Below are 72,089 nucleotides of genomic sequence, written 5' to 3' on the forward strand. Positions count from 1 at the left end.
GACTCATCGGACCAAAGCGCAGCGTGGTAAGTGGTCATGCTTTCTTTCACACCCTTTCACACCCAAATCACACCCTGACCAAACCAAAATAGAGACATAAAAAGCTCTAAGGTCAGGGCGTGACACCCTACTCGTTGATGAAAAAACAGACCCTACTCAGCCCTAACCCGATGTTTGACGTCGGAGACGATCAGGCTCGGGACAGGTAGCAGAGCTCTACCTCCTGTACTTCTGTTCACCCAGGAAGTACTGTTGTGCACGATAGGCCCTCAGATCCTCAAAAAGTTCTACATTAAGAGCATCTTGACTGGCTGCGTCACCTCTTGGTATGGCAACTGCTTGGCATCAGACCAGAAGGTGCTACAGAGGGTAGTGTGTACGGTTCAGTACATCACTGGGGCCGAGCTCCCTGCCATCCAGGACCTCTATACCAGGCGGTTTCAGAGCAAGGCCCTAAAAATGGTCAAAGACTCCAGCCACCCAAATCATAACTGTTCTCTCTGCTACCGCACGGCAAGCGGTACCGATGCACCAAGTCTGGAACCAACTTGACCCTGAAAATCTTCTACCCCCAAGTCATAAGACTGCTAAATCGTTAACCAAATAACTACCTGAACTATCTGCATTGACCCCCTTTTAAACAACTCTTTTGACTCATAACATACGCTGCTGCTACTGATATCTATCATCTATCATCTATCCTGTTGCCTAGTCACTTATATGTACATATCTACCACAATTACCTCGTACCCCTCCACATCGACTCTGTACTGGAACCCTGTGTATATAGCCAGGTTATCGTTACTCATTGTATTTATTCCTCTTTATTGTTTTCTATAATATTTCAAATTTTCTCTGCATTGTTGGGAAGGGCCCTTAAGTATGCATTTCAATGTTAGTCTACAACTGTTGTTTACGAAAGCATGTGACAAATAAAATTTGATTTGACCATGATGTAGTGCATTACGGAGGATGCCACAGGCCCTGGAGTCTGCCGTCCCGACGACGTACTGGCACACTGCTGCTGCCTTCTGAACTCTCTTCACTGGATCGTCTAAAGCTAGAAGAAGTGGCTGGAGCTCCTGAGGAACTTCCTGGGTGTCCCACACATGCCCATACTGACCTGGGGTGAGTTTGTCACTGTGTATTGTAAAGAGGAAAGCTCAGGCCTATGTCCTGCCCAGGCATGTTTCAGACTCACACGTGGGGTATAGTCAGCTGTGGTAGGCAGATCCATCCACCGCTGAGCACCTTTCTCCACCCTTCGCATTTCTACCCAAAGGAATGTGAATGAGTAAAACCTTGCCATTGACATAGAGGTTGTATTTTTTTGGGTTCAAGTCTTGAGCTTTGCTTGTGTCCTTACATTGTGTATTACTGTGCATGGTTGCTGCTGAAGCTTTCGTCCACTTATCTGGTCCACGAGGGAAAAACTCTTGAAGGTTCTTCTGGTACTCTGAATTGTTGTCCATGATGATGCGATCCTGGTTCCGTGGATCACGCCGATGTACATGGTTGGCTATTCCTGCAACATGTCAAGGCAATATGATGTCAACTCAGCAAAAAAAGAAACATCCTCTCACTGTCAACTGCAGTTATTTTCAGCAAACTTATGTGTAAATATTTGTATGAACATAACAAGATTCAACAACTGAGGCCTCCCGGGTGGCGCAGTGGTTAAGGGCGCTGTACTGCAGCGCCAGCTGTGCCATCAGAGTCCCTGGGTTCGCGCCCAGGCTCTGTCGTAACCGGCCGCGACCGGGAGGTCCGTGGGGCGACGCACAATTGGCCTAGCGTCGTCCGGGTTAGGGAGGGATTGGTCGGTAGGGATCTCCTTGCCTCATCGCGCACCAGCGACTCCTGTGGCGGGCCGGGCGCAGTGCGCGCCAGCCAAGGTTGCCAGGTGCACGGTGTAGCCTCCGACACATTGGTGCGGCTGGGTTGGATACGCGCTGTGTTAAGAAGCTAAGGTGCGGCTGGTTGGGTTGTGTATCGGAGGACGCATGATATTCAGCCTTCGTCTCTCCCGAGCCCGTACGGGAATTGTAGCAATGAGACAAGATAGTAGCTACTACAACAATTGGATACCACGAAATTGGGGAGAAAAAGGGGTAAAAATTCAAAAAATAAATAAATAATAATAATTCAACAACTGAGACATAAACTGAACAAGTTCCACAGACAAAGAGAAATTGAATAATGTGTCCATGAACAAAGGCTGGGTCAAAATAGTCAATATCTTCTGTGGCCACTGCAGTGCATTTCCTCCTCATGGACTGCACCAGATTTGCCAGAGAATGTTCTTGCTCCACTCTTCCACCAAGGCATCTGCAAGTTCCCGGACATTTCTGGGGGGAATGGCCCTAGCCTCCACCCTCCGATCCAACAGGTCCCAGACGTGCTCAATGGGATTGAGATCCGGGCTCTTTCGCTGGTCATGGCAGAACACTGACATTCCTGTCTTGCAGGAAATCATGCGCTGGAGGGTCATGTCAGGATGAGCCTGCAGGAAGGGTACCACATGAGGGAGGAGGATGTCTTCCCTGTAACGCACAGCGTTGAGATTGCCTGCAATGACAACAAGCTCAGTCCGATGATGCTGTGACACACCGCCCCAGACCATGATGGACCCGCCACCTCCAAATCCATCCCGCTCCAGAGTACAGGCCTCGGTGTAACGCTCATTCCTTTGACGATAAACGTGAATCCAACCATCACCTCTGGTGAGACAAAACTACGACTCGTCAGTGAAGAGCACTTTTTGAAAGTCCTGTCTGGTCCAGCGACAGTGGGTTTGTGCCCATAGGCGACATGTCTGCTGGTGATGTCTGCTGAGGACCTGCCTTTATAACAGGCCTACAAGCCCTCAGTCCAGCCACTCTCAGCCTATTGTGGACAATCTGAGCACTGATGCAGGTTGTTATTGTTGTTGCCATCCTGTACCTGTCCCGCAAGTCTGATGTTCGGATCTACCGATCCTGTGCAGGTGTTGTTACACATGGTCTGCCACTGCGAGGGCGATCAGCTGTCCGTCCTGTCTCCCTGTAGTGCTGTCTTAAGCGTCTCACAGTACGGACATTGCAATTTATTGCCCTGGCCACATCTGCAGTCCTCATGCCTCCTTGCAGCATGCCTAAGGCACGTTCACGCAGATGAGCAGGGACCCTTCTTCTGGTGTTTTTCAGAGTCAGTAGAAAGACCTCTTTAGTGTCCTAAGTTTTAATAACTGTGACATTAATTAACTACTGTCTGTAAGCTGTTAGTGTCTTAATGACCGCTCCACAGGTGCATGTTCATTAATTGTTTATGGTTCATTGAACAAGCATGGGAAACAGTTTCAACCCTTTACAATGAAGATCTGTGAAGTTATTTGGATTTTTATTAATTATCTTTGAAAGACAGGGTCCTGTTTCTTTTTTTGCTGAGCTTAGATCAATAACCAATGTTAAAAATAATTTGTTTCAAAAGAATATGTAGTGAGAGAAAGGATGTACCAGAAAATAGCTCCTGTTCAAAGTTGTTCTCTGTGTGCAAGGCATGGCCTCCTGCACGGGAGTTGAGGCTATCCTGAAGACAAGGAGGTTGAGGGGTTTCAATGTGCTTGACTGCTACCGTGTTGGCAGTCTGATTCAAACCCACAGGCTCATCAGAACTGAGTGGCACAGCGGTCTAAGGCACTGCATGTCAGTCTCAGAGGTGTCACTGCAGTCCCTGGTTCGAATCCAGGATGCATCACATCCGTCCATGATTGGGAGCCCCGTAGGGCGGTGCACATTTGGCCCAGTGTCGTCCAGGTTTCACCGGGTTAGGCCGTAATTGTAAATAAGAATTTGTTAACTGACTTGCCAAATTAAATAAAGGTTAATACACTTAGATTGGAGTCATTAAAACTAGTTTTTCAACCACTCCACAAATTTCTTGTTAACAAACTATAGTTTTGGCAAGTCTGTTAAGACATCTACTTTGTGCATGACACAAGTCATTTTTCCAACAATTGTTTCCAGACAGATTATTTCACTTATAATTCATTGTATCACAATTCCAGTGGGTCAGAAGTTTACATACTGTATACAACGTTGACTGTGCCTTTAAACAGCTTGGAAATTTCCAGAAAATTGTCATGGCTTTAGAAGCTTCTGATAGGCTAATTGACATAATTTGAGTCAATTGGAGGAGTACGTGTGGATGTACTTCAAGGCCTACCTTCAAACTCAGTGCCTCTTTGCTTGACATCATGGGAAAATCCAAAGAAATCAGCCAAGACTCCAGAAAAAATGTGTAGACCTCCACAAGTCTGGTTCATCCTTGGGAGCAATTTCCAAATGCCTGAAGGTACCACTTTCATCTGTACAAACAATAGCACACAAGTATAAACACCATGGGACCACGCAGCCGTCATACCGCTCAGGAAGGAGATGTGTTCTGTCTCCTAGAGATTAATGTATTTTGGTGCGAAAAGTGCAAATCAATCCCAGAGCAACAGCAAAGGACCTTGAGAAGATGTTGGAGGAAACATGTACAAAAGTATCTATATCCACAGTAAAATGAGTCCTATATCGACATAACCTGAAAGGCCGCTCAGCAAGGAAGAAGACACTGCTCCAAAATCAGTTTGCAACTGCACATGGGGACAAAGATCGTACTTTTTGGAGAAATGTCCTCCGATGAAACAAAAATAGAACTGTTTGGCCATAATGACCATCGTTATGTTTGGAGGAAAAAGGGGGAGGCTTGCAAGCCGAAGAACACCATCCCAACCGTGAAGCACAGGGGTGGCAGCATCATGTTGTGGGGTGCTTTGCTGCAGGAGGGACTGGTGCACTTCACAAAATAGATGGCATCATGAGGTAGGACAATTCTGTGGATAATTTGAAGCAACATTTCAAGACATCAGTCAGGAAGTTAAAGCTTGGTCGCAAATGGGTCTTCCAAATGGATAATGACCCCAAGCATACTTCCAAAGTTGTGGCAAAATGGCTTAAGGACAACAAGTCTAGGTATTGGAGTGGCCATCCCAAAGCCCTGACCTCAATCCTATAAAGAAATTGTGGGCAGAACTGAAAGAGTGTGAGCAAGGAGGCCTACAAACCTGACTCAGTTACACCAGCTCTGTCAGGAGGAATGGGCCAAAATTCCCCCAACTTATTGTGGGAAACTTGTGGAAGGCTACCCGAAATGTTTGACCCAAGTTAAACAATTTAGAGACAATGCTACCAAATACTAATTGAGTGTATAAACTTTTGACCCTCTGGAAATGTGATGAAAGAAATTAAAGCTGAAATAAATTACTCTACTATTATTCTGACATTTCATATTCTTAAAATAAAGTGGTGATCCTAACTGACCTAAGACAGGACATTTTTTACTAGGATTAAATGTCAGAAATTGTGAAACTGAGTAAGTGTATTTGGCTATGTAAACTTCTGACATCAACTATATTTTGTTGCCTTGGATTTTTTGAGGGTTTGTATCATTTGATTTACACAACATGAAGATGCATTTTTTTTTTTTTATTGTGAAACAAACAAGAAATAAGACAAAAAAACTATTTGAGCATGCATAACTATTCACCCCACCAAAGTCATTACATTGTTAGAGCCACCTTTTACAGGAATTACAGCTGCAAGTTTCTTGGGGTATGTCTCTATAAGCTTGACACATCTAGCCACTGGGATTTTTGCCCATTCTTCAAGGCAATGCTGCTCCAGCTCCTTCAAGGTGGATGGGTTTCGCTGGTGTACAGCAATCTTTAAGTCACACCACAGATTCTGAATTGGATTGAGGTCTGGGCTTTGACTTGGCCATTCCAAGTCATTTAAATGTTTCCCCTTAAACCACTCGTGTTGCTTTAGCAGTATGCTTAAGGTCATTGTCCTGCTGGAAGGTGAACCTCCGTCCCAGTCTCAAATCTCTGGAAGACTGAAACAGGTTTCCCTCAAGAATTTCCCCGTATTTAGCGCTATCATCATTCCTTAAATTCTAACCAGTTTCCCAGTCCCTGCCAATGAAAAACATCCCACAGCATGATGCTGCCACCACCATGCTTCACTGTGGGATGTTGTTCTCGGGGTGATGAGAGGTGTTGGGTTTGCGCCAGACATAGCGTTTTCCTTGATGGCCAGAGTATGTTCTTCCATATTTTTGGGGAGTCTCCCACATATCTTTGGCAAACACCAAACGTGTTTGCTTATTTTATTCTTTAAGCAATGTTTTTTTTTCTGGCCACTCTTCCATAAAGTCCAGTTCTGTGTAGTGTGTAGCTTAAAGTGGTCCTATGGGCAGATACTCCCATCTCCGCTCTGGATCTTTGCAGTTCCTTCAGGGTTATCTTTGGTCTCTTTTTTTGCCTCTCTGATTAATGCCCTCCTTGCCTGGTCTGCTCGTTTTGGTGGGCGGCCCTCTCTTGGCAGGTTTGTTGTGGTGCCACATTTTTCCATTTTTTAATAATGGATTTAATGGTGCTCCAAGGGATGTTCAAAGTTTCAGATATTTTTTAATAACCCAACTCTGATCTGTACTTTTCCACAACTTTGTCCCTGACCTGTTTGTAGAGCTCCTTGGTCTTCATGGTGCCGCTTGCTTGGTGGTGTGCCTTGCTTAGTGGTGTTGCAGACTCTGGGGCCTTTCAGAACAGGTGTGTATGTATGTATGTATGTATGTGTGTATATATATATATATACTGAGATCATGTGACACTTAGATTGCATACAGGTGGATTTATTTAACAAATTGTGTGACTTCTGAAGGTAATTGGTTGTTTAGGGGTGTCATAGCAAAGGGGGTGAATACATACTGTATGCACGCACCACTTTTCCGTTTTTTAGAATTTTTTCACTTTTTTTCACTTCATCAATTTGGACTATTTTGTGAATGTCCATGACATGAAATCCAAATAAAAATCAATTTAAATTACAGGTTGTAATGCAACAAAATAGGAAAAACGCCATAGGGAGGATTACTTTTGGAAGGCACTGTACATGACCTACAGCATGGTTTAAGCAAGTTCATGTTTCTGACATTTTTGGACCACTAAACAACTTTTGATTTAGAACCACAGAGTTACTGCAAGTCGCAAAGAAAACATGAGCTGCCTCCACTATTCCAGCACCATTTCAACATCATCTAATCACCTCTGCTTAGTCTAATACAGGAACAACTGTAATATACCAAAAACAATTTAATCCAATCAACATAAGCTAAATATGGTGTGGTTGTCCAAGGTTCTGATTTCTGTTTGTGTGTGCATGCATAGCTACATGTAGCTAGCTAGCCACCGGAGGACAACACAACGAGATGCAACAATTCAAGTTGTTTCTAATAATGATGTATGCTCTCAAAGCGATTTGATAGGAGAGATGCCAAATTCAAGCTGGCTTCCCTTTACATTGTTTTTCCCCCTTTCGCCAGGACCATTCACAGTTGAGCTCACTCAATTTAGCTCAAAGCTAATCGGCAATACAAATTTAAAAAATGTGTCAAGGGAGAACAAAATGCTCACTGGCTTCCCTTGCATTTAATGTCTGGTGGCAAAAATGTCATACTCCTTTGGACCAGCCAGTATCAGATGGCCTACACGTATAGAGACAGAGGGGCGCTGTTTCGCTCGCTCGGATGCCTTCTCCTGTGAGATACATTCAGCCTCTTGCGAATTGAAATAAAAAGTATGAAAAAAAGAGACAAAAGATCAAACATTTTATGTATTTATATTTGGTTAAAAAAATTGGGAAGCCTGGCTTCCCTTGGCATCCATGAATACACACCACTGCCTCCCTGCCTCCTGTAGAGGCTTCCTTGAGACAGTTGTAAACATTGGTCCTATCCAAGAGCCCCCCCCCCCCCCCCTTGGTGACTAGGGAGGGTAAAGGTGCCTTTGGCAGTCAATGGAGTAGGTTGGGAATGTGTAATGCAGGGAGCATAGAGGGAGTTCTCAGGAGCCTCTGCTCTCAGCAGCATCCTGGGTGAAGGATTAACGGGATACATTTGAATGATTTGTTCCCTGTGCTCTTCGGCTTGGTACTTGGTTCCATAGGTCCAGAGCAGTGGAGACTGCTGAGGGGATAACATAAATAAATTGTGTGCAATTCAAAGCCTCACATTGCTGTGTTCATGTTGCTGAGAAGTACATAAAATACAATAACAGGGATGATAGGGCTACTGTATCTTCAGACTGCTAACCAGCCCACTTAAATGATTGGTATAGGATACATGATTCAAACCTCAAATGCTTCAAACATTCCAAACCATAAAAAGCCCAAAATACTGACTTACCTGCACATTTTGTTGTCTGTCCACTTACCCAATGTTGTAGTTGACACAATTCAGGAAGAACCAACACCTCTGATGCTGCTAACATTTATGAGCTGCTGACCACATGTTGTCATGGCAGCTGACAGTTTGCCAGGGAGTTTTTGTTGCTGTCTGTGAATGTAGCAACAATGTAACAAGAACCAACATATGTTATGCTTAGACAAAACCCAGAAGATTTTGTTAGATGTCTTTTTTATTAACAGTCACTAATTTCAAATGGCACACTTGTATTGCTCTCTGTTTGCTTTTTACATGTTGTCAATACCTTTTTATCAATCTCCATTTCATCCAACCAAGTTATTTTGCAATATAATGATTATTCATTAACCTATCATCTCATCATGATTCCTATGAAACACATTTTTAACTGTTTCGGACAACTAGACAACAATTTTCGTTTCAATCTAACTTTGAGAATTGGAGTGTGTATCTCGACATGCACCGTTGAGACTAATTATAGGCTTAATTACATGTAGGCATATTTAGCTCTCGAACATAGCTTGCATTTTTGTTGAAACTGTATCATTCAAACTCTTAGATAAATAGATCTACGTGTGACTTCAATAGTGTTGTAGCATTTGAAAAGGTACTATCTGGAATGTGATTGAGCACAGGGAGACAAAACATAATGAAATGAATGGTGATTCAAGTGTCAGAATTCAAGTATGAATAAAAGCAATGCAACATCCAGAGGTCTTAACGGACAATTGTCTTTGGGATTGGGTGAATAAGGATATTAGAAACTCTGCCAGCGACTTGGACATTAGTTTTATGAGAACCTTTGAAATACAGTCAATACGTTTCCCATGACAATATAATGTATAAAACACATTGAAATCAAGATATGCAACAGTTGAAGTCGGAAGTTTATATACACCTTGGCCAATTACATTTAAACTCAATTCCTGACATTTTAATCCAAGTAAAAATTCCCTGTCATTTTATTTTATTTTTGACCTTTTATTTAACTAGGCAAATCTGTTAAAGAACAAAATCTTATTTTCAATGATACAAATGCCTAGGAACAGTGGGTTAACTGCCTGTTCAGGGGCAGAACGACAGATTTGTACCTTGTCAGCTCGAGGATTTGAACTTGCAACCTTCCGGTTACTAGTCCAACTCTCTAACCACTAGGATACCCTGCCGCCCCGTCTTAGGTCAGTTAGGATCACCACTTTATTTTAAGAATGTGAAATGTCAGAATAATAGTAGAGAGAATGAATGACTTATTTCAGCTTTTATTTCTTTCATCACATTCCCAGTGGGTCAGAAGTTTACATACACTCAATTAGTATTTGGTTGCATTGCCTTTAAAATTGTTTAACTTGGGTCAAATGTTTTGGGTAGCCTTCCACAATAAGTTGGGTGAATTTTGGCCCATTCCTCCTGACAGAACTGGTGTAACTGATTCAGGTCTGAAGGCCTCCTTGCTCGCATATGCTTTTTCAGTTCTGCCCACACATTTTCTATAGGATTGATGTCAGGGCTTTGCGATGGCCACTCCCAATACCTTTTTAAGCCATTTTGCCACAACTTTGGAAGTATGCTTAGGGTCATTGTCCATTTGGAAGACCCATTTGCGACCAAGCTTTAACTGATGTCTTGATGTTGCTTCAATATATTCACATACTTTTCCTACCTCATGATGCCATCTATTTTGTGAAGTGCACCAGTCCCTCCTGCAGCAAAGTACCCCCACAACATGATGCTGCCACCCCCGTGCTTCACGGTTGGGATGGTGTTCTTCGGCTTGCAAGCCTCACCCTTTTTCCTCCAAACATAATGATGGTCATTATGGTTAAACAGTTCTATTTTTGTTTCATCAGACCAGAGGACATTTCTCCAAAAAGTACGATCTTTGTCCCCATGTGCAGCTGCAAACCGTAGTCTGGCTTTTTTTTATGGCGGTTTGGGAGCAGTAGTTTCTTCCTTGCTGAGCAGCCTTTTCATGTTATGTTGGTATAGGACTCATTTTACTGTGGATATAGATACTTTTGTAGCTGTTTCCTCCAGCATCTTCACAAGGTCCTTTGCTGGTGTTCTGGGATTGATTTGCACTTTTCGCACCACAGTACATTCATCTCTGAGAGAGAACGCGTCTCCTTACTGAGCGGTATGACAACTGCGTGGTCCCATGGTGTTTATACATGCGTACTATTGTTTGTACAGATGAGCGTGGTACCTTCAGGCGTTTGGAAATTGCTTCCAAGGATGAACCAGACTTGTGGAGGTCTACAATTTATTTTCTGAAGTCTTGGCTGATTTTTATTGTTTTTCCCATGATGTCAAGCAAAGAGGCACTGATTTTGAAGGTAGGCCTTGAAATAAATCCACAGGTACACCTCCAATTGACTCAAATGATGTCAATTAGCCTATAGGAAGCTTCTAAAGCCATGACATAATTTTCAGGAATTTTCAAGCCGTTTAAAGGCACAGTCAACTTGGTGTATGTAAACTTCTGACCCACTGGAATTGTGATACTGTGAATCATAAGTGAAATAATCTGTCTGTAAACAATTGTTGGAAAAATTACTTGTGTCATGCACAAAGTAGATGTCCTAACGAACTTGCCAAAACTATAGTTTGTTAACAAGAAATTTGTAGAGTGGTTGAAGAATGAGTTTTAATGACTCCAACCTAAGTGTACGTAAACTTCCGACTTCAACTGTATATTTTAAAGATGCACATCAATACTGCCCTCAAGGCACAATAATTACTACTGTACCATTATGTAATACAGTAATCTACACTAGCTTTCCAAAGTTTAGGGTCACTTAGAAATGTCCTTGTTTTTGAAAGAAAAGCTATTTTTTTTGTCCATTTAAAATAACATCAAATTGATCAGAAATACAGTGTAGACATTGTTAATGTTGTAAATCACTTGTAGCTGGAAACGGCTGATTTTGAATGGAATATTGACATAGGCGTACAGAGGCAAGGAAAACACACAAGAACTCTGGTCAGAACGTGACAGGCCCATTATCAGCAACCATCACTCCTGTGTTCCAATGGCACGTTGTGTTAGCTAATCCAAGTTTATCATTTTAAAAGGCTAATTGATCATTAGAAAACCCTTTTGCAATTATGTTAGCACAGCTGAAAACTGTTATCATTAATGAAGCAATAAAACTGGCCTTCTTTAGACTAATTGAGTATCTGGAGCATCAGCCTTTGTGGGTTCGATTACAGGCTCAAAATGGCCAGAAACAAAGACCTTTCTTCTGAAACTCGTCAGTCTATTCCTGTTTTGCGAAATGAAGGCTATTCCATGTGAGAAATTGTCAAGAAACTGAAGATCTCGTACAACGCTGTGTACTACTCCCTTCACAGAGCAGCGCAAACTGGCTCTAACCAGAATAGAAAGAGCAGTGGGAGGCCCCTGTGCACAACAGAGCAAGAGGACAAGTACATTAAAATGTCTAGTTTGAGAAACAGACGGCTCACAAGTCCTCAACTGGCAGCTTCATTAAATAATACCCGCAAAACACCCGTATCAACGTCAACAGTGAAGAGGCGACTCCAGGATGCTTGGACTTCTAGGCAGAGTTGCAAAGAAAGAGCCATATCTCAGACTGGCCAATAAAAAGAAAAGATTCAGATGGGAAAAAGAACAGACACTGAACAGAGGAACTCTGCTTGTGCACAACTGAGCAAGGGGACAAGTACATTAAAATGTCTAGTTTGAGAAACAGACGGCTCACAAGTCCTCAACTGGCAGCTTCATTAAATAATACTCGTAAAACACCAGTATCAACGTCAACAGTGAAGAGGTGACTCCGGGATGCTGGCAGAGTTCCTCTGTTCAGTGTCTGTTCTTTTTCCCATCTTAATTTTTTTATTTTTATTAGCCAGTCTGAGATATAGCTCTTTCTTTGCAACTCTGCCTAGAAGGCCAAGCATCCTGGAGTCGCCTCTTCACTGTTGACGTTGATACTGGTGTTTTGCGGGTATTATTTAATGAAGCTGCCAGTTGAGGACTTGTGAGCCGTCTGTTTCTCAAACTAGACATTTTAATGTACTTGTCCTCTTGCTCTGTTGTGCACAGGGGCCTCCCACTCTTCTTTCTATTCTGGTTAGAGCCAGTTTGCGCTGTTCTGTGAAGGGAGTAGTACACAACGTTGTACGAGATCTTCAGTTTCTTGGCAATTTCTGGCATGGAATAGCCTTCATTTCTCAGAACAACAATAGACTGACGAGTTTCAGAAGAAAGTAATTTGTTTCTGACCATTTTGAGCCTGTAATTGAACCCACAAATGCTGATGCTCCAGATACTCAATTTGTCTAAAGAAGGACAGTTTTATTGCTTCTTTGATCAAAACAACAGTTTTGAGCTGTGTTAACATAATTGCAAAGGGGTTTTCGAATGATCAATTCATTTTAAAATTATAAACTTGGATTAGCTAACACAACGTGCCATTTGAACACAGGAGTGATGGTTGCAGATAATGGGCCTCTGTACGTCTATGTAGATATTCCATTCAAAATCTGTTTCCAGCTACAATAGTCATTTACAACATTAACAATGTCGACACTGTGTTTCTGATCAATTTGATGTTATTTTAATGGACACATTTTTTTTTTTTTGCTTTTCTTTCGAAAACAAGGACATTTCTAAGTTACCCCAAACTTTTGGACGGTAGTGTACATAGTATGTTACCTTCACTTACTTGACACAGATACATTTTGTTCCATTAGAAACATGCAAAAGCAAAGAAAATGTAACTTCTCAATATTGTGTTCTATGTAGATCAGGCAGTTTGATTTTCTGTGACTTTGGTTCTTTTCAAGAGGACTATATGTGAAAACACCCTAAAACAACACCATTCTCAGTCCTCTTTTAAAGTGAACTCTAGGATTTAAAAAAAAGAATCTAAAGAACTCGGTTATCTTTGTATTCACATTGCCCTTGCCTTTAAATGAGGACTCAACACTTTTGCCAGTTCACTTCCCCTATTTTGTGGTCTGAGTTGTCTTTGCTTTCACATTGCTAAGACAGATTTTGGTTCCTGTTTTCAACATTCACTCAATGCACTCTGGGTTTTTACAAAGTGCAGGACAAGCCATTCCATCAATGTTATTGGACAGCTAGACACACCTACTTACATTTTGGAAGCTAATATATTTAATTTAGTTAAAAGATGAGACATAATAATAATAATAATAATAATAATAATAATAATAAGGTATTAACATGTTCATATTATTGGTAACATAATAAATAGCAGAAGAATAACTGAAGATAAGGCTGTAATTAAATTGTACACCCAAGGCTACTGTTCTTTTTGGGTACATAATCAATTCTAGGTCCTATGTTGTGATTCTCACCAAATATGTTGTTGCCTTCTCATAATGTTCAAACCTCACAATCGAATAAACAGCTCTCTCTTAGCCAAAAGATCACATATTGCAAACAAATAATCTGAACTAAAAACTCCACACATATTTTGGAATGTCTGTACATCCTTGACAATCGCTAATCAATATCCAACAACGGCACACGTTGTTTTCCACAAACTTGCACATCTCTTTTGTGGCACCAATGTGAGGGGTTATGTCTTGGGAAATGGTGTTGCAGTGGCTAGTGTGTGGTGGGTGAATAATGATAAGTGAACCTGGGGAGATTGTGTTCACATTGCCCTATAAAATTTAATCTCGAGATGGTCTCAGTTCAGTTCACTTTGGGGACTCTTGAAGGTTCTGAGTTCCTTTGGAGAGTTCACACTGCACAAAAAAAATTAAGCGAACCGCACTGAGTTCCCAAAAATTGTCTGAAAGGGACCAAGTGTGAAAACACACTCCGAATGTGTCAATGAAAGCATTTTGAAATTGGCAATGATTACTAAACAGGGTAACAGTAATAAACATGTGGCCCATCAGGAGAGTGTGAACTCTCCAAAGGAACTCAGAACCCTCAAGAGTCCCCAAAGTGAACTGAACTCAGACCATCTCGAGATTCACTTTTTTAGGGCAATGTGAACACAATCTCCCCAGGTTCGCTTATCATTACAAGACAATACACATGTCCTTTTTTTTTAAACAGAAAAGGGAAACTTTTCACGATGACATAATGCCAAATGCACCTCACTGAGAGCTGGTCATCACTGAATCAAACATTCAAATCCAGCTCTTTTTAGTTTGACTCACAATCATGTCTGCAGCAGGAGATAATACCAATACAGATCCAACGTGCACATGAGACTGAGAACTATGCAGCCTTTATATGAATCTGAGCATACAACACAGAGACAGTGTGTAACACAATTTCAGTCCTGTCAACAGAACAGTCTTTATATGCTCTTGGACTCTCAATATAATTTGGAATATATTGTTACTGAATCAGTCAAATGTCTCTTGGTCCCTCAGAGTGAGGTCTCCAGGCAGCAGGACCCCCGGCGGACATAAAAGCGCCGCACCTCTGTGGTGGAGTCACCACTACCGCAGCCCTCGGCTCGGTGCACAATGAGGACAGGGAAGAAGCGTGCGTCCCGGTAGCTGGGCGGGCTCTCGTTGAGAGCCAGCTGGCTGGAGTAGGAACGGCAACACTGCTCATCCACGCAGCAGCGGTCAGTCAGTGTGCTGCTGCGGCTCCTCCACAGGCCTACGGTGCGCCGAGAGCCGTACATCCGGCACAGTGAGAAGTGTGAGGTGTCCAGGGAGAGGCGGGAGTGAAAGGCATGATGGGAGAAGATGGAGGAACAGCTGGAGCTGGTGGTGGCCCGCCTCTGTCCAACCTCGCTCTGAAGCTGGCAGCAGTGCTCACAGTCCTGCACCAGCGTGCTATAGCTCTGGGCTGGGTGGCTGTCTAGCAGGAAGCAGTTAGAGGACCTGGTGTCATCAGCTGTACCAGAGTCCGAAGCCCCCAGGTTCATCAGCATGGCTTCTGAGTAGCTGGGGATCAACTGGTGGTTGGAGCGGATGTGCCACTCCAGCTCAGTGCTGTCCACGGTATCTACCCGAGGGAGACCACTCCTGATGGGAACCTCCTCCTCTGTTGGAGAGGGGCTGCTGTGGCTGTACTCCAGCCCAAAGAGCTTCTCAACATGGTAGTGCACAAAGGCTGTACGGTACTCTATAAGCACCCTCAGGGGCCAGGACAGCATGAGCAGAGCAGTGAACCAGAATGCCACCTGAGAAGTATACCAGGGCAGCCGGTCAGGGTCCACGTAGGCTATCAGGTGCTCTTTAAAGTCCACGTTTTTCAGTTGCATCCCTTCCCGAGCCTCCATGTAGTCATCCAAACCCTCAATCTCTGAGAAGAACCTGGCACGTTGGTTGAGGTAATTATTTTCTGGTCCGGCCCCAGCGAAACTGAAGCACTTGGTGAAACGAAGTCTTGTCGCCGGGTGGCTCTCCAGTCCACGTAGATCCCGTGAGACGTCCCGCATACCGCAGCGACTGTAGTCAAACTCTCCCTCCCTCACGCGTGTGTTGACCCGCTCATGGTAGACCTGGGTGGTGGTGTAGGCATCCCCGGTCCGGTAGCGGGTCACCTGTCTGGTCCTCCGAACAAAATGGTAACTTATGGCCTTCCACCAAACACACGGACGAGCCTGTCGCATCCGCAATACCCGCTCATATACGCTATCCACGTCAGCCTTACACTGTAGCTCACTGCAAGCCCGGCAGTGCCAACACTCTACCAGGTAGACGACATAGAGCATGAACAGGAAGGCCAGAGGGATGTACACGTAGCCGTCAGAGCAGGGGCTGTCATGGTAGATCATAGAGCGGCCTCCCATGCCAACTCCTCTGAGTGAGGAAATGGAGGCTGTCAGGGAGGTGACGGATGAGTCGAAGCTGAGCTTTGTGACTCGGGTGAGCTGGCACCAAGCCACAGTGCCAAGGCAGCTGTACATGAGTAGGGAGAGGAGAAGGCAGCGCCAGTGGGACTCTCGGCACATACAGGCACTCAGTGACTGCTTCACAGGCCGCTGCTGCAGGGAGAGAGAGAGAGAGAGAGAAGTGAAAAGGGAGAGAGCGAGAGAAAAGCTTACATACAATACTCTAACTTTAAAAAGATAGTTGTGGATGACAAATGGCTGCATTTAAATAGCTTTTAGCAGAGTTATTAAAAGGAGAACAGTGTTTTGAAGAACTTCCAGAATTCCCTAGGGAATCTCTAATGAAAGTACAATCATTTCTTTACGTTGCCTCTTTCTTGCGATGCCATGCCATGCCTGATCAGTTTGTCTATATTTCTGTGTTTAAGGAGAGCTGGATCTCAATGTAGGCTTTAGCTATACAGCTTTACCTATACAGATTTACCTATACAGGTTGAAAGGTTTTCAACGGGTCAGAAAGCAACAGGGTCACATGAATAATAGATCTACTGTACCATATGAAAGAGAATGGTAAAACCATGATGAAAAGTGAGTACACACCAATGAGCCTAAAAATAAAATGCAGTGCTCCAATATTGCTGTCGGCAAAATGCTAATTACTATAGCAGAGCTGTAACGTGCTGAGCTTTTTGAAACTCCAAGTACAGTAAATGAGGTTGAAGCGATACCATGTACAGTAGCTTGCTGGAATTTCATTTAAGGCTACTTTGCTCAATGAAAACAGCCAGTGGTGGAAAAAGTACCCAATTGTCATACTGGAGTAAAAGTATAGATACCTTAATATAAAGTTACTCAAGTAAAAGTGGAAGTCACCCAGTAAAAATACTACTTGAGTAAAAGTCAAAAGGTATTTGGTTCTAAATATACTTAAGTATCAAAAGTATAAACTCTTATATTGACTTTTGCAATAATTTCAATAATTATTACAAGATGGTTCTTGTCAAATTATTCTTGTTTTTAAAATGTACGGATAGCCAGGGGCACACTCCAACACTCAGACATAATTTACAAAAGATGCATTTGTGTTTAGTAAATCCGCCAGATCAGAGGCAGTGGGGATGACCAGGGATGTTCTCTTGATAAGTGTGATAAGTGTGTGAATAGGACAATTTTCCTATCCTGTTAAGCATTCAAAATGTAACAAGTACTTTTGGATGTCATGGAAAATGTAGGGAGTAAAAAGTACATTATTTTCTTTAGGAATTTAGTGAAGTAAAAGTTGCCCAAAATGTTAATAGTAAATTAAGGTACATATACCCCCAAAAACGACTTAATTTTATTTTTTACTTAAGTACTTTACACCACTGGAAACAACTGCAAATAACTTTAGGTACAACTCTAACATTCCACCCAAATCCTTCCTCACCACTATGTTACTGCTAACCTTTCAACCATCTTTGCATGGGTTACAGTAAGTAGGCGCCATTTCCAACAGGGCAAGCGTATCCTCAATCCCCCAGTGACCTCTGCTGCAAAAATGAACATTGACTTTCTATACTTAACTTGACCACAACAGAATCAAACGCACAGGTAATTGGATTACACATTCTTCGTACCCTGTACAGTATATCTGCTAAGTGTCAAGTGAAGAGCTGATTGCGGCTACCCCGGTCTGTCCTGGCATCTTCAAAATTGCTCACATTTGCAATTATGACTGCCAATGAAATGTGTCCTCTTCAGCAGAAGCATTGTCCCAGAGGTGCTCTATTTATTTCCAGTACAATAAGTATAGTGTCCCAGACCTAAGTCAACTGGACATAAAACGTTTAGGCAGGGTAAGTGTACATACTGTATTTGTACTTTTGTCCTGTTGTAAAGAAGCATACATGTTTTGACTGTTTCACCTAATTCAGGTCTTTTCAGGTGTACAACAGCCATCCATGACGATCAACTGACCACATAGACAAAGTGTCATGGTCTTTTCACCAATAAGAATGACTGTTGCTTCATGCGAGAAACATTGAATGAACTGATATGTGATAAAGGGAGAGTTCAGTCAGCAATGCTGAGGCTGATGACAGAAAGGGCTGACTCAGACAGGACATGTAAACCAGGTGTCGACACAAATCAAAAATACCACTTTGGAGCATCCTCATACAGGGCAACACAGCATTATGGGTCAGGACCTCTGGGGGGGACAGCAAATCTCACAATAAAAAATGTATCACCAAAAAAAAACCATATTATATTTCACGGTAGGCTGCACACATCCAATTCCCCAGATGGAATTTGTGTAATTATAGCCTGACAGACAGGAGGTACAACTCCAGCATTCAGAGTACACATCATTAACTACAGGTTACAAAATCCAGCTTCTCTGTGCCTCGCATATCCATGGCATTACTAGGCTCTGTCTTCTTGAACATGTATTTCTTAGGAATATTATGTTGTTTTCTGTCTTATACCTAATAATGTACTTTTGAATGCAGAATTATAGTATATTCATGTAGATATAATGGTAGGGGTGGACATCATACAGGCCATATCTTGCTCTTGGCTATTGATGTGACTGGGGTGGCGCAGTGGCGGAGATCTTTGTGGGCTATACTCGGCCTTGTCTCAGGATGGTAAGTTGGTGGTTGAAGATATCCCTCTAGTGGTGTGGGGGCTGTGCTTTGGCAAAGTGGGTGAGGTTATATCCTTCCTGTTTGGCCCTGTTCGGGGGTATCATTGGATGGGGCCACAGTGTCTCCTGACCCCTCCTGTCTCAGCCTCCAGTATTTATGCTGCAGTAGTTTGTGTCGGGGGGCTAGGGTCAGTTTGTTATATCTGGAGTACTTCTCCTGTCTTATCCGGTGTCCTGTGTGAATTTAAGTATGCTCTCTCTAATTCTCTCTTTCTCTCTCTGAGGACCTGAGCCCTAGGACCATGCCTCAGGACTATCTGGCATGATGACTCCTTGCTGTCCCCAGTCCACCTGACCGTGCTCCTGCTCCAGTTTCAACTGTTCTGTTATGGAATCCTGACCTGTTCACCGGACATGCTACCTGTCCCAGCCCTATTATTTGACCATGCTGGTCATTTATGAACATTTGAACATCTTGGCCATGTTCTGTTATAATCTCCACCTGGCACAGCCAGAAGAGGGCTGGCCACCCCTCATAGCCTGGTTCCTCTCTAGGTTTCTTCCTAGGTTTTGGCCTTTCTAGGGAGTTTTTCCTAGCCAACGTGCTTCAACACCTGCATTGCTTGCTGTTTGGGGTTTTAGACTGGGTTTCTGTACAGCACTTTGAGATATCAGCTGATGTACGAAGGGCTATAGAAATACATTTCATTTGATTTGATTGCACTTCCATCCAATCTGAGAAACTATTAAATGAAATAGCATTTTGCTGGTAAATCATTTGTGATGCCATTATTAGACTCCAGAGAACAGAATATTTTGTGATACAGAAATTGCACTCAGTACAGTTTCTTGCATCTGATGAATAGGTTGGAGTGGGGTTTCATCTATCTCATCTCAACTTAAGTCATTCCAAGCAAAGGATTTTGAGATACATTGATCTAAATATTTTGTCATTTAGAAAAGTTATACACCGAAACATCTCAAGGATGATCAATGGAAACAGGATGGCACTGAGATCAAAGTCCCATAGCAAAGGGTATGAATACTTATGTAAATAAGGTATCTGATTTTTCTTTTTAATACAACAATTTCTAAAAACCTGTTTTTACTTTGTCATTATGGGGTATTGTGTGTAGATTGCTGAGGAATTTGTTTTATTTAATTAATTTTTGAATAAAGCTGTAACGTAACAAAGTTGTTTAACACTTTTGTTGGTTACTACATGATTCCATATGTGTTATTTCATAGTGTTGATGTCTTCACTATTATTCTACAATGTAGAAAATAGTAAAAATAAAGAAACTCTGGAATGACTTTGACTGGTACTGTATATAAATAATCTAATGAAGTTAGAGCTACAACCTTCGTTATACAGTGCATTCGGAAATCATACCGCTTCACTTTTTCCATTTTGTTACGTTACAGACTTTATCTAAAATGGATTAAATGTAATGTTTTACTTATCAATCTACACTCAATACCCCATTATGACAAAGCAAAAACGAGTTTTTAGAATTCTTTGCAAATGTATACAAAAACCACCTTATGTAAATAAGTATTCAGACCCTTTGCTGTGAGACTCGAAGTTGAGCTCAGGTGCATCCTGTTTCCATTGATCATCCTTGAGATGTTTCTACATCTTGATTGTGGTCCACCTATGGTAAATTCAATTGATTGGAGATGATTTGGAAAGGCACACACCTGTCTATATAAGGTCCCACAGTTGACAGTGCATGTCAGAGCAAAAACCAGGCCTTGAGGTCGAAGGAATAGTCCGTAGAGCTCCGAGACAGGATTGTGTCGAGGCACAGATCTGGGGAAGGGTACCAAAATAATTCTGCAACATTGAAGGTCCACAAGAACACAGTGGCCTCCATCATTCTTAAATGGAAGAAGTTTGGAACCACCAAGACTCTTCCTCGAGTTGGCCACCCGGCCAAACTGAGATATCGGGGGAGAAAGGCCTTGGTCACCTTCCTGACCAAGAACCTGATGCTCACTCTGACAGAGCTCCAGAATTTCTCTGTGGAAATGGGAGAACCTTCCAGAAGGACAACCATCTCTGCAGAACTCCACCAATCAGGCCTTTATGGTAGAGTGGCCAGACGTAAGCCACTTGTCAGTAAAAGGCACATGACAACCCACTTGGAGTTTGCCAAATGGCACCTAAAGGACTCTCAGAACATGAGAAACAAGATTCTCTGGTCTGATGAAACCAAGATTGAACTCTTTGGCCTCAATGCCAACCATCACGTCTGGAGGAAACCTGGCACCATCCCTATGTAACTGATGTGAAATGGCTAGCTAGTTAGCGGTGGTGCGCGCTAATAGCGTTTCAATCGGTGACGTCACTTGCTCTGAGACCTTGAAGTAGTGGTTCCCCTTGCTCTGCAAGGGCTGCGGCTTTTGTGGAGCGATGGGTAACGATGCTGCATGGGTGTCAGTTGTATGTGTGTGCAAAGGGTCCCGGGTTTGAGCCCGGGTAGGGGCGAGGGGACGGACTAAATTTATACTGTTACACCTACGGTGAAGCATGGTAATGGCATCATCATGCTGTGGGGATGTTTTTCAGTGGCACGAACTGGGAGACTAGTCAGGATAGAGGGAAAAATGAACTGAGGAAAGTACTGAAAGATCCTTGATGAACACCTGCTCCAGAGCGCTGGAGACCACAGACTGGTGGCGACGGTTCACCTTCCAACAGGACAGCCAGGACAATGCAGGAATGGCTTCGGGACAAGTCTCTGATTGTCCTGAGTGGCCCAGCCAGAGCCCGCACGTGAACCTGATCGAACATCTCTGGAGAGACCTGAAAATAGCTGTGCAGCGCCACTCCCCATCCAACCTAACAGAGTTTGAGAGGATCTGCAGAGAAGAATGGGAGAAAATCTGCAAATACAGGTGTCCCAAGCTTGTAGCGTCATACCGAAGAAGACTCGTGGCTGTAATCACTGCCAAAGGTGCTTCAACGAAGTACTGCGTCTGAATACGTACTGTATGTAGAAGTGATATTTAAGTTTTTCATTTTTAATACATTTGCAAAAAAAATCGAAAAAACTTTTTGCTTTGTCATTATGGGGTATTGTGTGTAGATTGACGGAATTTAAAAAAATATATATTTTAGAATAAGGCTGTAATGTAACAAAATGTGGATAAAGTTAAGGGGTATAAATACTTTCCTAATACACTATACCAGTAGGAGAGTCTGAATACAAATAATCCACTTGGTTAGAGAGAAAAATGTTAATTGTTTTTTAATAAGGTACAATATTAAGTTGGTATGTTTGCCTCCCGAGTTTTGCCCCCCCCTCTCCCATTTTGTTCCATTATTTGATTGAAATAATATACCTAGACTTTAGCTTTTAAGAATCAATTACTAAAACACTCCTACATAAAAAAACATTTAAATGGATTTGAACACATTCATCTTCGGGGGCCATTTTCCGCATAGAGAGGGGGTTGTCCGATATGGGGGGAAACGCCCCCAAAAATTCTGCCCACTTTTTTTCCCTTAAAAAGGTGTTTGCCTAAGGATAGTCATATCTAAATCTGATCAAACTTCGGTCAGAAAATAGACATTTCCCCGCCAAGTTACTCATGAATAGCAACAATCAAAATTATATAGGTCCACAGGTAAGGGCCTATTCATTGTGTGCCTTTTCTTATAAGGCTGCGGGCTGCACTTGTTTGCACCAATGAAAAAGTTGCCTTTCCACCAAATATATACAGTAGGCTAGAAGGCTATCTATCATATACTTTTAATTCATAAAAAATACATCATTATGCGCATTCTCAGGATGATGCTGTCATTACTATTATGTAATCTACGTTCAACCGCGTATCCTTTCGCTCACCTCCTCCAGTACATCAATGCTGGCAGGTGCATCCTCTCCATCATTGGGGGTGTTGGGCGCTGTGTCTTCCGCAGTGGTATCCGTTTCCAAATCGGGAGAGAACATGCTGCTGTCTGGACATGGCAGAATCAAGTCAAAGCTTCCAGTAGGCTACCCCTTTCTTTTCTGGTCCCCAACAGATTCAGATCATCTGGTCTGGAGCCAAGGCGAATGGGGATCCCGCTTTTAAGAGCACCAATCTCTTGAACCCGGGGGGCGGGGACGATTTGACCGCAGAGGCATGCGGATACCTTCAAGAGCAGATAAAAAAAGAGATAAATTAAACACCGAAATGCCGCAGGTTGAAGGGCATGCGTGCGAAATAAACAGATATCTAAAATGAATGTCAAAATATTCGACTCTAGGCTACCTTGCACAGAGAAAGTGATGTCATTCGCTTTTTACAATAATCATTTTTTCAACAGCTTTCAACGATGTGCGTGTTCAGCATCAGCATCTGTTTCCCAATTAAATAAGAGGATGCGACTGTTCAATCACCACATCACTTTACATGAAGTAGGCAAGGAACAATTCTAGGCACCAGTTGTCGACTGCAGCCAGAAAGCCTCGTTCAAAAAAGTGAGATGTTTTTCTAAATCCTACACCCATAGAAAATAAATGTATGACTTCTAATGTAGCCTACGTTGTGACCTAACAAACTGATTCATCCTCATCATAATTCCTACATTCATCATCATATCGATGAAAGTAGCCTATTCCTAGTATTTATAAAACCATAGCCTGCTATAGGTACACACCTATCCACATTCGCTGTTATCATATTAATATATAAAAATAAAAATTAACGTTATTTCCCCCAAAAATGTATACCTAACCCAAGATAGACCACAGCCTGTCGTTTCCAATGTGAGCTAATGACTGGGCAGAACAAGCAAGGATACTAGATACTACTGCACTGTCAGGGCTAGTAACACAAGCATTTCGCTACACCCACAATTTCATCTGCGAAATAAGTGTATGTGACCAATAAAATGTGATTTGATTTTGATTTGAAGGAGGTGGGCAGAGACAAGCACGAGATAGCGTGATCCTATTGGCGCGTTCTAATATATATTTCCATTAGGGAACGCCAACTTTGAAGTGCGCATGTGCAACTCCAAAAGAACGCAATTTTAAAAACGTTGACAAAGGGAAAAGTTTACAAAACTTAGTCCACTCTATTCGTAACAACTGTTTGTTTTGGAAACAGAACTGTATTGAGATCAAATGTTTCTTCGATGAGAAAATTGGTAGAATGTCGGCCAAAATCCATATTCTCCCACTGTCGACCACTGGGCTTCCTCTCATCACCATATTTGGTAGTGAGTAGAAACGGCAACCGATGCTTCATATTTATACATCCGGTGAAAAATCTGTCTCATTGTTCTAGCTGTATTATTACTCTATTCTAGTGCATTCATGGTGGACTTTCTAATAACTTTTATTTTGAAGTCGGATTTGTGGGCGTCACACTTTCACAGGAAGTAACCGCCACCTTGTTAGTGGATGTTTTTGAGTTTTGCACTCACGTTGTGTACGGTTTTCTGTGAATTATAACCCAGAGGATTTCTTACTGAAGGTGAATTCAACAAATACATTGAAATTACATGTCGTTTTAAAATGTATGGCATTGCAACGGTCCCATATAATAAAGCAGGAATGCTCCGGCTGTAGCTAGCCAGCAAGCTAACGCCAACTAGCTACTTTGGCTAGCTAGCTATGCACTTTGCGATCATGAACATGTCATGATCACTATTAGCTAGGTTTTCAAGGCACGATCTCTGTTTATTAGCTGCTGGATCCTTGCCTGTAAATTACAATGTTCTTAAGCTAGTTAACATTCAAATTGCAGGAGAGGTGTTGGCATGATATGGTGTACCATTAGCTGAGAGACGATGAGAATGGAATTGGTTGAAAGCTTAGTTAAAATGTTATTTTCTGATGTGGTAATAGTATAATATCACAGCCCTGTACCTAAACAAAGTAATACATAGCCATACACCGTATTGTGTGATACCCCACTATGTTTACAGATAGTCAAATCCTTTTGTCTAAGATGTTCCTTTATCTGTAAGGGGATGATACGGCGTCCCAAGCCCACTGACTCGGAGGCTGACCTCCTAGAAGAGCAGGAGAGGTTTCTTGCCTCGGGGACCCCATCCACTGTCAATGTGGTCCGGCGGCCGGACAAGAGATCAGGAGACACCAATGGGGCTCAAGGAGACCAGAGAGATGTGGTCACAATCCAAGGTTCATAGGCTGTGTAAACAGTCAGCCCATTGCTGAACTTTTTTTCCACTAATTGGTCTTTTGACCAGATCTTTTTCAGAGTTGGTCTGAATGGTAAAATATATATATATATATCAGAATTGGGCTGTCTCTGTAAACGCAGCCATAGTAAGTCTGTCATACACCTTTTTGTAAGATAGTTGATTGTGTTTAGCGGGGAGCCCAAACACAACTTTAGGTTTTCTGATTGTTAATAATATGATGCTGTGCATCTCTTTCTTTAGATCTCCCAGATGAGCTCCCCACTCTGACTCCTGCACCTCCCAAAAAGTCTCGCCTCAAAGTCGATCGTGTTCGCTTCGAGGATGAGGACCCAGAGGAGAGGTTGGATAGACATGACACGCACATCAGTGCTGTTCTATCTAAGATCATTGTGAGTGATACTCTCGCCATCTATCTCCTGCTCAGCAGAGCCACACACAGTTCTGTTTGTGTTTCAACCTCAACTCCTACACTTTTGCTTCTCTTCCCTTAGGAAAGGGACACTAGCACTACACCAGTGTCCTTACCAGCATTCACAGGCCTTGCTTTTCCTAAAGTATTACACCGGCCTGAGATGGAGAGCATGGTAGGAGCTCAATTGCTCAGTTTTGTTATGAGGATCAATCAGTTAATACAGAATTTACCTCATACTATATGTGGTACAATTAATCCAGAATGGTGCTTCACAAGTTATGGATACACACACAAACTATTCTTCTAAACTATGTTATGTTACACTAGGTTCCAGCTGCTGGTGAAAAGAGGAGCATTTTTGCCCGACAGATTGCAGCACAGAGAATAAAAGAGGGAAATACCCCTTTATACTTTGCACCAGAATCCAGGGGTCAAACATCTGGACCCAAGGTGCTGAACCTCTCTCCAGAGTCTACCATGGAGATGGATCAACCTCCCTCTAGACTTGACAGTAAGTACCAGAGTTCCAGTAATTCATTTCATAAAGTTGAAAAGAATATCCTGGCAGACAATAATTTGTACTTTGATGTCTACTCTGAAGGCCCAACTTGGCTCGCACTGAATGGGATGGCCTGTTTGGTTTTGTACTGTCCCACTTGCCAGCCAATACTAAACTGTTCAGTTGGGAAAACTTGCTCATGTCTCTTTTTTTCTTCCAGGATTCAGTGCAATGGCGGGCCCCAGGCTGGTATCTGGCCAGGGACTTGGTGGGTCAGACAGTACAGTAGAAATGCTGAAGATCCACCAGGAGAACCAGGCCAAACTACAGGCCATGTCTAATGGCGAAATCCTGGAGGAGCAAAAAAGGCTGCTGGGTCAGCTAGGTAGGCACATGTTGCTATTTGAGGATTGTGTGCTGTGTTTGGTAAGGCTATGATGTGAGCCTTTTAAACCTTCAATCATATTGTGTACCTCTCAGATCCCAGATTTGTTGACTTTGTGAGGTCTCGTAAGGCACAGGGAGCGCTAGCCTCTGCCCCACAGCCGTCCACCTCCCGGGATGAGAGACTCGGGGAACAGCGTCTACAAGAAACCGTCATGATAGGCGCCAAGAAGCCAGAGCAGAATCCTCTGGAGGTAGAGATGGAGAGAGAGGAAGATGAGGACGAACCAACCCCCCAACCGCCAATGAAAGGTAGAAGACATTATACAAATGTGCTGTAACTCCATTATGAATTAGCAAGAGAGCCTGCCTCTGCACTGTCAGTCCTATAGCACACCTGGATGTCTGCCAACTGTTTCCTCTCTCCTTTCAGCTAATTGCACAAGTCATTTCGTATTGCAGAAAAAAGACGCCTTGGAGCTCCGTGACTAGAATACCAGGGCTGAACACTGATTTAAATCTGCCTGATTAGAAGGAAGCTGGCCAAATTCAGATTCACTTTGTGTAATGGAGATCGTGGGGGAAAGCCCAAGACATACTGTATGAACATGGAGGAAGAATTATTGTCCGTTTCTGGACCACAGTGCGTGCCTACTGTATTTTGGATTGTTTTCAGACAGCAATGCCAGCATTACAAGCTTTTATTATCCATTACACTGATAGGAGAGAAATGTATGACTGAGGTGCTAGAGTAACTCTAGATGCATTCGAGTTACCCCAAAACATGGTTTCGATTCAGATCTTGATCATTTTGGATATTTAGCCCATGAAGTGCTTTACAAATAGTGCTAAATATCGTACTAATGATGCATTACCACCGTGTATCTCTCCAGAGGAGGACCTGCCAGTCAAGCCTCAGAAGGAGTGGGTGCACATGGACAAGCTGGAGCCAGAGAAACTGGAATGGATCAGGGACCTGCCTGCCCCCAGACGGAAAGGAACCAAGCAGGTACTAACTACTGTTTACACGGAACACTTTGTCAAGAGATGCGAGGAGCTTGTGTGTTTGTCTCACCTAGTGACTATCACTGTGTCTCTGCGCTGACAGGCCATGCTGGCTCGCTTTGACTTTGCCGGAACCCTGATCCCGCCTACAGAGGACCTGCCCACCCACCTTGGTCTTCACCACCACGGAGAGGAGCCCGAGGTCAGCATAGTGCACTAACACACACATCTCCTGGAAGTTTTTCCAGAGAATACGCCTGTTGATGTCTTCTCTCTGTCTCCCTCAGCTGGCTGGTTACTCCCTGCAGGAGCTCTTCCTTCTCTCTCGTAGTCAGGTGATCCAGCAGCGGCGCCTGGCACTCAACACTCTGGCCCACGTCCTCACCAAGGTACTGCCTGTCAATCAGTTCGATCACATCAAAAGACAGTTGAATCTCCTTTAATTAACATCGGAGATCGGTGTTCCTGTAGGCGCGGGCTGGCGAGTTTGCAGCCGCTCTCAGGGGCAGTGTGGTGTCCACTCTGCTGGATGCTGGCCTTCTCTTCCTGCTGCGCTTCTCACTGGACGATAATGTGGAGGGAGTGGTGTCCGCCGCCGTGCACGCACTCCGAGCCCTCCTGGTGTCCTCAGACGACGAGGTAAGAGACCTTGCTTACAGTGCACTTTGTATCATCACCACTAGAGTGTACCACGGTGAGAGAATTTTTTAAAAATCTTTGTCCCTGTCTTGTTTCAGGATTGTCTGGACAGCACTCTCTCATGGTTCCGTGGGCTGGCCTCTTTTCCTCTACTGCCCACTGCTCAGGAAGAGGAGGATGAGGAAGACGAGGGGCTGCCCGAGGTCATGAGAGAGACGGCTCAAGAGAAGGAAGAGAAGAAGACTGATCATGACGTGGCCAGGAATGATGTCGTTAAGGTGACTAGAGAGCAGACTGATTAATCATCCCAACACTCCGTTATCTCTCCACTATCGCTCGCTCTGTGATTCTGCGCCTCAATGTCTTTGCACCCTGTGGAGTAGTGCTAGGGATAAATGCATTGTGTAAAGATGTCGGCTGTATTGGTTCTCTGTCTCAGGGTTTACTGAGGATGAAGCTGCTTCCTAGGCTCCGCTACATCCTCGAGGTGATCCGCCCATCACCCAGGGTGGTCCAGGACGTGCTGGGAGTCCTCATCCGAATCGCCAGACACTCCTCCTCTGCAGCCACTCAGGTAACATCATCTACACTGCCCACAATGCCCTGTGGCATATCTCTGCCGCTCTCTGGTTTTATTAGCTATAAGCCTCTTGACATGAGTTAACATTTGTAGTATGACTACTATCTGGACTGTCACTGCAGGTCTTGGACTGCCCTCGTCTGATGGAGACTGTTATGTCAGAGTTCCTGCCCTGCTCCTGGACAGTGCCCGCCTCACCCACGCTCCAGTCTACATACGGACTGCCCGTGGCCAATGCCATGAAGCTGCTACGCGTCCTGGCCACCACTGGCAGGCACGCCTGTGCCAGGCTGGTAAGTTTGGAGAGAGTTTTCAAACCCAAGCTTACCTCATGTAGTAATGCTACACTTAGCCTTCTTCTGTTGGTTAACTTTAATATGATGGAGTGATGCATAAGTGTTTTATGATCATGATGTGATATATGATCTTGTCTAATAGACTTGTAGAATGAAGTCGCCCTGACTGTGTTCCCCAGCTGAACTCTCTAGGTGCGCGGGAGCGTCTGTCTCGTCTGCTTGCCCCAGAGCCCAGCGAGCTGCTGCTGGAGCCAGAGGAGGCCTTGAGGGTCAGCATTGAGGCCTACCGGCTGTGGGCCGTTGCAGCCAGCTACGGACAGGCCTGTAACCTGTACATGTGAGTCACTGGTCTTCAAACCTCCAAACATCACCTACACGGACTGTACAAGACATTAGGAACACCTTCCTAATATTGAGTTGCACCCCCTCAGAACAGCCTCAATTCGTCAGGGCATGAACTCATGGTGTCGAAAGTGTTCTACAGGGATTCTGGCCCATGTTGACTCCAATGCTTCCCACAGTTGTGTCAAGTTGGGCTGGTTGTCCTTTTAAGTGGTGGACCATTCTTGATACACACAGGAAACTGTTGGAACGTTAAAAAAAACAGCGGCGTTGCAGTTCTTGACACACACAAACCGGTAATTACTACCATACCCTGTTCAAAGGTACTGAAATATTTAGTCTTGCCTATTCACCCTCTGAATGGCACACATACACAATCCATGTCTCAAGGCTTAAACATCTTTCTTTGACCTGTCTCCTCCCCTTCATCTACACTAATGGAAGTGGATTTAACAAGTGACATCGATAAAGGATCATAGCTTTCACCTGGTCAGTTTATGTCATGGAAAGAGCAAAGGTCCCTAATGTTTTAGACACTGAGTGTACATCTCTAGGCTCCTGGGGGATGGTGGGGCCGTAATAAGCCATCTGGACACGCTGTGTTAAAAAAATTGTATTCCTCCTAATTTCATGTTCAAAGGTATTGCTTAATACCACAGACAACCCAGATCAGATGGGTATAATTGCTTGGTGTTAGATTATACATGGCAGGAAAAGCTGCGTCAAAAACAAGTCTGTCCCTCAGGGTGAATATTACAGCAGCACATCTTCTTCCCTCTACCATTACCAGGGACCTGTACCCCATCCTGGTGAGAGTATTGCAGTCTGCCCACCGGCCCTGGCGCCCCTCAGAGCCCCTGTTGCCTCTGGAGCTCCACAGGCTCCAGGCCCTCCTCACTCTGCTCACACAGGTCACACACACCGCCGGCTGCCATCAGGAGCTGCAGGCTGGCCTGGTCAGGTAACACACACTCTGGATCTTTACCACTTCTAACTATGTTCACTCCTGCAGCTTTGACGTGTTTCATGTGACTCCATGATGTGCTGCTTTGTATTGATAGCCATTGGATTCAACAGTGAAAAACCTCTACTTTCACTACAGTTCCCAGGGGGACGAGTGTCCTCCCCCACCCCCGGTGACGTGGGGTCATGTGACAGGTCTGCAGCCCACAGTGCTGGGGCTGCTGAAGGGCTGTGTGAGAACCCTGGGGGAGCCAGTCCAGAGGGAGAGCACCCTGAGACTGGTGCCGGCCTACCTTGTCTACATGGGGGCCTTCTACTCCCAGCTCTCCATCCAGGTGACTGTATAAAAACTATAGCAGTACTCAACAAGGGAATTAAAAGATCAGACCAGAATTGTATCTAAATAGTCCTAACTGCCTGTCCTCGTCGTCCTTCATCAGTACAGATTGGAAATAAGCTTCCACTACAGTGCTGTGGTTAAAATATTTGCCCCCTGTTTGATGTTCTGTTTTCAGATCTTCAACCAAAACCTAATATTAAAGGGAACCTGAGTGAACAAATAACACATTTGATACTTATTTCATTTATTTAATAAACAAAGTTATGCAATAACCAATTCCCCTTGTGAGAAAGTAATTGCCCCCTTTACACTCAATAACCGGTTGTCCCACCTTGAGCTGCAATTACTGCAACCAAACGCTTCCTGTAGTTGTCAATCAGTCTCTCACATCGCTGTGGAGGAATTTTGTCCATCTCTTCCACGCAGAACTGCTTTAACTTGGAAACATTTGTGGGCTTTCAAGCATGAACGGCTCGTTTCAGGTTCTGCCACATCTCAATCGGATTTAGGTCTGGACTTTGAGTAGGCCATTCAAAAACGTGAAATGTCTTGCTTTTCGGCCATTCTGATATAGACATGCTTGTTTGTTTTAGATTGTCTTGCTGCATGACCCAGCTGTGCTTCAGCACACGGATGGATGGCCTGACATTCCCCTTTTAAAAGTCTCTGATACAGAACAGAAAGGTGCTTCCAGGTGCTTTTTGGCAAACTTAAGTCTACTTTTTGGACGACATGGGCCCCGTTGTCTGCCGAAAAACCAAACACTGCATTCCACAGGAAGAACCTCATACCAACGGTCAAGAATACGTTGCTGCCTCAGGACTTGGGCGACTTGCCATCATTAAAGAAACTGCTATGCATCAGGGAATGTCAGGCCATCCATCCATGAGCTGAAGCGAAGCTGGGTCATTAGGCAAGACAATGATCCAAAACACACAAGCAAGTCTACAGCAAAAATAGAGAAAAATCATTGGCCAGATCATTGCTTTTACTCATCGTCTCTAATCTGGTGTGCCAACCCTTTCAGAGCTCATTCAATCCAGTGGAGTGTCTGCAGGAGCTGGAGATGCTGACCTCAGAGGTTCTTCTCCCTCTGCTGTCCCACGAGGCTGTTCACAGCCTGATTAACAACCTCAAGTGAGTCCCATCTACTTAGAAGCATAGGGCTACATCTGTGGTGATTTACTCCCTTACTGCAGAGCTTAATGGAGGGGATGTTGCTCTTTCTGTGTGGTTAATGCATTTTCTGTCTGGCCCCTGATCCAGTGCTGTAGGATGATACTCTGGGAGTGTGTCGTCTCTCTGTTGTGATCTATCTGTGTCGTGTTCCCAGGTGTAGTTCGGCAGTGTGTAACCCTCAGTCCTGCTGCCCCGCCCCTGAGACCATCCCCAGTCTGCCTGGTCTGCACTGCGCCGGGTGGACGTCTGCTGGGGGTCTGCCTGGACCCAACTCCCCCTTCCCCCTCATTACCTCCCTGTGCTACCTCCTGGACACCCTCACCAGCATCCACAGAGGCCTGGTCCGCAAAGTACGTCCTTATGAAGCTGTAGTTACTCTCTAAATGTGACTTTTATCTGTCCGGTGTAAACCACAAGCGTTTGGTGTTGTTCTGCGTGGATCGGAATGGATATCTGCCACCATCTAGTGGTTGATTGCGGAGATGTGTAGGAAACAATTCACATTCATGTCATTGTCTTCTTACCTTACAGTGGGCTAGTGGGCCTAGGACTAATCTCTCTCCTATGTTCTTTCTGTCTCTGTTCAGTTCAGCTCCCTCCTTCTCTTTGAGGCTGTGCTAGGATACCTGCGTGGCTGTGGCCAAGCCAAGCCCACCTTGTCTCATTGGGTCCTGCGTCATGAACACCACCTGCTCTACCTGCTGCTGAGGCTGGCCTGTAGACTGGTAGTGTATAGAGCCCAACTTCCATCACTCAGTCTTAGGCTAGTCTGGGTACCAGTCTGTTTAGCTATCATTCCACTCCTTTCCACTCCTGCCATGCTAAACATCACCTTTGGCATTTGGCCCGGAGTACAAGGAGTAGAATGTTAGCCAAACAGACTGGTACCCATATAGTCATTCAGGGTCATGCTGTTTACCATCGCCCAGTAGGCTCATCTTGTGTTGTCATTTTGTATCTCAGACCAGTGATTCTGTTAAGAGGTGCATATGTACATCTTGTGTTGTCATTGAGTCACTTTGTACCTCAGACCAGTGATTCTGTTAAGAGGTGCATATGTACATCTTGTGTTGTCATTGAGTCACTTTGTATCTCAGACCAGTGATTCTGTTAAGAGGTGCATATGTACATCTTGTGTTGTCATTGAGTCACTTTGTATCTCAGACCAGTGGTTCTGTTAAGAGGTGCATATGTACATCTGATGTTGTCATTGAGTCACTTTGTATCTCAGACCAGTGATTCTGTTAAGAGGTGCATATGTACATCTGATGTTGTCATTGAGTCACTTTGTATCTCAGACCAGTGATTCTGTTAAGAGGTGCATATGTACATCTGATGTTGTCATTGAGTCACTTTGTATCTCAGACCAGTGATTCTGTTAAGAGGTGCATATGTACATCTGATGTCTCCACTTGTTGTCACTTGACAAGTTCCTCCGTTAAATATTTCAGATACAGTTAGTTTGCCATGATCATCTTTGTGTGATTTGGACATTTTGGATGAGTTACCTTTTTGTACTCAATGCTTCCAGGTTCCAACTGACCCAGAGGTGGCCAAGCATGCTGCCCTGTTTCACCACGTGTCTCTGGTAATGCTTCCCTGGCTATTACCTGGCAGTGAATACCTGGCCCATGAACTCATGGCCACCATGGTCTTCAACAAAGACTTCATACCGTGAGTCTTTTAGTGATACTGTCTCCAGTACTCAATAGGTCGTAGGTTTCGAAGCCATTAGACTAGAGGTAGAAGTCTTCCCAGAGGCAATGAAGCTTCTTTTTAAATAATTCCTTTTTTTCCAAACAATTATCACATTTCATACAGACATGATATATGACAAGGTAATGAGGTTCTCTCATTTTCTTTTTGCCAAGTTCTGTTGAAAGCGAATGCTCTCACGAGTGTTGTCTATGGAATTAGGAAGGTTCCCCGGGGCAAATGTACATACATGGTGGCCTCTCCTCACAGCAACATTGCCAACCCAAAAGGAGTTATCCAATTAAGTTTCATAAAACAGAACTTAAACTCTGGAATTCCAATGTAGTGAAATATTTGTTGTGTTGAGGTGCAGGGCCAGAAGATACATTGTTGTTGAAAGAGGAGATGTACTTCAGCCAGGGTGGTTTGCAGTGCATTAAACGTATGGCCAAATTTGAAATGTTGGGGGGGAAAAGGGGGGGACGACGACGACTTGTTGATTCATTGCAAATGTATGTAGTTTATGGCAGGGGTGGGCTGCCCGTGGGCATTGTGCACCATGTGCAATAGAGTGGTTTATGTTTACACAGCATCTGTTCTGCTAAGCACACACTTTTTTTCTTCTTTAAACAAATTCTGACATTCTGTTTTGTTTTTACATTTCCATTGTCTGGATCTAATTTGTTTTAGAAATAAATGTGAAGCAGGTTTTCAAAAGGTCACGACTAAGGGCTTTGATCTCAAGTCCACATAAAGTGCACTGTTTTTTTTTTTTTTCCTCGGGGTGGGACTTTTCTGCGTTATGTATAGACCTGGGTTCAAACAGTGTTTCAACCCAGCTCAAGTATATGATAGAAAATAAATATACCTACTAAATAATTATACCTACTATTGAACCCAGGTCTGCTATGCAGATGGGCTATTTAGAACACATGGCAATCTCTTTTGTGTTTTGTCGGTGTTGAGTGAGAGGACTATGACTATAAATCCTTTCCAACAGGATATTAAGCTATGTCATGCTAAGCCATCTCGCATTATATCGAGGTTGCACCAAATAGTAGCCTCCGGAGCTATATCCTGACCTTTTCACTTTAAGTTAGATCACTGCTCCATAGCTGGTATTCCTCTGATGCCACTGCCAACCTGCCTCATTAGTCTTTTTGTAAAGGACCTATTGTATTTGAACTCAGTGCTGTATAGCTCAACCATTCTATTCTCCCTGTCTTCCAGAGAGGGTCAGATTGGAGGGCCTGAGGCTGCAGAGATGTCTGAGCTGCGGGTACAGGAGCGCTCCTCCCCTCCCCTCCAGACCCTGGGTCCTCTGCTGAGGGAAGCCTGTGTCCAGCTGCCCTCTGTCCGGGGCTGCTACCTCTCCCACCTGGCCCACATGGAGCCCTCTGTCCTCTCCTCCAGGGACTTCCACTTGGGCAGAACGCCCTGGCTCAACACCCAGCTCCTCCCAGAACTTTCTGGACCCTTCCTCCCCTCCGATTGGCCCTTCCTGCCACTCGTCAGCCTGTACGAGCGGGCGGGTGCACCGGACGGAGGGGGCCTGCAGGTGGAGTCGCTCCCTGCGGGGGCAGTGCAGTCGGTCACACACTGCCTGCAGTGGCTGCTGCTGCTGGAGGTCTGGAGGGAGGATGCCCTCAGGGTGGTACTGCCTGTAGCCAAGCTGGCCCGTCTGGCTTGTATCTTCCTGTGCTCCAGTGATCTTTTCATGGAGATGCCTGTCCAGAGGCTGACCTGGGCTCTCTTCAGGCTGCTCACCAGGCCCTCTCAGCTGGAGGCTCTGGACCTCAACTCCCCTCCTACAGGCCTGGCCTCCTTCAATGACCTCTATTCTGCCCTGGTGGGGCAGTTTGAGGCGGTGTCATTCGGGGACCCCCTGTTTGGCTGCGTCATCCTCCTGCCTCTGCAGAGGCGCTTCAGTGTCACCATGAGGCTGACTCTGTTTGGGGAGCACGTGGGCCTGCTGCGCTCCCTAGGGGTAACTCTGGAACAGGTGAGCGGGAGGCTGGTTAACACACTGGATTGAATGTTGCGGTAGAGAGCACAGGGTACATTATTGTGTAGACAGCCAGTAGATGGAGGTCTTGGGGCTCTTGTCACTTGCTGCAACGTTGTGCCATTTGACAATGTGTCTAAAAACATGTGACATAAAGAGAGGCTAAATGAGCCCCTCTCTCTGTGTTCTTCCTAGTTGGCCGTCCCTATGGAGAGGTTCACGTCACCCCCGGAGGACTCTCTCCCTCTGCTGCGCCTCTACTTCCGGGCGCTGGTGACAGGGACACTGAGGCTGTGCTGGTGTCCTGTGCTCTATGTGGTGGCTCTGTCCCACCTTAACACCTTCATCTTCTCCCAGGACGCAGCGTCACAGGTACAGAGCACGTCACAGGCCCAGGGTGTGGACCAGCAGGTGGAAACAGCCCGTCGCAGCCTCCTGAGGAAGACTCACTACCTGACTGATGAGGTACACACTCACTCGCCTTCCCCCTGGGTCTTCCATCTCTCCACTGCTCCTGACTCCTTCCCCACAGACTTCTTATCCTCCTGCCATTCCTCCTCTCCCCTAACATCTGTCCTATCCTATCTAGGTGTTGAGGAGCCACCTGCTGCTGTTTAGGCTGCCCCAGAAAGACGCTGAGCTGGGCTTCAACACTTACGACCAGCTGCCTCCCATCCGGCAACGCAGGCTGGAGAGTGTTCTGGGGACCCAGGGGACGAGCGATAGCAAGGGGGAATGAGGACAGAGAGGAAGGGGGGACAGATCGTGGCTCTCATTTGGAGCGCCGTAGTCATGCCAAGGGTACCAGGTCCAAGAGGGCTTTACTGGAAACAGTGTGTAAGGATAAAGAGAGTGCTGTAAAGGTGCCTGGAATTGTCTGTCAAAACTGCGTCTGTATTTTGAATAAAGATGCTTTTGTATGTATATGTAACTTCAGCACTGTTGGAGAAGTTAATTAGTCTTTTATTACATTTGAGTAATTTAGCAGACAATCTTAGCCAGAGCGACTTACAGGAGCAATTCGATTTTAAGCTCTTTGGCTCAAGGGCACATCGTCAGATTTTTCACCTAGTTGGCTCGGGGATTTGAACCAGTGACCCTAACGCTCTCAACCGCTAGGCTACCTGCGGCATAGCTTTGGGACACAACATCGGGAGTCTGTGTATTGGTTGGACTCCCTGAGTTGTGAATCGTTCTGGTGGGTCGTGACCGAGAATAACCCTACCACAATATAGCCGACTACGTCAACAACAAAAATCCTGTCAACGAAGGCATTTGTATAATCTCTATGAACTCTACTTACCAGCAATAATTTGCTATCAAATAAACTTCTCAATCCAATTTTTTTCCGAACCACACCATATACGTGTGAAGTGCGTGGTCTAATGGCAGCTTGGTGTCTAACTCAAGGAATATGGTGCTGTTCAGACAAAAGTTGGATTCAGATGCTTTTTTTAATACCGGGGGACATATTTCACTTTACAAATACAGCTTCTTGAGATTATTCATATGCCTTTGTTGACAGGAAACATTTTCTTGATGAAGCCGGCTATATTGTTGTAGTGCAAGTTTGGGTGGGTTACTTTCTAAATGTAATCCGTTACAGTTACTTGTTTACCTGTCCAAAATTGTAATCAGTAACGTAACTTTTGGATTACCCAAACTCAGTAACATAATCTGATTACATTCCATTACTTTTAGATTACTTTCCCGTTAAGAGGCATTAGAAGAAGACAAAAATGTATGTTACCAATTGAACGACATCAATTGGAGGATAAATCAATGTTAAAGTTTACATAGCTGGTCACATGGATGTTACATTTTACTTTATGGGTTGGTTATGTAGGCTTCTTCTAACACATCGCTTTCTACTACATATATGATTAAATTATATCTTTACATTAATATGCATAATTTATAAATCCAAAAATGGATGTAGCAACTACAGATTGACTTAAAAGGGCAATCAAAAGTGTGAGTATGAGCATGTGTCCATTAGGCCTCTGGATTCTTTTTTTATCAGCATGAATTAGATTGAGCACTAAAGCCCCACTTTTATTCCATAGGCTGGGATCCTCACTTTGCAGCTGTTGCAAGAACATATTTTTCACTGGCTGTCCACTGGTTTTAAAAACAATGATTGGTAGGCAGCTTAAACTTCTTGAATTCAACCATTTTTTGGTTCAAATACACATTGTCATCTACAACAACCACAATCCGTAAGGCACAAATAGCTAAATGAGAGTGCAGCAGTGTGATTCACATCAATGTACTATGTAGATACCAATAATAAGTGACATCCGTATCGTCGTAGACTACACCACTGCTCTCATCCTTACCTCCAAGCGTTTATTCAAATTGGATAATCTTTGGATGCCGACAGCAGTCGCACCATTGGAAGACATAGCTTGGACTGTAGCCTACAAAAGCCTATTCCTGCTCTTTTCCCCCGACCCATCAAACACGTTTGGTGTGTCGTCATAGTGGTCTGACTTGTGGTCAGACTCGCTCAACTTAAATTGACGTCTAATCCGTTACTCCCCAACTCTGGTGTTAGTTATTTTCCGTCGCCAGCCACCAGAACTATGCACGACTCAGGGAGTCTAACCAATATACAGACTCCCGATATTGTCCCAAAGCTACCTGCCACCCTAATCTTCGTAGTCATTCAACGTTTGACAAACTGATTTTCTGCCTATCTGATCTAACTACAACTGAATATGCAGTAATGGTTTTGGTCCGCTGCCAGCGCAGAGCATGTAATGTTCCACATGGTCTTTTGCAAATCAAAACTAGGTACATATGTCTATAAGTCACTGCAAATTATTTGTTTAGAAGATAATTATGCTGGCTCCAGTTTTACTTGAATATCATATAAGCCAGAAAAACACTGAAACACTTATCAAATCAAATGTTATTACTAAGTTGCAATTCAAATAATGCTTACTGTGTGAATTTCCACTTACTTTCACCAGTGTGGCCCCTGTTACTTTTCCGTTGAAGCTACTTAACTAGTGCCTGTGTAAAATCTAATTTTGAAAGTGCCCACAAGCAATATCAAACAAAGGTATGTTTGTCTCTTCCCTGTTATGCTTGTTCAGACTAAAGTTTGATTTAAAAACTGCCACTTGCCTGATCCATAAGACACCGTGCATTTGGAAAGTATTCAGTCCTCTTGACCTTTTCCCACATTTTGTTTCATTACAGCCTTATTTTTTTCCCTCATCAATCTACACACACTACCCCATAATGACAAAGCAAAAACAGATGTTTTAGAAATGTTTGCAAATGTATTACAAATAAAAACAGATCGCATTCACAGAATTTCAGACCCTTTACTCAGTACTTTGTTAAAGCATCTTTGGCAGCAATTACAGCCTCGAATCTTCTTGGGTAGGACGCTTACAAGCTAGCACAACCGCATTTGGGGAGTTTCTCCCATTCTTCTCTGCAGACCATCTCAAGATCTGTCAGGTTGGATGGGGCGTGTCGCAGCACAGCTATTTTCAGGTCTCTCCAGAGATGTTCGATCAGGTTCATGTCCGGGCTCTGGCTGGGCAACTCAAGGACATTCAGAGACTTGTCCCGAAGCCACTCCTGTGTTGTCTTGGCTGTGTGCTTAGGGTCGTTGTCCTCTTGGAAGTTGAACCTTCACCCCAGTCTGAGGTCCTGAGTACTCTGAAGCAGGTTTTCATCAAGGATCTCTCTGTACTTTGCTCCGTTTATCTTTCATTTGATCCTGACTGATCTCCCAGTCCCTTCCGCTGAAAAACATCCCCACATCATGACCCTGACACCACCATGTTTCACTGTACGGATGGTGCCAGGTTTCCTCCAGGTGTGATGCTTGGCATTCAGGCCAAACAGTTCAATCTTGGTTTCATCAGACCAGATAATCTTGTTTCTCATGGTCTGAGAGTCCTTTAGGTGCCTTTTGGCAAACTCCAAGTGGGCTGTCTTGCCTTTTACTGGAGTGGCTACCATAAAGGCCTGATTGGTGGTGTGCTGCGGAGATGCTTCTCTTTCTGGAAGGTTCTCCCATTTCCACAGAGGAACTCTGGAGCTCTGTCAGAGTGACCATCGGGTTCATGGTCACTCCCTGACCAAGACCCTTCTCCCCCGATATCTCAGTTTGGCCGGGCGGCCAACTCTAGGAAAAGTCTTGGTGGTTCCAAACTTCTTCCACTTAAGAATGATGGAGGCCACTTTGTTCTTGGGGACCTTCAATGCTTCAGAAATGTTTTGGTACCCTTCCCCAGATCTGTATATCTGTATATACAATGGGGCAAAAAAGTATTTAGTCAGACACCAATTGTGCATGTTCTCCCACTTAAAAAGATGAGAGGCCTGTAATTTCCATCATAGGTACACTTCAACTATGACAGACAAAATGAGAAAAAAAATCCAGAAAATCACATTGTAGTATTTTTCATGAATTTATTTGCAAATTATGGTGGAAAATAAGTATTTGGTCACCTACAAACAAGCAAGACCTGTAACTTCTTCTTTAAGAGGCTCCTCTGTCCTCCACTAGTTATCTGTATTGATGGCACCTGTTTGAACTTGTTATCAGTATAAAAGACACCTGTCCACAACCTCAAACAGTCACACTCCAAACTCCACTATGGCCAAGACCAAAGAGCTGTCAAAAGGACACCAGAAACAAAATTGTAGACCTGCACCAGACTGGGAAGACTGAATCTGCAATAGGTAAGCCGCTTGGTATTAAGAAATCAACTGTGGGAGCAATTATTCGGAAATGGAAGACATACAAGACCACTGATAATCTCCCTCGATCTGTGGCTCCACGCAAGATCTCACCCCGTGGGGTCAAAATGATCACAAGAACGGTGAGCATAAATCCCAGAACCACACGGGGGGACCTAGTGAATGACCTGCAGAGAGCTGGGACCAAAGTAACAAAGCCTACCATCAGTAACACACTACGCCGCCAGGGACTTAAATCCTGCAGTGCCATACGTGTCCCCTTGCTTAAGCCAGTACATGTCCAGGCCCGTCTGAAGTTTGCTAGAGAGCATTTGGATGATCCAGAAGAAGATTGGGAGAATGTCAGATGAAACCAAAATATAACTTTTTGGTAAAAACTCAACTCGTCTTGTTTGGAGGACAAAGAATGCTGAGTTGCATCCAAAGAACACCATACCTACTGTGAAGCATGGGGGTGGAAACATCATGCTTTGGGGCTGTTTTTCTGCAAAGGGACCAGGATGACTGATCCGTGTAAAGGAAAGAATTAATGGGGCCATGTATCGTGAGATTTTGAGTGAAAACCTCCTTCCATCAGCAAGGGCATTGAAGATGAAACGTGGCTGGGTCTTTCAGCATGACAATGATCCCAAACACACCGCCCGGGCAACGAAGGAGTGGCTTCGTAAGAAGCATTTCAAGGTCCTGGAGTGGCCTAGCCAGTCTCCAGATCTCAACCGGAGTTGAAAGTCTGTGTTGCCCAGCAACAGCCCCAAAACATCACTGCTCTAGAGGAGATCTGCATGGAGGAATGGGCCAAAATACCAGCAACAGTGTGTGAAAACCTTGTGAAGACTTACAGAAAACATTTGACCTCTGTCATTGCCAACAAAGGGTATATAACAAAGTATTGAGAAAATTTTGTTATTGACCAAATACTTATTTTCAATAAATTCATTACAAATTTACAGGCCTCTCATCTTTTTAAGTGGGAGAACTTGCAATTGGTGGCTGACTAAATACTTTTTTTGCCCCACTGTATCTGTATAAAATAATTAAATAATTTGAGAATAAGGTTGTGATGTAACAGAATGTGGAAAAAGGGAAGGATCTGAATACTTTTCAAATGCACTGTATGAGAAATTTTCCCTTCTGTCCTTATTTGTCTAAACGTCTCACCTCCATCCTTCCTACCATATGTTCCCAATAGAGTTCCATTCATATTTGTTGTACACCACTCAATGAACAGTCTATGAGAATCTCTGTTTCGTTCCCAGTCTATTCTCTTTCAATTATTCAGACAGTTTGATTTGGCTGTGAATGTTTGCAGTGCAGGTTTTCACACTCAACATGTACATAGATGATGTCAGACTGGTGCCTTGGTGGATCGCATTCAATTATCTCCCTGTGTCTCTCTTTCTCTTGTCTCTCTCTCTCTCGTCTTTATCTCTGTTTGTAAGGAACTCCCCACTGGGCGCACACACGTTGTTTCCACGTCATTTCAATTAAATTACTTTGAACCAATGTGGAATAGACGTTGAATTGACGTCTGTGCCCAGTGGGTCTTTCCGAAAGAAGACCAGTCATTGTTCGGTTCGTTGGTGTTCTTGTTTGCTCCCTCAGGAATGCTTGTCTTTGGGGTTTGCCAGTATAGGAAGACAATTGACCCTCCTGTCGCCTTGTTCAATACTGGTCACATGGTCCCCTCCACATCTGGTCTGCATTGTTACTCAAGCAGGGTGCCCTGAGGTTTCACACTGGTTTCTCATATAAAAGCAAGCCATGTACAGTACAAACCTAAGATGACGCCAGGTTCATTATCGCTGTGGTACAAAAAATTGAATGACATGGCTTCCAAGACCTAACGTGCAAAGAGACAATTTCACACCTGATTTGTTTCCTTGGTCAAATGCCTGGTATGATATACTATATGTGTTTCCCACAATCATCTCCTTATATTTTACAGAGCATTTACACAACATGTCATTGTTTAAGATGGTCATTTGATTAGCTGATGTAATTTAAAAAATGTGTCTCTGGGGAAATCAAAGTTGTAATGTGTTGGCCACAAAACACCTTCAAAATAAGTCCAGATTGAATATCACAAGCTATGCTCTCAAAGGCACTATGATTTAAGCATCAACAAGATAAATTGTTTCTCTTTCTGTACACCATTAGACTGGTCACCATCATGGATTCAATTATTTCTCTCTGAGGATGTGTTATGATAATTAGGCTAAATTCACAGACGTGTTCTTTATTAAACACAATTTTTTCTCTCCTTCCTGCTGCTCATGTTATAGAGAGTCTGACAGAGTTCCTGTTGTGACAGACTACAGACATGTCTCTAGACACAGAGCTTAAGCACACTGCTGTTGTAACATTCCGTCAGAAATGAGTCTCACCTGATTTGTCCCGTGTTTCTTCCAGGAACCTGAATATGGACCATTAACCTCAGTCTCCAGCACTTGGTAACAGTTCATTCCAGAAGGTTACTTAGATGTTAAGCAAACTAATTTAGAGGAAGTTTAGTCTGTCAAGAATTTCTACTGAAATCAGGAATTGGGGTGGGATGGCATTAGGCTTATATCTCACAGGCAACTTTTTCCAACCCACCACACACCTTGCAATTTCAGGTAGAATTCTCTTAAATGCTCAGCAATTTATGATTTTGTGCAGCAGTTGCTATAGAGTAGAAACACATTCTGAAGAGTTGTTGTTGCTTCTGTAGGAAAAGGGGGCATACTTCCAATGAATGCAAATTAAAAACATATGGTGCCAAGAGCACTGGAAATGTATTAAAGGCCCAGTGCAGTCAAACATTTGATTTTCTGTATTTTATATATATTTCCACAGGTTGGAATAATATTGTGAAAATCATGATAATGCATTTTAAGTGTTGTTTGAAAAGACCTGACATTTCAGCCTATTTTGGTGGGATGGAGTTTTAGCCATGGTACATTTGTTAATAAACCAATAAGAAAGAGTTCCAACCCCCTCTGCCAATAACAGGTCCTTCTCATTTTGCCCCTCCCCACTCAGATCACTAGTAGACAGTCCTAGCACAATTCTTGAGAACTTGCTCTTTGCTAAGAAGATCTTTTTGTTTCTTTTTAACAATCACAGTAAGGTACTTAATTGTTACCCAGAAATAATTTGATATTGAGATAAAAACGGCTGCATTGGACCTTTAACAATAACAAGAGACATAATAGTTATAAACAGTATACTGATTATTTACATGGAGTTATGCAGCCGCCATTACTCGGCTGCAAACTTTCATGTAAACATGTCCTTGGTACTCCTTATGACAGTCCTCCTGCAGAAGAATCCTAGGATACATTTTCTGTTTGTCAAACAACCTCATATTGAACTCAGTGGACCTTTTCAAAGATGTCAAAACAACCATACAGTAATAATGCCTCTCTTTGTGTGTCTGATGTCTCATTGTGATTAAGTAGATAATTCAGTATACTCCCGTCCTTGTCTTTGAAGGTCAGAGATGACAGCCTGGTCTCATAGACTAGACATAACATATTATACGTACATCCGGGACACTGGATTTGAATATGATCTGTTACGTTTGGTGTGGTTACCTATGAAAGAAGGTTAATTAAAGATGCACTATTCAGAAATGGCTCTGCCATTTCCTGGTTGCTAAAATTCTAAAAGTTCACCTAATTTCAGTTTGTGACAAAACCAGTAAGTATAGTGTAGAGCAGGTATTCCCAAACTGGGGTACACGTACAATGCCGTCTGGGTACGCCAAATAAAAATGTGTTCACATGATTTAAAAAAAATGTAAATGTATCTTTTTTTTCCTTTACATTTTCAAACAAACAGTACATGTATATGTTCCAACGGGGCTATCCATTTGGGTGAGTAGCCTCATTCTGGCCTGAGTAGCCTCATTTCACTGCCAAAAATAAAATTAAACCATCTTGTGTTCAGTGAAAAAACAACACAGTGTCAAATACAGGTAGCCTAGTCAAATAATTAACATCCAATCACATTAACCGTCACTCTCTCGCGGGAATTTCACTAACGGTCCGTATGTAGCCAAACGTAGCTGCTGCTCATTCCCTTTGCTTGAAAATGGTTAAATTATTTTAAAAAGTATGGCCCGTGTCCATATGTTGTATGTGCAGAGGTACTATCTCACAACTCGATGATACCTTCACTCTTGCGCAGACATTTAGAAACAAAACATGCCAATTTGAAAAATAAGCCACAGGAGTTTGAGTGAGAATTAAGACGACTTTCGATTAGTAAGACGTATAAAAGCAACAGATACCATTAATAAGAAGGGGCTAGAAGTGTCTTATATGGTTAGTTACTGAGTGGCTAGGACAGGTACGTAAGCCCCATACTATTGTGGAGGACTTAATTTGTCCTGTTGTCGGGGATATGGCTGGGTGAAAAGGCCAAAAAACTATACAGACAATGACTTCATCAAATAACATTGTTTCACAACGCATCAGTGACATGTCAGGAGATGTATTGAAACAATTACTGCTTCGCTTACAAGCCAGTGAATTTTATGCGTTACAGCTGGATGAGTCAACAGACGTGGCAGGCCTGGCACAGCTCCTGGTATATGTCCGTTACGTTTATGGGGGGTCAATTAAGGAAGACATCCTCTTCTGCAAATCACTGGAAACCAGGACAACAGGAGAGGGTATTTTTAAAGTACTGGACAGCTTTGTGACATCAAATGGACTTTGGTGGTCAAGATATCTTTATCTATAATGATGGCGCGAAAGCCATGACAGGGAGATATAGTGAAGTGGTAACGCTGGTGCAAGCAGATGCTCCCGATGCCCCTTTAGTACACTGCAGCATCCACCGAGAGGCTTTTGCTGCCATGGGAATGCCTGACAACTTGAAAGAAGTTTTGGACACTACAGTGAAAAGGGTTAACTTTGTTTAAGCAAGGCCCCTGAACTCTCGTGTATTTTCTGCACTATGCAATGATATGGGCAGCGACCATGTAACACTTTTACAGCATACAGAAGTGAGCTGGTTATCAAGGGGCAAAGTATTGACATGTTTTTTTTTAATTGAGAAATGAGTTTAATGTTTTCTTTACTGACCATAATTTTCACTAGTCTGACCGCGTGTCTCACCGTTTGCATGATGACGAGGTTCTCACACGACTGGCCTATCTGGGTGATGTTTTTTCTCACCTCAATGATCTGAATCTAGGATTACAGGGACTCTCCGCAACTATATTCAATGTGCGGGACAAAATTGAGGCTAAGATTAAGAATTTGGAGCTCTTTTCTGTCTGCATTAACAAGGACAACATACAGGTGTTCCTATCATTGTATGATTTTTTTGTGTGCAAATGAACTCAAGCTTACGGACAATGTCAAATGTGAGTTGGGTACGCATTTACGCAGGTACTTTCCCGAAACGGATGACACAACTGACTTCGTTATCCCTTCATGCACTGCCTCTAGTCCACTCACCAATATCTTAACAAAAGAGTCTCATCGAAATTGTGAAAATGTAAAATGTAACTGCCAGGTTACTGGTTTGGGCTGTGCTCAGAGTATCCTGCCTTGGCAAATCACACTGTTAAGACACTGATGCCCTTTGCAACCACGTACCTACGTGAGAGTGGATTCTCGGCCCTCACTAGCAAGAAAAACTAAATACAGGCCCTGACTGTGTGTGGAAAATGATTTAAGACTGAGACTCTCTCCAATAGAACCCAAGATTGCAGCGTTATGTGCAAACTTTCAAGCACACCCTTCTCATTAACTTGTGGTAATTCACAATTTTCGATGAACAAATAAGGTTTTATATGTAAGATGGTTAAATAAAGAACTAAATGATTGGTTATTATTATTATATTATTATTTGTGCCCTGGTCCTATAAGAGCTCTTTGTCACTTCCCACGAGCCGGGTTGTGACAAAATCTCACTCATTCTTATGTTTCATACATGGGGGGGCCACAGTGTCTCCTGACCCCTCCTGTCTCAGCCTCCAGTATTTATGCTGCAGTAGTTCATGTGTCAGGGGGCTAGGGTCAGTCTGTTATATCTGGAGTATTTATCCTGTCTTATCCAGTGTCCTGTGTGAATTTAAGTATGCTCTCTCTAATGATCTCTTTCTTTCCTTCTCTCTCTCGGAGGACCATGCCTCAGGACTACCTGGCATGATGACTCCTTGCTGTCCCCAGTCCACCTGGCCGTGCTGCTGCTCCAGTTTCAACTGTTCTGCCTGTGTCTATGGAACCCTGAACTGTTCCCTGGACGTGCTACCTGTCTCAGACCTGCTGTTTTCAACTATCTAGAGACAGCAGTAGCGGTAAAGATACTCTCAATGATCGGCTATGAAAGCCAACTGACATTTACTCCTAAGGTGCTGACCTTTTGCACCCTCGACAACTACTGTGATTACTATTACTTGACCATGCTGGTCTTTTATGAACATTTGAACATCTTGGCCATGTTCCACCCGGCACAGCCAGAAAAGGACTGGCCACCCCTCATAGCCTGGTTCCTCTCTAGGTTTCTTCCTAGGTTTTGGCCTTTCTAGGGAGTTTTTCCTAGCCACCGTGCTTCTACACCTGCATTGCTTGCTGTTTGGGGTTTTAGGCTGGGTTTCTGTACAGCACTTTGAGATATCAGCTGATGTAAGAAAGGCTATATAAATACATTTGATTTGATATCATATAGTGTGTGTGGCAGGCTTACAATGATGGCAAAAAACTACATTTGAGAGTGTGCTGACCCTGATGCTGGAGGTTGAATGTTTGAAGGGGTACGGGTCTATAGAACGTTTGGGAACCACTGGAGTAGAGAATCAATTGTACCATCTAAACCGCTGTGAAATGTTTTCCATAACCCAAAATATTGTATTTTCAGATGTTTGAAGCTGGTGTACAAAACCCAGAGTGAAAGATGCAAAAACTAAACTTAAGACCAGGAAGCATAGAAATAGTGCATACAGAAAATATCTATCGCTTCTTAGAATTGCTTTAAATGAGAATGACAGATCTACATTTCTATGTGAATTTTGTCAGGTCGCCTGTGAAGTAGGGTGGATGGGTGGGCATATTGCGCAAACATCTAGCAACCCAAAGGTTGCGTGTTTGAATCATGGACAACTTTACCGTTTTAGTTCATTAGCAACTTTGCAACTACTTACTCATTTTTAGCTACTTTGTAACTACGTAGCATGGCCACTATCCTTACCCTGACCTTAACTCTTTAACATAACCCTAATCCCTAGTCTAGCTAACATTAGTTGTCTAGTTAACGTTAGCCACAACAAATTGGAATTCATAACATATCACACAAATTGTGATCTGTATCATGTCATACGAAATTGACGATGGAAACATAATATATTATACAAATTGGGGCGCAGACAGATTTATGTTTACTATGTTACATCTGCCCCTGAGTCCAGGTTGGAGATGAGAGCAGGGTCCAGACATGATACCTGGGATTACTGAAACAAGACCTTGATATATGTAACACGTATAATATGTGACGGCTGAGTCGTATTTCTCTCCGGTCATCTGGATGGGTGCCATTTGGAATAGCTGCTGGCCATGTGTGTTGTTTCAGACAGATAGAGCGAACTCTGTCAATGGGATAATGTTGTGGCCAATGTGCAGCAGGCTGTGTTCCAACAGGCATCATCTCTGAACATTGGTCTATCAAAGAGGCCCCCCCAGGGTGTGTTAGAACAGGATGGGGTAAAATATGGTCTGTCTGTCTTTAGATAGTACAACTGTAGCAGCTTATGCCCATTATCTTTGACACCTGAATGATCCATCACTCTGGTTTTCCACCCAGAAAATACATTTCTCTAAGCCTAAACTGGGTCAATGGCGTGAAGATATACTAACCTGACTTTATAGTGAATTATCTTCAAAAGGTTGAATACCATTTGGATCTCCAGTTGCACACTGTTGTAAAGTGAAATGTTGTCCAGTAGGAGGCGCTGTTTAGACATCTGAGAACTTCCTGAGGTTGCAGGCCCACCGTGCAGATTGACCTGTCCTATGAGAGGGATAGTGAGTCCCAGCAAAAGTGGACTACATTGGTGTCACCAGGTCCTAATGTCATTACCCATAGTAGTAATTCAGTGGGACTGATTATATTAGTTTGAGGACATGATGCTCTGGCGATGGCTTGGTTTCACAACAAAGCCCACATTGAGTCCAAGTCATTCTTGTTGCAGACTGAAAAACAAGGACAGGGAAAAATGCATATTTCCCTTTATTTTGCTTTCGGCCACATACAGGCAGGCTTCTGTCTGGTATTGTCTTTCACCAACCTGGCCTATAGGAAGGCCCTAAAAATGGTCAAAGACCCCAGCCACAGACTGTTCTCTCTACTACCGCATGGCAAGCGGTACCGGAGTGCCAAGTCTAGGACAAAAAGGCTTCTCAACAGTTTTTAACCCCAAGCCATAAGACTCCTGAACAGGTAATCAAATGGCTACCCGGACTATTTGCATTGTGTGCCCACCACCCCAACTCCTCTTTTTACGCTGCTGCTACTCTCTGTTCATCATATATGCTCACTTTAACTATACATTCATGTACATACTACCTCAATTGGGCTGACCAACCAGTGCTCCCGCACTTTGGCTAACCCGGGCTATCTGCATTGTGAGACAAGCATTGTGATTTAGTTAGTGGCCAGGACAGCAATAATTTGCCTTCTCAGGCAACTAAGAGAGCGGCAGAGAGAGATAGTATACCAAGCTTCTCTACCTCTGGTGTGTCAGGTGTGAGGAATATAAAACCTCAATAAAATCTTTATAAAATTATTCACAGAGAGCTACATATATTAGGCACCAGGTCGCTAACACCTGATCTACCTTTTGTTTGGCATGTATTTGAACATGTTTTTCCTTCACATTATCCTTATCACTCCAGGTTATCATTATTATGAGAGGACTTCCAATTACTAGCTGAGTGTCCAACCACTCATACACTTTAGAGGGTGTTAGATATGTGAAATATTGATTGCCCACTGAAAAGGCACTTTAATCACAATGCACATGAGAGTCGCTCAATATCTCATTTTTGCCACACAGCAGGTGTCAGATAAACCAGACTTTTAAGAACCATCAAGTGGCTAAAACACACGGAGAATGTTTTGCATACACAACTCTACGATACTGTACAGTACATTACTTTGTGTCTCTGGCCACAGTGAGTTTTGTAGCATAGTCTGTATACGATCAATTGTATGTCCCTCAGTGCTGCAGCAAAGGATAGCTCAATTAATGGCACATTCAGTAACATGTCAGATGGTATCTTAAAGCCATGCTGGGCATAGGATTGAACTCTATGGAACCAAGTGCATTTACATAGCACCTTGTATTAACTAAATATAAAAAAATCTAAGTGATGCAAGGATCTCTTGCGAAATTGCCTATAGCTTATTCTCAATCGATCACAATCCATGATCTATTGTATAGATTTTACATTACATTTTTTTTTTTTTTTTTAGCAGACACTCTTCTCCAGAGCAACTAGTCCAAAGTGACCAGTTGCGTTGGGTCAACGACTTTTCGGTTACTGACCCAACGCTCATAACCGCTAGGCTACCTGCTGCCCTGTATACTGTCCTTATGCCCGTCAGATTTTATCCGGAAGTGTATTGATTTATGCACAATCTGTGGTGTTATGCTAACGAGGCAGAAACGTGTGAAAACAGAATGGCAGGGAAAATTGTGTTTGATATGTTGAATGAGTTCTAAGTGTTCTTTAAGGATACATGCTTATACATGCTTTATTTACTGTGCTTTACGGATGAGGCATTATGCAGGTGGTATTTGCAAGCGAGAAATGCCAGTGCTATTCATAAAGAACATGCTATGGTCAATAACCGTCAATTTCGTAACTACGTCATCTGCACAACACAGGGTCATGTTTAAACCATTCATGACGCAAGTTTCCTAGCTGGCATTTTAGAAGAGTAAAGCCTCTGATATAGCTGGACCCGAGGCCCAGAACAGACAGACAGACAGACAGCGAGTCAACAGAATCCTAATGCCATGGTGATCGTCAGTCCGCTGAGAGTTATTCTCTCTCTGTAGTTTGGGGTTTGTTCATTATTTATCAGCTAGCTAACAAGGCACTATGTTTTTCAAGTAGGGTTATGAGAGGGAGCAGAGGGACCTGAGGCTCAGGATGAAATGGTTCTGATTGTCAGATTACAACTTCACACGGCTGGAGGAGAATCTAGTCAACAATAAGACATGGAATTTTAACCTTTACCGCCTCACTCCTCTCTCAGATGAGTGGTGGGAGCTACCTGCAGCACACACAGAGAATTTAGCCATTTCCCTTGTATAAAGCTACTGCAGGAAATTATGCCAAAACAAGGCATACAGCAGGTAACCTCAAAGATACAATAGAACTGTCCTCGTATACCCCTCAGGTATGCAGTGTCTGTCCTGTTTGGAGCCCAGTCACTCATCGTCACCCCAAAAAACCTTTGTTTCAATCCATAAATACCCTGATATTTGGAAATGACATTCTTTGGTGGATTCTCTCCCACAAAAAAAATATTTGAAACCCTGACATTTCATGGGGGTGTTTTGATCGAGCTGTCGCTGTGAAAATTAGTATATGCCTGCACTAGTTTTTTTTTTTTAAAGCTTTTAAAGCTTAAGAAGATAGCTCCTCAGCCACCTCAATGAATACAGATTATTTAACTGAGACATTTATAGTTGGTCGTTTTTACATTCTGATCTTTGCATGTGTTTTCTCTTTCTCTGTCTGCTCATAACGCCCATGGCTCGACGTTACAGAGGAGAGACATGACTGAAGCGTTCTAAATGGGCCATTGCATTGATTTTATAATGACACATCACACAACTAATCCCTGGCTGATGACTAATTCAAGCGTTAATGCACATTAACACCCAGATAATAGATAATCCAGACTGACGACATAGCATAGCACACCCCCAACCCGTTTTGCTCTGCGCGCGTATCAATATTTATCAAGCCATTAAGCTAGTCAATATCCAAGTGATCATTAGGCATAAGAGATTGCTAATTGGATAATTGTTTACCCCCCCAGCCTCCAGGCAGGGGGATAATTTAGGTTAATGAATGGGAAAACTGCAGTGGGAGACGTAAAGAACAGTCTGTGCCAGCTGAAGGCTCCCCGGGCAACATACATTGATCCTCTGTATGCTTTAATGTTTATCAGGGCTGCTGTGGGGAGATCATGCTTTTGGAATTAGACTGAGGGCTCCAATTAGGACTGCTGCCTTGCCTGGCACGCACAGACCCCTTGAGTGTCTGTGGTAATCACTGACTGTCCTGCTCCCTGTGTCTGGTCCTGTCTGGAACAGAGCTGTCTGGAAAAAGTCCACAGTACAAATAACTTAGGTAACATACTTCCTTAGAAAATTAAATACTGTAATGTGTGTATTCTGATAGCAAAAGGGGCCTTAAATTCCCTGAAAATCTTCCTTTTGCAACTGGCTACCTTAGTTTGTTAAGGCAGTCCCATCGCCTTCGTCTGTATCTCACTCAGATGTCCCATGAGCTCCATTGTTCTGTTGCTCAAGGTCTGAAGTAACAGAACAACCTGCCGCTGGGTATTGACACTCAAGCTGTACAGCTCCATTTAGTTCTGAGCTGGAAGAGCGCAGTGCACACTGACATGACAGTATGGAGCACTGTGTGTTCCCTGGCAGGACCACGCTGGGAGACAAGCAGCAGCCTCTCCCTCTAGGTGCTGGCTCAAGGCACATTGGTTGCGGTTATTTATGCCTGCACTATTTTAAATTCCAACTGTGTGCACCATCCCATGGCAACTCTGATTCGTTATATTTGAAACACGTGAGTGATTTCACTCTGATTTCAACCAGGAAATGAGATGGCCATTAATTAAAATATGTGGAACTCTACGCTCCACCTTGGTCCAATCATTACGACCACCATTGTTTAATTGTACAGTAGTAGATTTCAGGGACAGAGTAAACATGTTGGGCATATTGTGGGAATGATTTATTGTTTGAAGGGAAGAGGTGCCAGGAAGAGTTCCCAAAACTGTGCAGCTCATGTGATCATTTGTGTTATCTCTTGTTTTTTTTAACTAGGCAAGTCAGTTAAGAACAAATTCTTATTTTCAATGACGGCCTAGGAACAGTGGGTTAACTGCCTGTTCAGGGGCAGAACGACAGATTTGTACCTTGTCAGCTTGGGGATTTGAACTTGCAACCTTTCTAGTCCAACGCTCTAACCGCTAGGCTACCTGCCGTCCCCTGCCGTTTTCTTTGCTGTCCTCGTCCCACTCTTAAAATATCCTGCTTAGATTGGACTTTAAAAGTGATTTGGACCCCCCGAATGGTATAATAATATTCACATAATTCTTAATAACTAGCTAGTTTGACCACACAAAGAGCCAAGGACAAGGAGGCAATGTCACGCCCTGACCATAGAGAGCTGTTTATTCTCTGTTGGTTGCGGCGTGATAGTGACTAGGGTGGGTTATCTAGGTGATTAATGGTTTATGTTGGCCTGGTATGGTTCCCAATCAGAGACAGCTGTTTATCGTTGTCTCTGATTGGGGATCATATTTAGGTAGCCATTTTCCTCATTGTGCTTTGTGGGATCTTGTCTACAGATAGTTGCCTGTGTGCACACCAGTAGCGTTTCGTTTGTGCTTGTTCGGTTAGTTTCTATTCATTAAAATATGTGGAACTCTACGCACGCTACGCCTTGGTCCAATCATTACGACGAGCGTGACAGGCAAGGTGAAGTAAGGTCAGAGGTCTCCGTGAAATGAATGGTCACAGTTAAATGTTTGTTGTAAATTGTTCAACGGTTTTAGCTCTTGAGAAGTCCAAGCTTGTCATTGCATCACTTACACATTCTTACATTGCACTGTCAAAAGTGTACAATGAAGGGGGTTTATTAATTACAATTCTAGAGAAGGTAACATTCTGTACGGCATGCGTTTCTTTTCTACCTTTCCTGGACATTGAGAAATACATTAGACATGTAAGACCATAAATACAAAGACTGTAACATTAGTGTCTGTCACATATTCTGTGGGAAGCCAAGGTTATGTATTTATTCACTCAAGTAAATCACTGTGAATACCTGCTTTTCTCCAGAAAAGCTACTAGATGAGTGCACTGACGTGTCTGAGTTCTGTTTTACAAATCCAAACCTGCAACGACACATACGGGGAGGTTTGGCATGTACCTCCACCATTAGCCCCTGGGTTTCCCCTGCTTATAAATCCATTGTACAATTTCACCAGTTTCCGCTGGGAAAGTTGTCCTACTTTTTAAAGTAGCCATTAAAAATGAGATTAGTGGCTCAGAGCTGAAACTTGATCCGGGAGAGGAGTGATGGAGAATGGTAAATGGGATGGTTCTTTGGAAGTCTCCTGCCTAGTTACCTCTGTTATTGCACTATTAGAGGCATTTTTCAAAGATCGACGAGTATATTCTTCACATTTGTGTGGGGAAAAGTACATCTCTCCCTCTCATTGGCATGTTTGAGTAAAAGGAATAATAAAACAAAGTGAAACTTCAATGGAATGCTCTGCCTATATGCCTATTCCTGATGTTACAGAGGATAACAAGGGGAAACCACCCCATGAATGTTTAATGGATATGTTAATCAGTGATGTAAGATCTCACACATTCTGAAGCTTTGAATTTGAAGTATCGCTGCAAAGGGCTCTAGCTGAAAAAGGATCGGGATGAATATGACAAACTGGAAAGTAAATTACCATGCAAAACAAATGAACTGTCAATCAACGCTCTGAATCTAAGTACAGTCTCTAGATTGTTAGATCTAAAATCCTCAAACCTATTTTGTGATGTCAAAGTTTATCTCACAGGAAGGTTGCATCCTTGTGCTGTGCCAGTACCCTTCGGACTCGTCCAGTTGGCAATGATGTGATTGGGAATGTCATAAAACAAAGGGAACTCCTCAAAACAATGTCTATTCTGTATAGAAACTTCATTCACTCGAACTTCATTCATTCCACTGCAATAACAAACAGATCGCATCAAATGTACTGTAAGAGCTCCACTGACATATCTAATTGCTGTAAGATAAATAAACAAATAATTTCCGTCTGTTTGTGCCCATGAAATGATTCATGGGTTTTCTGATGAATTTACATGACCAGTGTAGCGTAGCAGGAGGTTTACCTCCTACTGTTAATGTTTGTGCCTGTTCAGTTTGTGGACTCCCAGGACTTTCAGAATCTGTGGAAAATGATTCATGCAAATAAGCAAAACGTTGAAAAAATGGCCCAGGTTTTTGAACCCACAACAAATATGCCCTTAATCACCGACGCATTACACCTACAGAAAGATAGATGGCTCAAACGTGTTCTTTTTTTTGGACATGTTTTTCAGTTAAGAACAAATTCTTATTTACGATGACAGCCTAACCCGGCCAAACTTGGACGACGCTGGGCCAATTGTGCGCCGCCCTATGGGACTCCCAATCACGTCCGGTTGTGCCTTAGACCGCTCGGGAGCCTGGAGGAAGGACAGTAATAGAGGTTAGTTCCGATGCAGTAAGTGTAGATGCACAGATTGACTGGTGAGTGTCCAGCCTGCAACTGTGACCATCATGCCAAGACAAGAATCAGCACTTGACACTCTTCACCTTCCTCCTCCAACTTCCCCCATCATGCCAAGGAATGAAGCATTGCGTCATATTATTCTGCTTCTTTAATTACTTAAGGCAGGAAGAAATTATTGCTGATTTTTGCTTTATTCCAAAGCCAAGAGTTAGACAAGGCCAAGGGATGAGGACGACAAACAGGTCAATTACGCTCTCATCCTCACGTGTGTCCCACATCATGTCTTCTATAAGGAGAAGAGAAACTCACTTTATACCTACAGTACAGTTCACATAACAGTACGGTCCACATAACATATATAAGACAGCAGTACATTTCCTGTTTTCATTAAATAGAACCTCCGGCACGGTACAAGGAATGTTATGTCCTGATTTGTGTGTTCTTTTGACTTTGACAAAAAAAAAAACATTTGTTGGAAGCATGAGATTGACTGTTTACTGTTGACCTGCAAACCCAGGTTTGGCTCCATTTAAGTTACTCAATTCTGGAAGTGATTTGAATAAAAACAATGAAAACATGTCAAATGTTTTAAATAAATAGCTTATTTTCAGCTTATTGAGAAATCATTGAAAATAGATGCTAAATGTTCTCAATTATTGAATTGAAATGTCTGTTTACTTCCTGAATTGATTGACTTCAATTCAAATTGACCCCAACCCTGTTTTGCAGGGCAACAGGAAACAGTCAATATCTACTTCCAGCCATGGAAAGTATCATGTGCTCAACAACTGTTATAGTATGTGTGTGTGAGAGAGAGAGTCTTACAAGGGGGATAAGAGACTTGTGGAGGGAGATTTTGACAGGCGAAAAGGATGTGACGTTCTCTTGCTAAAAGATCCCCATGAATTATATATGAATGATCCACACTGACAAAGTTATTTAAAGTCAAGAGTGAAGGAGAATGGTAAAACCCTTGAAAAGTTGGGGTAATCCACTGACTCAATGTCCATTGTGAAACTTACTCACGAGCAAAAATCCCCTTAGGGAAGTGACAGTGGTTTATTATTGATGAGAACACTGAAGAGAGACAGTCACTGCAGTAGGCCCTCTCTCCAATCTCCTTCTATTAGTTCCGCAGCTTTAATGGATCACACCTGTCAATCAAGGTGTACTCACCTACTAGGACAGCTAGCTGACGAAATATGTATTGGCTACAGTCTGTCTCTGTTACCGCCACAGTGTACAGTACGAAGCAAATTCTCCATTTGGATCAATCAGAAATGGGGGGCGTTTGGTGGTAATTGACCAAAACGTTTGTCTTTTTAATGCCTTTGCATCTACGCTGTCCATTTACTTCTGGCCCTTTTCCCATAATGATCCAACGCCTTTGGATAGGATTCAGACTGCTGTAGCAGGGCAGGGGGACCTGTCACGTTTAATGAATGATGGTCCACCAAGTCTGTGGTGGAGTGGGAACATTCGTTTAATGGGTAAGGGAAAAGAGGCATGAGCAAACCTTCATTGTTTAGACAGTAGAACAGAACGTTCCAGTTCTGTCTTTCAGGACGGCCCTTATTGATGTTATTGATTCATATGGTATGGCTTTTACAGTTTCTCATAGTCTGTATTTATGTGATCTACATTGTCTGAAGATTTCTTACTGAGGAATTTGATATATGCGCACAGTAACAGTTCAATGTTCATAATAATCTCATAATTATATATTACTGTATATGCTCAAGGGCCGGACTGTATCTTAATATATTTATATCGTGTCTTCCTCATGTGCATTATGTCCACATTGTAGATGTTTAATAGGGTAAGAACTCTTCAATTGCATTTTCTGTTTATTTCACATTGAATAAACAACATTAAGTATGGACATATGTAATGACTTTTCATGTTGATTTGAATTACAGTTGATAGATTTCGACAAGAAGCACTCAAAGGTCAGAATGTCCCTACTGCAGGTAAGTTGGCTTGCTGTTTGTACAGGAAATCTGCTGTTCTCCAACAGAATCTCTTCAATATTTCAAACGTGACACGAAGATCCTACGTATTCCGTTGTTATGTACCTTTAAAGCTGCAATCAGCAGTTGAAACAATAAAAAGTGTTCTCCCGGCCCCTGATTCTGTAGAAAGTTGAGGGTTGGTGCTGGAGAAATGTATTGTCTCTCGAATTCATAGACAGAGCTATGGATGCACGGACTTACAATCAAAATTATAGTTTTAACCATGTTTTGAGGCTATATAGTGTTTGCTTACATTCACTTCGTTTACAAACATCAGAGTAAAACAAGCTTATATTTTGGGTTCTGATGGGGTACGACAGTTTAACTAAGCTCATGAAGCATTCAGAAGTGTTATTCTGCAAGAATCAATGGGTACATATCATTGATAAGTGCAAAAATGGATATAGCAACTACAGATTGTCCCTTTAAGTGCTGCATCTTTGTCCAAGAATGATATCACTGGATGAGTATTTCCTCATGCAGTACAAGAAGGCTTAAGTGATTTCTTGTCTGTAGGCCGTGTGTGTGTTTGTCTCTCTCCTTGTGCGTGCTATGGGTGTCTGTGCTCGAGTCGGTATACCTGTATGTGTGAGGTCCCAGTGATATTTGACGTGACTGGGCTCTCTACTGTCATGATGACATAAACATGAGCAGGATGAAATGCACTGTTCTCTGAGCCTTCTGGCTTGGTGCCCAGAGCAGGTAAAATGCAGGCTTTTACCCCCATCGCTCTCCCTTTCTCATTGATGGATTACTTTTTACTGCCTTTGTGAATGGCTGTGCAAAGCCGACCCCCTCGGAGCTTGATAGAAATGGAGACATAAAAGTGACAAACATTTGGCAGCTCCTTTAGACTTGCACAACTTTTCTGTACTAGAAGCTAATACAAGTGCATCACTCTTTATTATTATTTACACTCTTAAAAAAAAAAAGGTGCTACCGGACTCAATATGTAGAATTGTGCAATTATTGCAACCAATAGAATGCTATATTTTTTTGTATTTTTTTGTATGGGGGATACAACCTTCCCATCTCTGCAGATCTTCCTGCGAGGAGGCAAAGTTTGAGAAACGGACACTGATTAAAGAAGCAATAAAACCGGCCTTCTTTTAAACAAGTTGAGCATCTGGAGCATCAGCATTTGTGGGTTCAATTACAGGCTCGAAATGACCAGAAACAAATAACTTTCTTCTGAAACTCATCAGTCTATTCTTTTTCTGATAAATGAAGGCTATTCCATACGAGAAATTGCCAAGAAACTGAAGATATTGTACAACGCTGTGTACTAATCCCTTCACAGAACAGCGCAAACTGGCTCTCACCAGAATAGAAAGAGGAGTGGGAGGCCCCAGTGCACAGCTGAGCAAGAGGACAAGTACATTAGAGTGTCTAGTTTGAGAAACAGACGCCTCACAAGTCCTCAACTGGCAGCTTCATTAAACAGCACCCGCAAAACACCAGTCTCAACGTCAACAGTGAAGAGGTGACTGCAGGATGCTGGCCTTCTAGGCTAATAACCTATTTGGTTCCAGGTAGGACACTTTTGGGTTCCAGGTAGAACCCGTTCCACAGAGGGTTCTACATGAAACCAAAAAGGGTTCTACCTCAAACCAAAAAGGGTTCTTCTATGGGGACAGCCGAAGAACCCTTTTCATTTATTAAGAGTAGAATGCAACGCATAAATGTAATCGTTTTTCAACATAATTTTAAAGGCTTGATAAAGACACTTCAAATGATGACATTGACTGATTTAATATAGAAAAATAGTAAACAAATCCTATCCATCAATATGCTTTCATTTAAAGTAAAGATCACAAAAGTAGTTTTCATCCAGAGGGATAGCATTTTGTATTAGCTGTGTATGTACTGTGGTTTGAATTGACATGTCTTTGCTCTCCTTCGGTTTTTCTGCAGTAATACAAATCTACAAAAGTTGGAGTTAAAAATATACCCCATTACAGAGTGTCAAAATGTTATCCACACCTCCCAGCAAGTAGTTATATTACCCTCTGGCTGCAAGCTGTGGCCAGAAGCAATACTCAGAATGATTGTCTGGCTCTAGTGGTCTGTGTGCCCACGAAGGCTGTTTTTGAACACAAACACACACATCTCCAATTTCAGGACTTTTTGGAGTGTAAACATGTTTGACCATTAAAAATGATATTTTCCCTAACACCTAACCCTAAACCTATCCATAACCTTAACCCTAACACCTAACCCTAACACCTAAACCTATCCATAACCCTATCCATAACCTTTACCCCAAAACCTTAAACCTAACCCTTAATAGCATTTGTAGTTATTGTTTTCCGTCCTGTTCAAGACATTGGGGTGAAATGTTGGGACATTGGGGTCCTGATAATGTAGGAAAACCAGTGCATAAACACACTCACACACACACACACTTTCTCTTACTGTCTGGCTCTCTAGTCTATAAGACTCCAACAACAAAAATAATTTGAGACGTGGGGCTGCTGTATGGACTTGCCTTGGGCACTGAGCTCCCCTCCAAGCCCAAATAAGTGACACAGTACTTTTAATCACTGTCAAGAGACCCTCTTCCCTACAAAACAACTTTCTCTCCAAATGCCCTCAGGGGTGGGCCTCCTTACTCCCTCTTGTATGATCCCACTACTTTTGGGTTGGAGGCCTGGTTTGTGGAAAAATATATCCTTCATTGGTGTTTTGTTCAAGGGCTCCGCGTAAGTGTGTAAATTGTAAATCTTTCAGTAGTAATCTTTCCAGCTAATAAGATAGGGATCAGCTTTCTTGTATTTAGTACTACATTTTTGTGAATTTCTTTCAGTTTAGATGTTAGCGTAACAAAGACAAATATTGTGTGGCCAGAAGGAAATGAAATCAAGTCATTTTCATTAGCCAGTATTTGCCCCATCAAGAAGCACAACTATCTCACGTCCAAAAACGTTTCCTCCTTATGGATTTAGATCATCAACGAGGTGTAATAGTTTGTTCTGAGAAGCCTAATCTTAACTTCATTTCTTGCTGTTTGAAATAAGGCATATGGAGACTTCAATTCATACCATTTAGGTATAATATCTTTGTATTTATATTATCAAATGATTTCCAAACAAATCAAACAAGAAACTGGGAGCATCAGCAGCTATTGGATAAGTTGAACCTAAGAAGCAAAATAATCCTCCCAACAACCAATTGAAATGTGTAGCTCTTCCATTTCTCTGAAACAATCCAACAACTGAATTTACACACAGCATTTGAAAGCCGCTTTGTCTTCTATCCAAGCCTGCTAGGTCTCAATCGACCACCAGAATGTTTGTGGCCCACGATACTTTGGTAAGTCTAATACAACTAAATCGGACATGTCGTTTTAAACTCCTCTATGTATAATCAGCTGGAAAATTGGATAGATGTAATTCTAATGTGGATTAAGCACAGTCCATTCAGATGCACCCTGTAATTTAAAGATGGGGAACCTGATCTCTTTGGCATTCATTGACCCATGAACAGATTCAACAATTCAAGCCGTTCAGTCACATCATCCCAAAGGGAGAGAGAATTAACCAGCCAGCAAATAAAGCATCTGCCCTTTGCATTCCCTACGTCTATTCATCAACTGAGTTGTTTTAATATACAACAAGTATGTGTGTGATGCAAATGCCAAACAGAAATTCAAATACTGTACTAATCTAACAAGGCATTGTGACAGTGACAGATGTCGAGTACTGTATAATTGTAACATGCCTTACCATGAAATTTAAAATAAATTCAATGATGAAACATAAAGAAATAATGTTGATGTATCCACTTGGCCAAGACAATGTTTAACACACTATATTGTGCTGATTGCGTGTAGCATTGTTTGCTACTAAGAGGGAATTCGGCCCTCTCTTTTCAGAATCCACACTGCTTTAGTGGAAAAATAGTCATTGAATAGTTTAGAGCCAACACTTCCAATTGGCTCATTCATCCCCCTTCCTCTCCCCTGTAACTATTCCCCAGGTTGTTGTTGTAAAGGAGAATGTGCTCACAGTCAACGCATCTGGTAAAATAAGGGTTAAAAAATACATAAATATCCATTGAACCCAAACCCCCCCCCACAGATACAATGTAAGAAACTTGCATAAGCATTTTCTGTTGGACTTCATACTTGGGATTCAGTTGGGATTACTTTTAGTCTTCTCTTGAATTACAAATAGTTACATGGACTTGGACTTCCATTCAGACTCAACCAGAGGTTCTGGGAGAAATAAAGTTTTCAGTTACATTCTGAATATGCTCTTTGGACTTTTGGCTCTTGACAGGACTATTCATTTGTTGTTGGTGATGAAATCATTACTGTGTTGTTCATGATTAAACCTCTTAGATGTTCCTATCAATACACTATTGTTATACTGACCAAGCACCCAAGTCACTTATTTCTGGCAATTTGGTTTATGCAAGTTTCTTACATTACGTTTAGATTTAAGTTGTAATCTATGCCAATGTGAAACTATTACTACGGACTTCTACAACGGTATACGTTTTCCAATACTTGTGAGGATATTGGGTGTTGAGTTCAACCTTAGACAGGGGAAATACATTGGTGGAGACATCCCGACAGCACTGTCTTTGAATCTTATTGAATTAAACATCAAGAGAGACATTTCCTGTTGACTGTCTCTGGTAGAATGTATGCATGCATGTGTTTACTGAGAGAGCAATGGCCTCTAAGCTGTCTAGTCACAGCAGACTGTCGTCTACCACTGTTGACTGAAAGCTAGAGGATATGATCTTTACTGAAGCTAGAGTATGATAGCGGCACAAGCCATCTTTGTGAACAATACTATTCTTAGCAAGGAACTTCGGTGGTACTTCACCGTAACAAATGTGTCAATGAAATGACTGATGGGGTGAAATTAAGTTCAAATCCATCAAAATGAAACCACAGGCATCATCTTGTTTATCTCCAGCTAAATGAGATATGAATCTTTAAACAATGTGCTAAATGAGTTTCATGCCAGAAATATGGGTTTTCCACTATGTGCCAATTCCTGCATATGGATACAATGCAAAACTCATCTGGATGGACACATTTCTTTTGTCAGATTGCATAAATGATTTTACATGTTGGGACGGAACATGGACTTTAACCACAAGCAAATATGGCAATAGATTCTCGTGGTTACAAAGAAAATAGTTTTTTTTGCTGAGGCTGTCTTGGACGAGAAAGTGGTGGGTAAATTCCACATACATCATCATCGATGCAAGGAAAAATACCTGCTTTATTTGGTGTTTATCTACTTGTTTCTGGCCTCTGGCATGTGAAATGGTCAAACACTGTAGATGGTTGGCAGCTATCTAAAGTGAATACATCACCCATGAAAGTTATCTTGTGTGTGTCCCTAGGTACCCCTTGCACTGATGTGTACATTTTTTTTCTTCTATTAGGGATGCCTACCATAAGTCTTATGTCTTTACCGTAGAGTGGGAACCATTATTGAAGATAGTTGGAAACAATCTATCCAGTGATAGAGCCCTGAGCACTTCTCTCATAAATCATTCCGCATGCTAAAGAGATTTCAGGAATTGACTTACAGAGCTCTGAGTGAGTCATTTAGCATTTCTTAAAGACTCAGAGTGCCACACTCATGGAGATGGCACTGGTTCTCCCACTCTCTGGCTCTTTCTCTATCTGCATCCCTTCTGCTCTGTGATGAATGGGGAAAAGACAGTTGCTGATCATATCAAATTGTATTTGTCTGGGCCTCCCGGGTGGCGCAGTGGACTAGGGCACTGCATCGCAGTGCTAGCTGTGCCACCAGAGACTCTGGATTCGCGCCCAGGCTCTGTCGCAGCCGGCCGCGACCGGGAAGTCCGTGGGGTGACGCACAATTGGCCTAGCATCGTCTGGGTTAGGGAGGGTTTGCCCGGTTGGGATATCCTTGTCTCATCGTGCACTAGCGACTCCTGTGGCAGGCCGGGCGCAGTGCACGCTAACCAGGTCACCAGGTGCACGGTGTTTCCTCCGACACATTGGTGCGGCTGACTTCCGGGTTGAATGCGCGCTGTGTTAAGAAGCAATGCGGTTGGGTTGTGTTTCGGAGGACAAATGGCTTTTGACCTTCGTCTCTCCCGAGTTCCTCTGTTCAGTGTCTGTGTTCTTTTGCCCATCAGTTGCAAAGAAAAATTGACTGGCCAATAAAAAGAAAATATTTAGATGGGCAAAAGAACAGACTCTGGACAGAGGAACTCTGCCTAGAAGGCCAGGATCCCGGAGTCGCCTCTTCACTGTTGATTTTGAGACTGGTGTTTGCGAGTTCTATTTAATGAAGCTGCCAGTTGAGGACTTCTGAGGCGTCTGTTGTTAGATGTAGTGAATCTGTTATTCAATGTGTTTGTATGGGCTAATAGCAGCAAGGCCAAAGAAAATGCTTATGACCTTTTTAAAACAATTCCATATAGCTTAGTAGAACCCCCCGCCCCCTCCCCCGGCATAATATGCTCTTTGGACACTTGGGTCTGACAGGACTATTCATTTGTTGTTAATGATGAAATCATTCTTGTGTTATTTATGATGAACTGCTTTTGCTATTGATGTCACCTGTTAAATCCACTTCAATTAGTGCAGATGAAGGGTAGGAGACACGATTTTTAAGCCTTGAGACAATTGAGACATGGATTGTGTATGTGTGCCATTCAGAGGGTGAATGGGCAAGACAAAAGATTTTACAAATAGCACGATGCATCAGGGCAGGTAGCGTTCTCCTGGCATCCACCAAAGCCACATTCGTCCATCGGACTGCCAGATGGCGAAGCGTGACTCATCACTCCAGAGAACTCGTTTACACTGCTCCAGAGATCAATAGTCGCAAGCTTTACACCACTCCACCATGCTTGGCATTGCGCATGGTGATCTTAGGCTTGTGTGCGGCTGCTCCGCCATGGAAACCCACTTCATGAAGCTTCCAACGAACAGTTATTGTGCTGACGTTGCTTCCAGAGGCCGTTTGGAACTTGGTAGTGAGTGTTGCAACCAAGGACAGGCAATTTTTACACGCTACACGCTTCAGCAATCGGCGGTCCCATTCTGTTAGCTTGTGTGGCCTACCACTTCGCGGCTGAGCCCTTGTTGCTCCTAGACGTTTCCACTTCACAATAACAGCACTTACAGTTGACCGGGGCAGCTCTAGCAAGGCGGGAATTTGACAAACTGACTTGTTGGATAGGTTACATCCTATGATGGTGCCACGTTGAAAAACACTGAGCTCTTCAGTAAGGCTATTCTACTGCCAATGTTTGTCTGTGGGATTGCATGGCTGTGTGCTCAATTTTATAGCCGATATAGTGCGTTTGTATTATGTGGATTAAAATTAATGGACATTTTTGGTTGGGGTTAATAATTTTTTTCTTTAGGCAAATCAGTCAGAAATGTTAAAGTGGAAGTTACAAACCTTTGAAGCCTTTTTAAACCTTGAATACAATACAAGTTTGCATTTCCTGCTGTGCATGAAATTTATCAGCAACAAAAGAGTGATCAATTTAAGTTCCTACGTGTGTTTGTGTTGGTATGCTTGTATCACACATCTGTGTGTGCGTATGTAATGTATGGGAATGTGTGTGGGTTTTATGTGAGAGTGTCAGTGTAGTGGGTGTGAGTGAGTGTGTACAGTATATAGTGTGTATACCTTATATAGTCTTGTGAGTGTGCATAGAGTCAGTGCCGATAGTCATCACCACCAGTGCCGACCATTTAATTAACTATTTTTCTTTCTTTTTTCTTTATTTCTTTAATTTACCCCCTTTTCTCCCCAATTTCGTGATATCCAAATGTTAGTAGCTATTATCTTGTCTCATCGCTACAACTTCCGTACGGGCTCGGGAGAGACGAAGGTTGAAAGTCTTCCAATACACAACCCACAACCCAACCAAGCCGCACTACTTCTTAACACAGCGCGCATCCAACCCGGAAGCCAGCCGCACCAATGTGTTGGAGGAAACACCGTGCACCTGGCAACCTTGGTTAGTGTGCAATGCGCCCGGCCCGCCACAGTAGTCGTTGGTGCGCGATGAGACAAGGATATCCCTACTGGCCAAACCCTCCCGAACCTGGACAATGCTAGGCCAATTGTGCGTCGCCCCACGGACCTCCCGGACGCGGCCAGTTACGACAGAGCCTGGGCGCGAACCCAGAGTATATAGTGGCATGCAGCTAGCGCTGCAGTACAGCGCCCTTAACCACTGCGCCACTCGGAAGGCCCTATTTTTGCTTTCTTATGGCTATTTAGCAGTCTTGTGGCTTGGGGGTAGAAGCTGTCTCGGAGCCTTTTGGTCTGAATGCTATGGTACCATTTGCCGGACGGTAGCAGAGGGACCAGTCTCTGGCTTGGGTGGCCAGAGTCTTTGACCATTTTTGTGCCTTCCCCTTACACCGCCTGATATAGAGGTCCTGGATGGCGGGGAGCTCGGGCCCAGTGATATACTGGGCTGTCCGCACCACCCTCTGTAGCGCTTTGCGGTCGAGGGAGGTGTATTTGCCATTGCAAACGTCAAGATGCTCTCGCAGGTGCAGCTGTCTGAGGCCAATGCCAAATCTTCCAGCCTCCTGAGGGGGAAGAGACACTGTCATGCCGTTTTCATGACTGTACCAGGATCATATTAAGTCTTTAGTGATGTGGACGCCAAGAAACTTGAAGCACTAGACCGGCTCCACTACCACCCCGTCTTTGTCCTGTAGTCCATAATCAGCTCCTTGGTCTTACTGACATTGAGGGAGAGGATGTTGTCCTGGCACCACACTGCAAAGTCTCTGACACCGCTAAGTTGCTGATGACACACCGTTGTGTCATCAGCAAACTTGATAATGGTGTTGGAGTCATGCTTGGCCACACAGTTGTGGGTGAACAGGGAGTACAGGGGGGGTCTAAGCACACACCTGTGAGGGGCCCCTGTATTGTGGTGAGCGTGGATGAGGTGTTGTTGCCTACCCTCACCACTACTCACCACCTCCCCTTCAGGAAGTCCAGTTACCAGTTACAGAAGGAGGTGTTCAGTTCCAGGGTCCCCAGCTTGGTGATGACCTTGTAGTGTACTATGGTGTTGAATGCTGAGCTGTAGTTTATGAACAACATTCTTTCATACTGTATTTATTGACCCTCTTTTCCAGGTGGGAGTGGGCAGTGTTAAGTGCAATTGAGATTGCCTCATCTGTGGATCTCTTGGGGTGGTATATGAATTGGAGTGGGTCCAGGGTGCTGGGATGATGGTGATCAGCCTTTCAAATCACTTCATAATGAATTATAATTATTTAGGCAGGTTACCAGGGACAATGGTGGTCAGCTTGAAACATGTTGGGATTACAGACTGGGACAAGTAGAGATAAACATGTCTGTGAAGACACTTGCCAGCTGGTCTTCGCATGTTTTGAGAATGTGCCCTGTTATTCCATCTGTCCCGGTGGCCTTGCGAGTGTTAACCTGTTTAAAAGTTTACTAACATCGGCCACGGAAACCGAGACGACACATTAATCCTGAACAACAGGGGCCTTCACGCAAGACTCAGTGTTGTATTCCTCGAAGCGAACAAAAAAGGCATTAAGCTTTCTGCTTCACTGGGCATCTCACGACTGGGTTTCTCTTTGTAATCCGTTATCATCTGCAAGCCCCACATATGACGAGCATTGAAGCCAGTGCAATAGGATTTTACCTTCCTCCTATATTATTATTTTGCATGTTTGATGTCTCGTCAGAGGTCGTAGCTGGCTTTCTTGTATGCGTCCATGCCCGTGTCCCGTTTCTTGTAAGCAGTAGCTCTAGCCTTTAGCACAGCGTGGATATTGCCTGTAATCCATGGTTTTTGGTTTGGATATGTTTGTATAGTCCCTGTGGGGAAGTTGTTGTCTATGCATTTATTCTTGAAGCCAGTGACTGATATGGTAAACTCCTCAATGCTATCGGATGAATTCCGAAACATATCCCAGTCTGTATTAGCAAAACACTTTTGTGGCCTCGTGTCTGCTTCATCAGACCACTTCAGTATTGAGCGTGTCATTGGAACTTCCTGTTTGAGCTTTTCTTTGTAAACAGGAAGCAGGAGAATATAGTTGTGGTCCGATTTGCCAAAGAGAGGGCGAGGGATGTCTCTGTATGTGTTTCTGTGGGTAGAATAAAAGTCATTCAGAGATTTAGCGCCCCTAGTGGTGCAGGAGACTTTGTAGAAGTGAGGTAAAATGGTTTTAAGTCTCCCCGTGTAAAAGTCTTTATCCACCAGAAACGCTGCCTCTGAGTGAGTGGTTTCTTGTTTGTTTATAGCCCCATACAGTTTGTTCAGTTCCAAAGTGGTGTTGGCTTGTGGAGGGATGTAGACAGCCATTATAATTACGGCTGAGAAGATAATAGCTGGTAGATAATAGGGTCTTCAGCTTACCATGAGGTATTCCATATCAGATGAGAAAAAGCTTGAGATTTCCTTCACACTGGAAGGAGTGCACCAGTTGTTTTTTATGAAGAGCCACACCCCTCCCCCTTTGGACTTGCCCGAGGCCAACTTCGTCCGATCATGCCACTGCATGGAGAAACCACTGAGTTCTGTGCACATAGTCCAGCCATGTGCCTGCAAGGCATATAATATTGATGCTTTTCAAGTCTCTGATAGCAGATTCTTGAACAAAGCTTTTCCATCTCGAGTGACTGGACATTTGTCAATAGAATGGAAGGGAGTGCCAGTCAATTTTCTCACCAGGATGTCAGCTCGCCTGCCACGTCTACGCCCGCGGTGTTTTGGTAGCCCTTGAAACAAAGAAATGGGGTCTGGTATGAACAAGGGAACAGTTGAGTCGGAGTTGAAGTCGGATTTGAAGTCGGTAATCAAAGTTTTTAAAGGTCGATCTGATGTACAGAAGTGCTTGCCGGGCATATGTGATAATAGTGTGAACCTTCTGTTAAAGATAACGTTCTGTTAAAGTCACTAAATTGCAAGTTCGTTTGAAACTCGTAAGATGTCGCCCTTCTCCATCGACGACCTTGCTCTGTCACAGTTAACCCTTTGGTTTGAATCGTGTTATTCTCTAAACCTCTCTGTTGCTCAGACGCTGGGGAGCTGTCTTAATCACAGGTGGTGCTGAAAGATGGAGCTGAAGAGGTCCATATACAGTTGAAGTCGGAAGTTTACACAACTTAGCCAAATACATTTAAACTCAGTTTTTCACAAATCCTGACATTAAATCCTAGTAAATATTCCCTGTTTTAGGTCAGTTAGGATCACCACTTTATTTTAAGAATGTGAAATGTCAGAATAATAGTTGAGAGAATGATTTATTTCAGTTTTTATTTCTTTCATCACATTCCCAGTGGGTCAGAAGTTTACATACACTCAATTAGTATTTGGTAGCATGCCTTTAAATTGTTTAATTTGGGTCAAACGTTTCAGGTAGCCATCCACAAGCTTCCCACAATAAGTTGGGGGAATTTTGGCCCATTCCTCCTGACAGAGCTGGTGTAACTGAGTCAGGTGTGTAGGCCTCCTTGCTCGCACAAGTGTTTTCAGTTCTGCCCACAAATGTTCTATAGGATTGAGGTCATGGCTTTGTGATGGCCACTCTAATACCTTTTTAAGCCATTTTGCCACAACTTTGGAAGTATGCTTGGGGTCATTGTCCATTTGGAAGACCCTTTTGCGACCAAGCTTTAACTTCCTGACTGATGTCTTGATGTTGCTTCAACATATCCACATAATTTTCCTTCTTCATGATGCCATTCTCTTTTGTGGAGTGCTCCTGTCCCTCCTGGAGCAAAGCACCCCACAACATGATGCTGCCACCCCTGTGCTTCACGGTTGGGATGGTGTTCTTCGGCTTGCAAGCCTCCCCCTTTTTCCTCCAAACATAACGATGGTCATTATGGCCAAACAGTTCTATTTTTGTTTCTTCAGACCAGAGGACATTTCTCCAAAAAGTACAATATTTGTCCCCATGTGCAGTTGCAAACAGTACTCTGGCTTTTTAATGGCGGTTTGGGAGCAGTGGCTTCTTCCTTGCTGAGCGGCCTTTCAGGTTATGTCGATATAGGACTCGTTTTTACTGTGGATATAGATACTTTTGTAGGTGTTTCCTCCAGCATTTTCACAAGGTCCTTTGCTGTTTTTCTGGGATTGATTTTCACTTTTCGCACCAAAGTACGTTCATCTCTTCGGAGACAGAGCGCGTCTCCTTCATGAATGGTATGACGGCTGCGTGGTCCCATGGTGTTTGTACTTGCATACTATTATTTGTACAGATGAACGTGATACCTTGTGGAGGTCTACAATTTTTTTCTGAGGTCTTGGCTGATTTCTTTTGATTTTTCCCATGATGTCAAGCAAAGAGCCACTGAGTTTGAAGATAGGCCTTGAAATACATCCACAGGTACACCTCCAATTGACTCAAATGATGTCAACAAGCCTGTCAGAAGCTTCTAAAGCCATGACATCATTTTCTGGAATTTTCCAAGCTGTTTAAAGGCACAGTCAACCTAGTGTATGTAAACTTCTGACCCACTGGAATTGTGATACAGTGAATTATAAGTGAAATAATCTGTCTGTAAACAATTGTTGGAAAAATTACTTGTGCCATGCACAAAGTAGATGTCCTAGCCGACTTGCCAAAACTATAGTTTGTTAACAAGAAATTTGTAGAGTGGCTGAAAAACATGTTTTAATGACTCCAACCTAAGTGTATGTAAACTTCCGACTTCAACTGTAGACACTTTATGGAAAAGTGAAGGGGCTTATGCATTGATTTGTTGTATCCTCTAGACTTGACTCTATACATGGCCAGATGGCAGTGGTTGCCACGTGTGAAGCCAAGGTCTTCCAGAATCAATATTTCTTACACTGCTCAATAAACATGCCATGCATTTTAAATTCTTGCCCGTTTTCATCCAATGCAGCTGCTCAGTACTGTATGACTTGGTGGGGAATGCACTGAGTGAATTGGACAGCTTTGAATGGCGAGGCACTATACTGAGAGTTGCCTCATAAATCGCTCAGAGCACAGAACGGCTGGAGGAGGAGGAGGTAAATATAAAATGGTTGGTGGCTGTCAGAAATATCATTCGGCTTTCATTAAAGAATTAAGATAGGCAGACGTGGGTTTGAGGATTTAAACCTTATTTTGGGGAACATCTGCCTCTTCTGTCTTAAATGAGGCCCTCTCTACGGTGGGAGAAATGTTTGAAAATGAGCCCTAAGACAAAGCATTATTTCTGCAGGCAATTTAAAGTAATGATCCTCTGCTAATTCAATTGTCTGATTAACTTTGCGGTCATCCTGAGCGATGGCTGCAGTCATATGGAGGTCATGGTAGCATTGTGATGAAACGCCAGTTTGGGCCCACTGGTTTCCTATCACATATGGGAATCCCGATATGAAATGAACCGAGGTGATCATCTCCAGATCCAAACTGTATATCACTCATTTAACATTCCAGATATAATAATAAACAATAACGTGTGTCTTTTTGATATAGCGCTTTTCATTAGAGACAATCTCAGTCACTTTGAACACAAAAACAGAAACACGTTTAGGGATTCCGGCAGTTCATGGTTGATGGTCTTCCACAGGTTCAGATGTCTTTAGGCAGTTCAGTCAGTAGCAGTGGAGGGAGCGGAGGGAAAATGGTGTTCATCAAGCACGCTGTCTCCTCCTCCATAGGTAGGCTGGCTCATCCTCTGTCAAAATGTAGCACCCACCTGGGAGATGCTTCAGCGACTTGAAAAGCAGCAGGAAAAGACCGCCACATCTTGACAGTAGTCTGGAACAGTCTCCTACGAGGCAAGCCTCAGCCATTCTCTCACACTGCAATCCACATCCATCCAGGAACCGGGACAGATGGTGTGATCTAGTGTGATCTGGGCACACATTCAATATTCAAATTGCAGAACTAGTTCAATCATGAACCAAGGACCTTGAGTTTGGATCCACTGACATATCCATGCAGCTTTGCTAAGGCCTAGTGCAGTCTGAAGGATGTTTTTCCCGTGTTTTGTATCACTGCACAACAGCTGATGAAACTAAACATGGTAAAAGTGTGAAAAAATTTGATCACTGTTATTTCCTGGTTGAAAATAGAATTTACACATGACCTTTGAATCAGTTGATTTAGCATGCGTGGAGTTTTGGCTTGCCTTGTGACATCACCAGGCAGTATAAGTTAATAGACCAATAACAAAGAGTTCCAAACATCTCATCAAATCAAATTACATGTTATTGGTCGCGTACACATATTTTGCAGATGTTATCGCAGGTGCAGCGAAATGCTTATGTTTCTAGCTCCAACAGTGCAGTAATACCTAACAAGAAAATGTTTAAAGAAAGGAATTAAGAAATATCAGAACCATCTATGACAGTCCGGAATATAAATATACACTGAGTGTAGGAAACATTACGAACACCTGCTCTTTCCATGACATAGACTGACCAGGTGAATCCAGGTGAAAGCTATTATCCCTTATTGATGTCACTTGTTAAATCCACTTCAATCAGTGTAGATGAAGGGGAGGAGACGGGTTAAAGAAAGATTTTTAAGCCTTGAGACAATTGAGACATGGAATAAGTATATATGCCATTCAGAGGGTGAATGGGCAAGGCAAAATATTTAAGTGCCTTGGAACAGGGTATGGTAGTAGGTGCCAGGCGCACCAGTTTGAGTGTGTCAAGAACTGCAACGCTGCTGGGTTTTTCACGCTCAACAGTTTCCCATGTGTCTACCACCCAAAGGACATCCAGCCAACTTGACACAACTGTGAGAAGCATTGGAGTCAACATGGGCCAGCATCCCTGTGGAATGCTTTCAACACTAAGTAGAGGCCGTTCTGAGGAAAAAAGGGGGTGCAACTATTAGGAAGGTGTTCCTAATGTTTTGTACACCGTGTATCTGTATATGATGGTGTGTATCGACATTATGGACAGTATATGAATAGAAAAGGTGTATACAGCAGTAGTTATATAGGATAAGCCTGGACTAGAATACAGTATATACATATAAAGTGGGTAAAACAGTATGTGAACATTATTAAGGTGACCAGTGTTCAATTGCTATGTTCAAAGGGCAGCATTCTGTAAGGTGCCAGGTGATAGCCGGCTAGTAAGAGTGACTAAGTTCAGGGCAGGGTTACTGGGCGGAGGCCGGCTAGTGGTGACTATTGTGAATCCGGGTGCTGTAGATGTCCTGTAGGGCAGGCAGTGTGACCTCTGTGATGCGTTTGGCTGACAACACCACCCTCTGGAGAGCCCTGCGGTTGTGGACTGTGCTATTGCCATACCAGGCGGTGATACAGCCCGACAAGATGCTCACTGTAGAAGTTTGTGAGGGTCTTATAGGGACCAAGCCGAATTTCTTCAGTCTCTTGAGATTGAAGAGGCGCTGTTGCGCCTTCTTCACCACAGTATCTGTGGGATGGACCATTTCAGGCTGCAGAGGAACTTGAAGCTTTTCATCCTCTCCACTTCAGTCCCGTTGATATAGATGTGGTCTCAGCTGTCTCATGAAAGTCCACAATCAGCTGCTTTGTATTGTTGACATTGAGCGAGAGGTCATTTTTATGACACCACTCCACCGGGGTCCTCACCTCCTCCCTGTAGGCTGTCTCGTAGTTGCTACCACTGTTGT

General features: G+C 43.3%; 2 protein-coding genes across 2 annotated transcripts; one reads left to right on the forward strand and one right to left on the reverse strand.

Moving 5' to 3' along the window:
* Positions 1-12,857: 12,857 nt before the first annotated feature.
* On the reverse strand, positions 12,858-22,823 carry LOC110505361 (transmembrane protein 151B). Its single transcript, XM_021584537.2, has 2 exons — positions 22,569-22,823; positions 12,858-16,241 (listed from the first exon to the last, which is right to left on the reverse strand). Exons 1-2 carry the CDS (start codon positions 22,671-22,673, stop codon positions 14,667-14,669), a joined length of 1,680 nt encoding a protein of 559 aa, XP_021440212.2. The 5' UTR covers positions 22,674-22,823; the 3' UTR covers positions 12,858-14,666.
* A 1,149-nt stretch (positions 22,824-23,972) lies between these two features.
* rpap1 (RNA polymerase II associated protein 1) lies at positions 23,973-36,150 on the forward strand. The gene is made up of 24 exons (XM_021584535.2): positions 23,973-24,186; positions 24,683-24,857; positions 25,121-25,269; positions 25,372-25,464; positions 25,620-25,803; positions 26,012-26,176; positions 26,272-26,487; positions 27,069-27,184; positions 27,284-27,382; positions 27,468-27,569; positions 27,652-27,819; positions 27,918-28,097; positions 28,259-28,393; positions 28,522-28,692; positions 28,875-29,032; positions 29,828-29,998; positions 30,140-30,335; positions 31,368-31,477; positions 31,674-31,869; positions 32,107-32,244; positions 33,051-33,193; positions 34,445-35,216; positions 35,415-35,684; positions 35,809-36,150. Exons 2-24 carry the CDS (start codon positions 24,686-24,688, stop codon positions 35,956-35,958), a joined length of 4,254 nt encoding a protein of 1,417 aa, XP_021440210.2. The 5' UTR covers positions 23,973-24,186; positions 24,683-24,685; the 3' UTR covers positions 35,959-36,150.
* Positions 36,151-72,089: the final 35,939 nt, after the last annotated feature.

Source organism: Oncorhynchus mykiss, chromosome 25 (assembly GCF_013265735.2).
Source record: "Oncorhynchus mykiss isolate Arlee chromosome 25, USDA_OmykA_1.1, whole genome shotgun sequence".
Lineage (NCBI taxonomy): Eukaryota > Metazoa > Chordata > Actinopteri > Salmoniformes > Salmonidae > Oncorhynchus > Oncorhynchus mykiss.

Excerpts from the sequence above, each read along its gene's own strand:
- LOC110505361 (XM_021584537.2), bottom strand. The coding sequence starts at position 22,673 with ATGTTCTCTCCCGATTTGGAAACGGATACCACTGCGGAAGACACAGCG. Across the intron at positions 16,242-22,568 it reads GCATTGATGTACTGGAGGAG|CAGCGGCCTGTGAAGCAGTC; the intron begins GTGAGCGAAAGG and ends CTCTCCCTGCAG.
- rpap1 (XM_021584535.2), top strand. The coding sequence starts at position 24,686 with ATGATACGGCGTCCCAAGCCCACTGACTCGGAGGCTGACCTCCTAGAA. Across the intron at positions 25,270-25,371 it reads CTGTTCTATCTAAGATCATT|GAAAGGGACACTAGCACTAC; the intron begins GTGAGTGATACT and ends CTCTTCCCTTAG. Across the intron at positions 35,217-35,414 it reads TAGGGGTAACTCTGGAACAG|TTGGCCGTCCCTATGGAGAG; the intron begins GTGAGCGGGAGG and ends TGTTCTTCCTAG.